This window comes from Hylobates moloch, unplaced genomic scaffold, assembly GCF_009828535.3.
Source record: "Hylobates moloch isolate HMO894 unplaced genomic scaffold, HMol_V3 SCAFFOLD_16, whole genome shotgun sequence".
NCBI lineage: Eukaryota > Metazoa > Chordata > Mammalia > Primates > Hylobatidae > Hylobates > Hylobates moloch.
In genome coordinates, this window is record NW_026652291.1 from 78,687,349 (window position 1) to 78,743,351 (window position 56,003).

General features: G+C 39.3%; 2 pseudogenes; one reads left to right on the plus strand and one right to left on the minus strand.

Moving 5' to 3' along the window:
- Window positions 1–18,130: 18,130 nt before the first annotated feature.
- LOC116484720 (olfactory receptor 7E24-like) lies at window positions 18,131–22,165 on the minus strand (annotated as a pseudogene).
- A 16,298-nt stretch (window positions 22,166–38,463) lies between these two features.
- Window positions 38,464–39,021, plus strand: LOC116484721 (calmodulin-A-like; annotated as a pseudogene).
- Window positions 39,022–56,003: the final 16,982 nt, after the last annotated feature.

The following is a 56,003-nucleotide window of genomic DNA, read 5'->3' on the forward strand; positions in this document are numbered from 1 at the left end:
AAGAACTTTAGGCCAAAATAATATTACCTATGATTTCTAGCAAATATTCAAGGAAGAAAGAATTCCTAAATCATACAGGCCCTTCAAGAGAATAAAAACCGAGAAAAATATCCAAACATTTACAAGAGGCCAAAGTAATCTTGATGTCAGAACACAAGGGTATTTAAAAATAAGCAAATTTACATGCTTATCTTGCTCATTAATGTACGTGTAATTGTTCTGAAAATAACATTGGAAAAATCATGCATATAAATAACTAAAAAGGTAAAAATATCATGAACAAGTTGGGTTTATTTCAGGAATATGCCAAATTGATTCAATATTCAAAAGTCAATTAATATAATTTAGCATATTAGTAACTTAAAGAAGAACGTCCAAAAGATTAACCCAGATAAACACTTAATCAAATTAAGCATGCACTTTAGATTAAAAAAGAAGACAGTAAACTATATGTAGAAGAAGCAATCTTAAAGTTAACAATAAAAATAGTATGGCAATTATAACCCTTTATGGTTAAATATTGAAATATTTTCTTTTGAAATTGGGAATAAGACAAAGATTCCTTCTCTTTGATATTTTACAAGAAGTGCTAAGCAGTGGCACAAAAAACAAAAATAAAATGAATATATTGCTATTGAAAAGAAAAAATTTATAATTTGCAGACAATATTATTTATACTGAAATAATCCCGTAGAATATAGATAAATTATTGAAATTCCTAAGTGAGCCTAGCAAATTGGCCAGATGCATGATCAATATACAAATATCATATGTATTTCTGCATTTCAGTAATAAACCATTGGAAAATAAAATGTTAAAATATAACATTTAAAATACTACAAACAGTATAATAAATTTAGTGAAAAATGTATAAAGTGTCTATGCACAAAACTATACATTACTGAGACAATAAATAAAATGCAAGAAACTGGATTTTGTATCTTTATGCTGTAATAATAATAGTCATATATTTGCATATTTACAATAATGCGTCCTGTGTGCATATATGTGTATATGTCTGTGTGTTTTTGTGTATAGCATGGACTAAGCGAGAAGTGAAAAGTCAATTAAAATGAATTAGTGAGTACACTACCAGCCCAATACTTATACATACACACCTGGTTTAGGACAGAGCAGTAGGGGAAAAAAATGGTCTTTTGATAAATAATCCTGAGTCATTTGTACATTAATATAGAAGAAAATAAATCTTGACCTGTTTTGATGATCTCAAGACTACACTCGCAATTGATTTGCTACAAGTACTTCCAGGACTCAAGAGCAATTTATTCACGTAACTATGAGTTATCACAGCAAACAGATACAGAGCCAGAAAGAGGATAAAAGATAGGCAGTTGGCCAGTTTTCAAGGAGTAAGATGCGGGCTCTCACATTCTTTTTTTTAAATCTTTTTTTCTGGGACTGAATAGAATGCACTTTTCTCTCTGGCTGTGAATTTCAAGGATACATGCAAAGTGTCCCTTAGCAGAGAAGGATGCTTGAGTCTCAGCGTTCAGGGCTTTGATAGAGGGCTGCACATGTGGGCATACCCTGTTAAGTGACCAGCCATGGTTACTGAAACTCAGGAACTCCAAAATGAAACCAGGTGAATATCATTAGTCTTGATGTTTGTCAAAGCAATTATGACAAGCTTATTTGCATAGCCTATGACTCAAGGTGTGAAAAATTATCAGCTATTAACATAAATAACCTTCTGAGGTCTATATCCCTGTGGTGAGCAAGAGTCCATCATGGTTCCAGGCAGCTTTGGAAACATACAGGGACTAAGCAAACAGACATGTGTTAATTATTTCCTTACATGATATCTAATTCCCCTCAAAAATTAGTTGCAGGTAGAGTACATATTTAAATAAAAAAGCAAAGTAACAGAACATATAGAAGATAATAGGTACTATCTTTTTGAATTTAGTATAAAAACAAGTTTCCTAAATGGGAAACTAAGTGTGTAACCATGAAGCAAAAATTGATAAATTATATTTAAATTAACAACTTACGTTCAGCAAAAAATAGAGTTGACATACGTAAAAGGCAAGACACAGATCAGGAGATGTACTTCTGAGAAGAAAACTGACAGATTTATAACAAGTATGTACAAAGAACTCCTTCAAATCACTTATAAATCCAGAAGAGAAAATGTGCAAAATACCTCATCAAGCTTCACAAAGAGAATAGTCAAATGATCAATAAACATAAGAAAGTTTGCTTAACCTCATTAATTATCAGAGAAATTCAAATTAAAGCACAGTGAGCTATTACTATTACCCATGAGAATACTAATGTCAAAATGGTTAACATTAAGAAATATTTTTGAAGATATGGACAAATTCAAATTCTTATGCACTTCTGGTAAGAATGGGTTTTGATGCAGCAACTTTGGAAGCCCATTTGCCTTTAATGTTATTAATATACTTTGGCCTCAAAATTTTATTCCTGATAAAATAACTAACATAAACCAATGCATATATTTATCAAAAAATACACACAAAAATGTTCTAGCAGCATTATCAATTTAGGCCAAAAACCAGAAAAAAAATTGAAATTCCATCCATAGAATATTGAATAAATCCTTTATGGTTTATGCATGCAACATAATTTTGCACAACAGGAAATATATATGAAATTTACCTGCATGCATTAACATGGAAGAATTTCACAAACATAATGTTAAGAGAAAAATAATAAACATAGATGTATTTTCTGATTCACTTTCTAGGGAGTTTAAAACAGGCAAAATTATAAATGCAGTTTTTGAAATCTAGTTAGTGGCTGTCTTTATGGGGGAGGAAATGATCAGAACTGATGAAGCAAGGAGTTTCAGAAGGGTTGGCATTACACTAGTCCTTGTTTCAGTTACACTTCATCATAATGACAATTTTGAAAATATCAGGAACAATCATGTTAATAAAAATAAAAATGACCGTCTTTTATTGGGAACATCACTTGCTTTATTTCATTTGATTTTGAAACAGCCCAGGAAAGTAGGTTATGTTAGTTACTGTTCTTTAAATTCAGGAAATATGAAACAAACACGGTAAATTTGACTAAAACTCCAATTCAATATAACTACATGAGGCAGCTTAAAAAACTGAAAGAAAAACTCAACCAGGCTTTGAAAGGCACACAAACCAGAGTAGCTTTTAGGATCTAGGTTGCAATAATGAATCAACTTGTTCTCCTGAAGGCAATATTGGAAAAAATTATCTCAAGTCATTTTCTTCATTTTGTCATTATATTAATGCCCTATTGCCACTGTGACAAATTGCCACATTCTTAGTGGCTTCAAGCAACACACACATTTATTCTCTTATTTCTGGAGGTGAGAAATAACAAATGGATCAATAAAACTACATCTTTTTATAGCATCTAGTGGATAATTTGTTTCCTCACCTCTTACTGCTTCTAGGGACCACCTGCATTCCTTGGCCCATGGCCCTCTTCTTTCAGCTTCAAAGCTAGCAGTGTAGCACCATCTCTCTTCACTGACCTCAGTTTCCAACCTCACATGTTCTCTCTGATTCTGACCATCATACTTCTCTCTTATAAGAGTCTCTGTGATTGCATGGTGCCCACCCAGACAATGCAGGATAATCTCCCCATCTCGAGATCATGAACTCAACTATATCTGCAATGTTTCTTTTACCTTGTAAGATAATGTATTCAAACGTTCTGGGGATTAGGATATGGGCAACTTTTGGGAACCACTATTCAGCATACCACAGTTGCTTTGATTAAAATGTGTCTTTTAGAGAGAGAATTAGTGACAATTATTTCATATGCCAATAACTCACAAGGAAAAGCAAACAATTATAATTAAGTAGGCCATCAATTTTGTGTAGTGATATTTCAGGGATTGCTATTACAAAAAAGAAGAAGGAGATATTAGATAAAATTCAGAGGTGACTCACAACACCTTCCCAAATCACAAAATTTTATAGGGTGTGATTAGGATAATATTATGTCACATATTATGGTCATTTCAAAGAATATGAGTCACGCCACACAAAATTTGGAGTAGATATTAAGAACAATGATACCACATATGCATAAGGGGTAAGTGAATGTCTATTAGTAACATAATGAGGTTTTTTGGGAACCGTAGGGCTAGCTTCCAAGCAGGTGTGAAAATGGCTTAAAATAGCTGGGAAAGGAGGCTGGCCTAGATTTTTTTGTGGTTAGAGGGTAGGACTGGCTTGAGGAATCTCATGCATGTGTGGGTGGGCATGAAAAGAGTAGCATTCAAGCATTCAGGCTTCCTCTATCAACTGGTTTATAGACTTGGCTTTTTCATCATCAACTACTCCACTTATGAAATTATGATTTCAAGTTTTCCTCACACTAAAAGTGAATTTTACAACTCTAAGAGAAAATGTGAGTACGAAAATAAATAAGTTCAGCAATCTATTCAAAATTAAGAGATAAGAATATCAGATTAAAATCAAAGAATGTAATAGTACTATTTAACATCAACAAAGTAATATAAAAATAATTGTGGTGAAAACAGCATATGTTTGCAAAAATATTGGGAAAAAACCCTTTTTCTGCTGTGGAGAGATAAGTAGGTAAATCACTTTCATATGTAAAATGTCTGATTTATTCTTATATAATTTCAAACATTCTTACTGGATAGATCTGATGGTTAATATTGAGTGTCAACTTGATGGGATTGAAGGATGCAAAGTATTCTTCCTGGGTGTGTCTGTGAGGGTGTTGCCAAAGGAGATTAACATTTGAGTCAGTGGACTGGGAAAGACAGACCCACCCTCAATCTGTGTGGGTAAAATCTTATCAGTTGCCAGCAGGGCTAGAATAAAAGCAAGCGGAAAAATGTGGAAGGACTTGACATGCTTATTCGTCTATCTTCCTCCCATGCTGGATGCTTCCTGCCCTTGAACATCAGACTCTAACTTTTTTCAGGTTTTAGACTCTTGGATTTACAGTATGGTTTGCCAGGGGGATCTCAGGCCTTTGGCCACAGACTGAAGGCTGCATTGTCAGCTTCCCGACTTTTGAGGTTTTGGGACTCCTACTGACACACCACTGGCTTCCTTTCTCCTCAACTTGCAGATGGCCTATCTTAGGACTTTACCTTGTGATCATGGGAGTCAATTCTTCTTAATAAACTTTCTTTCATATGTACATCTATCCTATTAGTCCTGTCCCTCTAGAGAACCTGGACTAATACATATTGTTACCAGAAGTGGGGTGGTTCTAGAGGAACAGAATTTTAAGAATGGGTTTCTTTAGTTGGTTTGGGGTTTCTGGAGTTGGCTGCTTAATATGATTACAACCTAAAATGCTAAAGACTCTTATTTCTAATAGTATGAGGAATACCAATAGTCCTTGGCATGAGGTGTTTAAAGAGTTATGCAAAATAAATGCATTTGATACTCCTGTTTCACCACTCATCAGAGGCAAGATGTTTAATGACTCTGTACATAATACCTTTGACAATATGTGGGGAACCAAGGAACATTATGAAGCTGGCTGGGTGCTTCTAAGTTCACTGGACAAAGTGATAAAAAATAAATAAAAAATAAAAAGATGAGCTCAGGGATTCTAACTCCTGGCTCCAGAAGCACATACCGAGCTTCATGTCTTCTGAGATTGCCCTAAATGAGAATCTTATCTTCTGTAGACAAAGGGCAGAAATTGCAGAAAATCAGACATAAGGTTTTATCATGTGAGTGGCTGCCTGCAACAAAAGGTGCACACTCAGTCTCACCAGGTGTCTACTGTTGAAGTGAGGGCATTGACTGGAAGAGAATGGGACCCCGCAAATTGAAATGGGGACATGTGGGATAACCCTGATGAGGCTGGGGGCACTGAGCTCCTAAATGCTGATGAGCCTTTTTTTTTTTTTTGCCAGAGGAAAGAGCCTCCCTAACCACAGTGGTGGCAACATCCCCTTCCCTATCTGCACTGCCATCAACCTTTCCACCTTTGTCTGAGGAAATTAACCATGCACTGCCTGAGGCAATAGTGATGGCCTTCCTGGGGCAGTTGCCAGGAAAAACAATGTGGATTCTCCTCAGGACCCACTCCCAATAACCCTGTTTGCTTCAAGACCTATAATTAGAATCAAGTTCCAGGCGGCCCCTAGAGGTGAGGTTCAGAGTGTGATCTGCAAGGCAGTATACCACACTTGAAAAAAACTGTTTAAGTTTTCTAATTTATATAAGCAGAACTCTGGAGAACAGGCATGGGAATGTATATTAAGGTGTGGGATAATGTTGAAAGGAACATAAAGTTTGATAAGGCTGAATTTAGTGATATGGGCCCACTAATCAGGGATTCTGCATTTAATATTGCAGCTTGGGGAGTTAAAAAAGGTTCTAATAGTTTATTTGCTTTATTAGCTAAAATATGGATCAAAATATGGAGCACTGTGAGAGTGAGCTGGAAATGCCTGATCTCCCTTGGTTTAATTTAGAGGAAGAGATCCAAAGACTTAGGGACACTGGGATGCTAGAGTGGATTTGTCACTTTAGACCCACTCATCCCAGCTGGAAGGGTACAGAAAACGTACCTTTCACCCAATAGCTTGCAAAATAGATTTGTGAGGGGAGAATCTGCATCTTTGAAGAGCAATCCTTGATTGCTCTTCTCTGTATGCAGATATTACAGTGGAAACTACAGTCATTCAATTACAAAAAGTAAATGCAATGGGAATAAATGGATCACAAGGTGGCAGGGGCAAAATGGTAACACTCAACCATCAAAAGCGAGATGGGTGTAGTTACCATAATGAACAGAACAGGCAAAGCAGCAATCAGAAGAGTCTGACTTGTGTAGAGCTCTGGCATCGGCTAATTAACCATGGTGTTCCTAGAAGTAAACTTAAAGGAAGCCTACTGCATTCTTACCTAATTTATATATGCAGAAAACTTCTAGGTCGAGTGGACAAAAGACTAATTTGAAATATAAAAACAAAATCATGACCCCTCAATCAATTGCCAGACTTGAACCAGTTTACAGACCCAGCACCCCTTGAATGAAGGGGAGGCTGTGTCCCCTTGAGGAAGGAGCTCATTACACTACTGACAACTTGTACTGTGATCTTTCTGTCATTCTTGCCAAGGAGACCTCCAGCCTTTTACCAGGGTAACTGTGCATTGGGAAAAAGGGAATGATCACAATTTTTGGAAACTACTACATACTAGCTGAGTTGATTCCCATCAACTTCAAACATCATAGTGGTCCTCCAGTTAAAATAGGAGCATAGTGAGGTCATGTGATATTAATCATGTGAGTTTTTCTGCCTTTTGTCTATAGAAGATAATCATCAGGTTATGTGAGCTTCAGTTTAGGTCCAACTTAGAGTGGGTTCTTGGACTCATCCTGTGGTCATTTCCCCAGAATGCATCATTGGCATGAATATACTTAGCAGCTTGCAGAATCCCCACATTGGCTCCCTGACTGGTAGAGTGTGGTCTACTATGATGGGAAAGGCCAAATGGAAGCCTTTAGTGCTGGCTCTACCTAGAAGAATAGCAAATAAAAAATGGTATTTCTTCCCTGAAGAAATCACAGAGATTAGTGCCACCATCAAGGACTTGAAAGACACAAGATTGTGATTCCCACCAAATCCCCATTCAACACTTCTATTTGGCCTATACAGAAGACAGATGGATCTTGAATAATGACAGTGGATTATCATAAGCTTAACCAAGTAGTGATTCTGATTGTAGCTGCTGTACAATATGTGGTTTCATTGCTTGAGCAAATTAACACATCTCCTGGTACCTGGTATGCAGTCAATGACTTGGCAAATGCCTTTTCTCCATTCCTGTCCATCAGACCCACCAGAAGCAATTTGCCTTCAGCTGGCAAGGCCAGCAATATAAATTCACTGTCCTACCTCAGGGGTATATCTACTCTCTGGATTTGTGTCATAATCTTATTCACAGAGATCTTGATCACTTTTCCCTTCCACAAGATATCACAGTGGTATACTACACTGATGACATTATGCTTACTGGGATCCGGTGAGTGAGAAGTAGCAAACACACTGGACTTATTGGTGAGACATTAGCATGCCAGGGCACACGTAAGTTACATGAGAAAGTGGCTCAAATGCCCATCGTCCCCACTCTTGCCATCCTGCCTTTTCTCTTCAAGCCTTCATCAATGGCCCCATGGGGAATTCTCTGTGATCAGTTGACAGAGGAATAGAAGACTAGGGCCTGATTTACAGATGGTTCAGTACCATGTGCAGGAACCACCTGAAAGGGGAAAGCTGCATCACTCCAGCCCCTTTCTAGGACATCCCTGTAGGACAGTGGTGTAGCAAAACTTTCCCAGTGGGCAGAACTTTGAGCAGTGCACCTGGCTGTGCACTTCGCATTAAAGAAGAAAAGGCAAGATGTGCGATTGTATCCTGATTCATGGCTGCAGCCCATGGTTTGGCTGGATGGTCAGGAACTTGAAAGAAGGATGATTGGAAAATTGATGACAAAGAAATTGGGGAAGAGGAATGTGGAAAGGCCTCTCTGAGTGGTCAAAAATTGTAAAGATATTTCTATCTCATGTGAGTGCTCACCAAAGGGTGACCTAAGCAGAGGAGGATTTTAATGATCACAAGGATAGGTTGACTCATTCTGTGGACACCACTCAGCCTCCTTCCCTGGCCATCCCTGTCATCGCCCAGTGGGTTCATGAGCAAAGTGGCCATGGCTGCAGAGATGGAGATTACGTATGGGCTCATCAACATGGACTTTTATTCACCAAGGCTGACCTGGCTCCAGCCACTGCCAAGTGCGTGATTTGCCAACAGCAGAGACCAACACTGACCCCTCAATATGGCACTATTCTTTGGGGTGATCATCCAGCTACTTGCTGACTGTTTGATTATATTGGACTTCTTTCATCACGGAAAGGGCAGTAGCTGGTCTTCACTGTAATAGACACTTACTCCAGATATAGGTTTGCCTATACTGCACGAAATGCTTCTGCCAAGACTACCATCTGTGGACTCACAGAATGCCTCATCCACTACCAAGGTATTCCACACAACATTGCCTCTGACCAAGACACTCATTTTATGGCTAAAGAAGTGTGACAGTGGACTCGTGCTCATAACATTTACTGGTCTTACCATGTTCCCCATTATCCTGAAGCAGCTGGACTAATAGAATGGTGAAGTGGCCTTTTGAAGTCACAATTACAGTGCCAGCTAGGTGATAATACTTTGCAAGTCTAGGGCAAAGTTCTTCAGAAGGTTGTGTATTCCCTGAATCAGCATCTGATATACGGTGCTATTACCCGCATAGCCAGGATTCACGGGTCCAGTAATTCAAGAGGTGGACGTGGAAGTGGCACCTCTCACCATTACCTCTGTTGACCCACTAGCACAAGTTTTGCTTCCTCTTCCAACATTGTATTCTGCTGGCCTAGAGGTCTTAGTTCCAGAGGGAAGAATCCTGCCACCAGGAAACACAACAATGATTCCATTAAACTGGAGGCTGAGATTGCCACCTGGCCCCTTTGGGATCCTCCTACCTCTAAGTCAACAGGATAAGTAGGGAGTTACAGTGTGTGCTGGGGTGATTGACCCAGACTATCAAGATGAAATCAGTCTACTACTCCACAATGGAGGTAAAGAAGGGTATGCATGGAATACAAGAGATGCCTTAGGGTGTCTTTTAGTAATGATTAAGGTCAATGGGAAACTACAACAGCCCAATCCAGGCAGGATTACAAATGACCCAAACACTTCAGGAATGAAGATTTGAGCCACTCCACTGGGTGAAAAACTACGACCTGCTGAGGTGTTTCTGAAGGAAAAGGGAATACAGAATGAGTAGTAGAAGAAGGTAGTCATCAACACCAGCTACAGCCACGTGACCAGTTGCAGAAACAAGGACTGTAATTGTCATGAATATTTCCTTCTTATTTTGTTAAGAATGTGTTTGTGCATGTATACACTTGTACTAAAAAGTATACCTTTTTTTCTCCTTTCTTTTTTCTTTATCATGTGACATGAGATTTATTGACATCATATCAGTGATACAGGAGTTAAGAATAAATTACTTAGGCAGATAGTGAGGGTACCAGAGTCCTTTGTAAGGTTTTCCTCTTAATGAAAAGCAGCCCTCAGATCATTTTCTTTTCTAACAAAGAGCAGCCTGTAAAATTGAACTGCAGACATAATCAAGCAAGCTGGAAGTTTTCACAGGTGAATGCCAGCACTAGGCATATTCAAAATGGCGGCTCCATGTTCCCTTCTCTTTGCTAGCCATATGTACAGTAAGCAGCAGATAACATGGAGCTGGCCAAGTGGAAAGCCAATTTGCATAATAAGATTAGGGTGGTGTGGCCAGTCTTCCCTGAAAGCTGAATTAAGTTATAAATTGAGTCAGTTACAATTGCAACATTTGAAACACTTAAAACTCACATGTATCTAGTGGTGATGAAATTAAACAGCACAGATGAAGAATGTATTTATCATTCCAGAACTTTCCATTAGCTAGTATTGGTGTATAGCACCAAAATAAAAATTATTGTTTTATAGAAAAGAAAATATTGATTATAATCCTCTCACAGTGATTAATCTTGATAAAATAGGGAACTCAGAACTTTCCTGCTACTCTGATGAAAATCATCTTAAGAGAGTATATGTTCATGTGCAGTGGATTTAATTCCTTCTGCATAATCTGTTCTCGAAAGTTTTTTAAAACTTGAAACATACGAGGCAGAATGCTTTATGATACAATTGATAAAAGAAGCAGGTTCTGCCCACAAGCATTTTGACATTTTACCAGAAAAAACATGAGCAAGAACAAATAGTGATAGGAAAAATAAGGAAGAAAAAGACAAAGTTCAACGGTGTTTAAAGGAGAGAAAAATGATTTACATTTAAAGATAATAACAGGCTTCTTGGAAGAAGAGGTAAGTCTAGAGATTAGATTCACCTTTAGGGTCTTTTCACTCAAAAACTTTGTCACTGACACATAAGAAAAGAACCAATATAAAACGTTAGCACAGTTTTATGCATGTCAAAAGGCCAGGAAACATAACGCTAGAGTAAATGTGACATTTTACCTTGAAAAAAGAGGTGAAGTTCTCTTGCAAAAGTGAGTGTTCTATTCCTTCTGATCTGCCCGCCTGGCTCCTGATGTAAAAGAGAAAACCAAACAAAAGTGAGAGAGAGACAGACAGAGAAAGAGAGAGAGGAAAGAGTAAGAGAAAAGAGAGGTGAAGGAAGAAAAACATCAGAGAAGAAAAGGGAAAGTGCAAAAAAGCTTGAGAGGAGGCTGGAGGTCATATGGCTAGGGTGGCTGTTGAAAAGATTACAGCTAGTTATTGTGAAGTAGGAGAAGGACAATTACTTAAAATAAGATAAAAATCTACTAAATATTTTTACACCAGATGTGGCTTGGCATGGCTCATTGTCATGAGATAAGTGGGTATGCATTATGAAGTATTTCTATATAACTGAATTCAGTTTGGTGTAATTTTCTATATCTAGTATTTTTTGCAAAAGAAATTAGATATACAACAAAAAATTCATTGCATCCTCAAATTGTTCAATAATAAATCAATCACACTGGAAGAAATGTGCGGTTTCAACACAAGTGGTATAGCAGGACTAACTGTCTCCATTTTCCTAAATTTAGGTAAAGGACAATGCTGAGAAATGTATTTTATAAGGTTAAAAAATTGTCAAATTGTCAAGCATTTTTGAATGTTTGGTGTATTATCTATTGTTCCATAACATTACCTTACACTTAGCATACTTAGCAGCTTTAAAAAACACACATTTATTATCTCATAGTTTTTCCACATGTGGAATCATAAGTCTAAGCACCACTTAGGTGGCTCCTTTACAAAGCTACAATCATGCCAGCCAGATGTGGTTTCTCATGTGCAGGCTCATCTGGAGATGAATCCACTTCCAAGATGATGTGCTTGTTGGCAGCATTAAATTCCTTGTCAGCTGTCAGACTGTGGCCCCGGTTTCTTCCTGGCTGTTAGCTAAAGGTCACCCTTAGTTCTACTTCTTAGTTGGCTGGAAATTACTCCCAATTCTTTGCTATGTGACCTTCCCCCACATGACCACTTGCTTCATCAAAGCCAGCAAAGGAGACGGTCTTCCAGAAAGACAGACATGACAGTCTTAGGTAGCATAATTACAGGAGTGACAGCTCATCAGTTTTCCCATATGTTTTGTTTATAATCAAGTCATAGGTCAACCGGAGGAAATTAGGCTAGGAATTAATGCAAGGAGTTTGGAATAATTAGGACCAGTTTAGAGTCCAGTTACAGAAGAGATTTCTATTTTTCATATATGAAATACTAACTGAGTCTTTATCAAACAGTATGATCTTCCATAGTTACCACAAGCATACAGCAGGGCAGTGCCACAAATTTGTGGGGTTTGGGATTATCCACAGACTAGAGAATATTTTGGCAGCGGGGAGTAACAGCCTTCACATTTAGGGTTTCATCTACTAAGTGTCTCTGGGGACACTTGAGCTCGCTCTCCCTCAGTCCAAGAACACTTCTGCCAGGTTGAGCAGGGCCCCTTCCTCCTTGGCCGGGGCCTCCTGCTCTGAATCACCTTTTTTTCTTTTAAGCTGAGGGCATTTGTTCTTCCAATGTCCTATTTCTTTACCATAAGCACACTGGTTACGCTGCCAACTCTGACAGCCAGGCTGAGTTTCTTTCCCAGGGTCCCCCTTCCCTTGCCTCTTTGGAGGGACCCCTCTGATTGCTGCAGCTAACACACAGGTCAGCTTTTTGCCGGGCCTGACCTTCATTCTCTTTGAGGAGTTCCTTACCGCTTACTGCATCCCTGTTTACAAATGAAAGAAAGGATATGCAAAGGCTAAACCGAGACAGGGAAGCTCTCTTGGAAGCCCCACTGGGGGCCGGTTCCCGGTAACTGGGTCCTTCCATACTCTTGGGGTTTTGAGAATCAGCTGGTGCGTGTTCCTCTAGCCACTGAGTTGCTGCTTGGAGCACTCTCTGCCTTTCATCTCTGTGAAAGAGGAACATGAGCAACTGGTGGCAATCAGCCCAGGTGGGGTTGTGGGTCCGGATAATAGTTTGGAGCAAATCAATTCGAGCTTGTGGCTTTTTGGTATAGGACGGGGTATTGTTTTTCCAGTTGAGAAGGTCGGCACAGGTGAAGGGCTGGTACAGAAAAACACGCCTCTCCACCACGTGACCATCCTCATCTACCCCAGTATACCGCTGCTCTGTCAGGGGCATTCGTATCCCCGTTTTGGGTCATCAACGAGCTGCCAAGGGAGAGGTTTCTCCTGAGGCTTCACCTCCTCTCTTGTCTACCCTGGGTGGCCTAGGGATACGCTTGTCTTGCGGAGGCGCAAGCACTGTGGGCTCAAGAGTGGGGAGACTCTTTCCCTGGTGAGGGGAGGGCACCACTGGGATCACTGGTGCCATCTCCTGCAATGGATCTTCTGATGTGTGGTCGAACAGAACTTGAGGAGTTGATATCCCTGGGCGGGTGGAGCGGGATCCTTCCTTAGCTATCTGTCCCTTTGCTACTAGTATTGCTGCTGCCTGCCCTCTTAGCCACTGTGGGGGGTCTAGCACCAGCTGTCACCAAGTGTCTATGTATGGGAAGCGGTCTAGGTATCCTTTCCCAGTTACCTTGTGCCACACTTGAGAAACAAGGGACCTGTCCAGGCTTCCTTCTGACGGCCAACCCACTTCTAATGTTGGGCAATCTATTTCCCACGAAGTTCGAAGTTCCCTGGTGGTCTGGTGGTTAGGAGCCGCGGCCCAGGTTTGATTCCCCGTCATGTTGAGCAGGACCAGCCACGGACAAAACCCCTCAGACGCCGGATTCCAGAAGGAAGAGGTTCCTTTTAATCGGCCGGGGGCGTGGCCAGATTAAGAGCCGAGCGCCCTGAAGGAAGACGGAGTTCCTGGGCCTTTTCTCAGGGCTTACAACTCTAAGAGGTTCCACGTGAAAGGGTCGTGATGGATTCAGAGCACATGTGCTTAGAGTTGGGGGGTGGGGGGTTTCAACTTTTCACCTCACGCCGGCAAATCAGTGGCACCAGCTGGTCTTGCCACTGACTTCAATCCTCTTGTTTTTCAACTTTTACTTCCTCCTCCTCTTCAGAGACAGGAGACAGAGAAATGCCTTCTCTCCTCAGGGCCACAGGATGATATGACTCCCGACATCGCAGGGAGTGTACACACCCCTGTGAAACTCTCCCTACTATCCAGAGGGAGAGAGGATGATATGACTCCCAATACCGCAGGGGGTGTACGCAACCGCGTGATATTGTTCCTCATATCCAGAGCGAAGGAGGATATATGACTCTCAATATCGCAGAGGGTGCACACCCCTCCTGTAATATTGTGAGGAATGTCGCAATGTTACTTATCACAATTAATAATATCAATTATTAATTGATATTAATAATTATCAATATTAATAACTGATCATACAAGTTTAAAATCAATACCGAGAATTATGATAACTAATATTCAAGAGTTATACTGATGATAACAATAAATTATTAAAATTAACTATTAATAACGCCTGATATTAATAACTGGGACTGATCTTATTCATTAGAAAACAGTAATATTAGTGCCTAATAATTAATATTAATAATCTGAAAACTTTTTAATTAGCAATTATTTCTTAATATTAATATTGGTAATTGATATTAATGTGAATCATAAATGAGTAACAAGTAATACTAATATGACTCCTAATACCGCAGTAGGTGTAACCCCACCTGTGATATTGTTCCTGATGTCCAGGGAGGGAGAGAGCCTGGTATTACTTTCAGTATCACAGTAGGTGTACACCCATCCGCCAACATTGATCTGAATATAATACCCAGGGGGTGGAGTATGACGTTACTCCCAATAGAGCAGTGGGTGTACATCCACCCGGTGATATTGCTCCTAATATTCAGGAAGAAGAGAATGCTATTCCTCCCAGTATCTCAGGAACTGTACACCCCTTCGGTGATATTGTTCCTAATATCCGGGGGGGGAGAGGGTGGTATCACTCCCAATATCTCAAGCTGTGTACACCCACTCTGTGATATTGTTCCTAGTAGCCAGGAAGGGAGAGGACGCTATGAATCCCTACAGAGCCGGAGGTGTACACCCACCCTGGGATATGATTCCTAATATCCACGGAGAGGAGAGGCTGGTATTACTCCCAATATCGCAGGGGGTGTACATCCATTCAGTGATATTGTTCTTAATATTCCAAGGCAGAGAGGTCGATATTACTCCCAATATCACAGAAAGTGTACATACCCGTCTGATATTGTTCCTAAAATCCGGAAGAAGACAAGATGATATCACCCCCCGTATCGCAGGAGGTGTACACCCACTCTGTGATGCTTTTCCTAATATGCAGGGCGAGAGAGGATAATCTTCTTCTTAAGAGCACAGGGTGTGTGTACAGCCCCCCTGTGATATTGTCTTTAATATTCCAAGGCGGAGAGGATGCTATGACTCTCAATACGGCAGAAAGTGTACACCACCACGGTGATATTGTTCCCATGACCCAGGAGAGAAGACGATGATATGACTTTCAATATCGCAAGGGGTGGACACGCCCCCAGGGATATTGTTCCTAATTTCAATGTGGGAGAGGATGACACTACACCCAATGCCGCTGGCGGTAGAAACAGTCGTGTGATATTGTTCTTAATATCCAAGGGGAACAGGATGGCATTGCTGCAAATACTAGAGAGGATGTACACCCGTCTGGGATAGAGTTGGTAATTTCCAGAGGCGGAGAAGATACGACTCACAATAACGTAAACACCCTAGGGGAACAGCGTGACTCCTAATATCCAGGGGGGAAAGGGCGGTGACACTACTCCCCGCATCACGCCCATCCCAGGGGAGTAAGGGCCAGGGGAGTGAGATGCGACACGGGACGAAAGAAGCCAGCCCCTCTGCCCCCCGGCTCTCAGGGCCCGCGGGGGACTCACAGCCTGTTTACCATATTTTGAGTAATATCATCTCCCCCTCCGGAAATTATGAACTATTGCACAGACGGGTGTACACCCGTCTGTATTGGGAGTAATATCATCCTCTTCCTCCCTGAGTATTAAGAACAGTATCACAGGGGTGTTTCTACTCCCTGCGATATTGGGGGTCACTTCCTCCTCTCCCACGTTGCAATTAGAAACAATATTAGTGGGGGCGTGTCCACCTTCTGTGATATTTAAAGTAATATCCGCCCCTTCCGTCCAGGATCATGGGAACCATATCCCTGGGTAGTGTACACTTTCTGCGATACATGTAGTCATAGCACTCCCTCCGCCTTGGAATATTATTAAGGACCATCTCACACGGGGTTGTACACTTCCTGCGATATTGGGAGTAATATCAACCTCTCCGCCTCTGAATATTAGGAAGAATATCACAGGGTGGGCGTCCACCTCCTGCTCTATTATGGGCAGTAATATCTATCTATTATGGGGAGTGATATCATCGTCTCCCTTTCAGGATATTAATAACAGTATCACAGGGTGGGTGAACACAGCCTGCGATGCTGGAATTATGATCATCCTCTCCCCCTCGGGATACTAGGAACAATATCACAGAAGGCGTGTACACTCCCTGCGATATTGGGAGTAATGGCATACGCTTCTTCCGTGAATATTAGGAGCAATATCACCGGGTGGCTGTACATTCATTGCTATGTGGGCAGTCATGTCATACTCTTCCCGCTGGATGTTAGGATCGGTGTCACAGGGTGAGTGCCCACCTTCGATATTAAAACTAATATCGTGCTCTCCGTCCCTGGATATTAGGAACGATATCACAGGTAGGTGTACACCCCCTGCGGTATTAGGAGTAATAATATTGTGAATTATTAAACATCAGTCTCATTAATAATTATCAATGGTAATATTAATTAATAGTATAACGTTATTAATCATTAATGATTATTTTAAGGAGAGGATTATGCACGATTAAAATTAATTATTACTATTAATGTCATTTTAAATAATATTAGTTATTATTCTTAATATTAATCATTGTTTTATTACGAACATCACTTATGATTGATTTCAGTAACATTAATTACTGATATCATTATTTTATTATTAATAGTGATATTGCTATTATTAATAGTAATCGTTAGTGGTTTTAAACCGTATTAAGTATTACTGTCTCTACTGTAATTATTAATATCGATGATTACTATTAATTATTATTATATTTATTAATATTAATAATTAATAAAACTGTTCCCGATATCCGTGGGGGAAAGGATATGACTCCCAATATCGCAGAAAGTGTACACCCCTCTATGATGTTACTCCTAATAGCCGGGGGTAGAGGATGACATTGTTGAAAATATCGCGGTGGGCGTCCATCCGTATGGTTATCTTGTTCCTAATATCCTGGTTGGGAGCGGATGATATGACTCCCAATATCGCAGGGGGCGGAGACTAATATTCTGGGAAAACGTCCCTACTAATGTCACAGGGCGTGTAGACCCTGTCATAAGATTGGTAATACCCTTGCGGAAGTTCACTACTAATTTCACAATGCGTGTACACCGCCTGTGTCATTCTTCATAATATCCTAGGGGGATGTTTCTTTCAATGTCACAAAGGGTGTACAAAATGTCACAGAAGGTATTCACCTTGTGACGTTATCTGTAATACCCTAGAAGGATGTTACTCCTAATATGTCACAGGGGTGTACACCCTTTGATATCATTTGTAATGTCATAGAGAGATATGACTTCAAATATCACAGTGGGTGTACACACATAGTGTATAACCTGTGATATGATTCGTAATATCCTAGGGAGATACAACTCCTGATATCACAGTGTGTGTACCCCGTGTGTGTACACCTTTGATGTTAGTCGTAATATCCAGGGTAAAGGTTACTCCTAAGATCACACAGTGTGCACACCCTGTCATATTTTTCTTCATATTATAGGGAGATATTGCTTCTAATATCACAGTGGGTGTACCCCTTCTGCGTATACTCTGTGACAGTATTTTTTATATCCTAGGGAGGTATTACTCCTAATTGCACAGTGGGTGTTCACCCTGTGTTATCATTCTTATTTGACCTTACTGCCTCTTTTAACCCACACTACTAAAGGAATGAAACAGATAAAAAGATACTGAGATTAGACTGTGCTGCCATGTGGCCGCCGGAGGACACCTTTAATATCCCTGTTTCTCAGGCTGTCGACGAAGGGGTTCAGCATGGGGGTGACCACCATGTACATCACTGAGGCCACTGCACCCTTTCTGGGGGAAGATGACACATCTGAACTGAGGTACCCTCCAACGCCTCTTCCATAAACTCAGCAAATAACTGACAGGTGAGACCCACAGGTGGAGAAGGCTTTATACTTCCCACCTGATGATGAAACCCTCAGAACAGAGGAAACAATTTTACAGTAAGAGAAAAGGGTCCCCGAGACGGGAAGGAAACCAAATACGGCAGCAGGGAAATAACATGATTATGTTATTGGTGAAGGTGTCACAACATGCAAGATGGGGGAGTTGAGAAGGGTCACAGAAGAAATTAGGAATTTCCGCATCCCTGAAGCAGGTCATTAGCAAGGCAATCAAGTTGTGCAGCTGGGAGTCTAAACGACTGAGAAGAAAAAAAAAAAAAAGACAACAAAACTAGGTAGCCACAGAAACACGGGTTCATGATGGCTGAATGATATAGAGGGTGACAGATGGCTACAAACCGGTCATAGGCCATCACACTCAGGAGCTTGTCTCTCTTCCATGCCTCCAAAAATGGCAAAGAGAGGCATCTGAGTCAGGCAGCCTGCCTAGGAGATGACTCTGCTGTGAGAATGGATGTCCACAATCATCTCGGGGACCGTGGAGGAGGTGAAACCGATGTCAGGTGAGGACAGGTTGGAGAGGAAGAAGTACATGGGGGTGTGGAGGTGAGAGTCAGGGCTGATGGCCAGGATGATGAGCAGGTTCCCCAGGACCGTGACCAGGCACATGGATAGGAACAGCCCGGCGAGGATCGGCTGCAGTTCTGGATACCCCGAGAGTTCTAAGAGGAGGAATCTAGAGACATCTGTTAGATTCTGTGGGTCTGCATGGTTTGGACACCTTTTGCCTAGAAAAGGGGGTTGAAAAATGGGAAACAAGCAAACCGACACCCGGCATTGTGTCTGCATTTTGGATAGAAGCAATTCACAAGTAATGTTTTCAGATTTCAGAGCAATCCACACTCAGCAATATTTTGCAGTTCTGACAAACTCAATTGTCTTCTGATGCTTTCGTCATTGATTTCTGTGTTCTTCGCTTCTTGCTGTACACGCCTGCCTTAGAGACACTAGATTCAAGAATGTTCCAAGAACCAGATCATCATATATAACAAATGCGTAACTGCTAGAAAATACAGCCTATCTTGTCCGAAGAAAAATACGTAATAAAACCATTCTCTTCGCTTGAAGAAAAATGTTATCCTAATTAAAGGAAATTAAGAACTCAAATATTTTATTTTATTCTACTAGATTGATACAAATTCCCTTGATTTAGAACATTTATAAACACTGTATAACAGCTGAGACCGGGCCGGGCGCAGTGGCTCACGCCTGTAATCCCAGCACTTTGGGAGGCTGAGGCGGGCGGATCACCTGAGGTCAGGAATTCGAGACCAGCCTCAACATGGGGAAACCCCGTCTCTACTAAAAATACAAAATTAGCCGGGCGTAGTGGTGCCTGCCTGTAATCTCAGCTACTCGGGAGCCTGAGGCAGGAGAATTGCTTGAACCTGGGAGGCGGAGGTTGTGGTGAGCCGAGATCGAGCCATTGCACTCCAGCCTGGGCAACAAGAGCTGAGACCATGTTACCTGGAAATGAAATGAAAGTTGATAGTTCATAAGCAGAAAATAGTTCCACATGCCGGTTAGGTCCTAGTGATTTCATCATTCCGTTTTCTGACTTTTCTCCTTCAAGAGAGTAATTGCTTCCTCAAATCGGTGGGTCTTTGAAAATTCACGTAAGCTATAACTCCTGTCCTTAGCTTAGGTGGACTTAGAGTTTTCATCAGAAAGTTCAGCCGGACGCCGTGGCTCACGCCTGTAATCCCAGCACTTTGGGAGGCCGAGGAGGGTGGATCACTGGGTCAGGAGATCAAGACCATCCTGGCCAACATGGTGAAACCCCGCCTCTACTAAAAATACAAAAACTTCTCCCGGTATGGCGGCGTGCACCTGTAGCCCCAGCTACTCGGGAGACTGAGGCAGGAGAATGGCGTGAGCCTCGGAGGCAGAGGCTACGGCGAGCCGAGATCACACCACTGCACTCCAGCCTGGGCAACAGGAGCAAAACTCCGTCTCATAAAACAAAAAACAAAAAGAATCAAGTTAGTTGAAGTCACACTGATGACAGCCAATTCTTGTGAACCAAGGAAGTGTCAATTCAAGAATTAACATAGATTTTGACTTTTGCTATCTCTTCTGTGCCAAGCAAGATATAGGCTCTGGGGAATCAGAAACAAAAGAGACTCACTTGTTCCTCTCACAATACTCAGTACTTACTGAGATAAGGACCAAAGAAAATGTCCTGTCTGGAATGCAGGGAAACCGGAACTTCAGGTCAGGGGATATTTCCGTTGAATTGTATGGAGTGGAAGCTTAAAATATTAACGAATGTATCAGAGATTCACTTTGCCTTGACTTTATGCATCCGTCACAGAGAGATCACGCAGCGGGCACCCACGATCGGTTTCATCATCGCTCGCTTCCATTGGATCAACTAGAAATCAGCTCAGATGAGAGTGCTGAGTCTCAGAGGATGGACATCTCACCCCCTGCCATACAGAGAAGTAGAAAGGGTGCTATTCCAAATTCATGGCCAGACTCTAAGTCCTGGGTACTCTACTTCATGGTCTTCCAACTCTCAAAAAGTTGTGGTTTTGGTTTTGTTTTTGCTTTTTTGAGAAGGAGCCTCGTTCTGTTGCCCAGGCTGGAGTGCAGTGGAGTGATCTCGGCTCACTGCAACCTCCGCATCCCAGGTTCAAGCTATTCTCCTGCCTCAGCCTGCCAAGCAGCTGAGATGACAGGCGCCCGCCACTATGCCTGGCTCATTTTGTTTTATTCTTAGTAGAGACGGGGTTTCCCCATGTTGTCCAGGCTGGTCTCAAACACCTGACCTTGTGATTCGCCTGCCTCAGCCTCCCAAAGTGCTGGGATTACACGTGTGAGCCACCACGCCCAGCTTCCAAAAGTTGTAAGCAGAGCTCAGAGGTCTTAACCACGGGCACGTCTGAGGAGCATTTTTTGAAACGGTTTCCCGCTTCCTCAATAGGAATGGAAGCCAAACTCCGAATCGATGACTCCTTTGAGGAAGTCGAGAGCTGTAAGGAAAGCCAGGAACAGGAGCAAGGGAGAGATGTGTCCCGAATGATCCTGTGCCCATTCTTTCTGGAACCTTTGATGTGATCTCAGCTGCCCTTTCTCTACTTGACACAGGGATTGTGGCACCCACTGGTCTAGCTGTGGTCTACAAGGAACCCCCAAAGAGAAGCGCACAGTGAGCAGGGGCATCGGCCTGAGTGACAAGGATTTGAGAGGGCGAGTTAGATGCAGGGGAAGGACTGGCCAATGCCATGCGTCCGGACTTAGACTGCCTGCTTCAAACTGGACTTCACCCTTTTTGACTTCATGATCTGGTACAAGTCCTATGAAAATGCGTTGCTCCTTCTCTAGTCTGTAAAATCATCATGAAATGTGCGCTCATAACTGGGAGACTACGCAGATGAAATGAAACAAGCTGCATAGAGCACAGAGCTCAGAGCCTGGCCTTTAGGAAGCCCTCAGTGAGGGTTCATGATGCCCTGGTGTCTGTCTTCATCCCCTTTATCCTCATCATCACCTTCATCATCTCCGTTGTTCTTAGGGATAGTTTAGAGGGACTCATTCCCTGCTATCATAGGTGAGGTGTCTATGAAAAGGATAACCAGTGGGGGAGGAAGGCAAAATTTTGAATAAGATTTCTGAGACCCCCCACCACAAGCAAGAACAGAAACTCCACAGTCTGCTGAGCTGACAGGTTGCACCTTGGTCTCCTCCCATCTGTCCACCGCACTGTTCTGTTTGTCCTGAGGGTGAGGAAACAAAGCAAGGCTCCCGACCGTCCCTCAGCACTCACTGAACTGCCCTTCCCCTCTGCTGGGCCATGACCGCGGAGAACAGGTCCACTGTCCTCCCTGCGTGGGGCACGATGGAGGCTCAGACTCCGTCCTCAAGGCTGGCAAGAAGACAGGGTGAGACATGAGCCTCCCGATACAGGTGATGGGTGTGGAGCCCACGGGACTGGAACCTCACACTGTGGGGCTGGAGGCACAGACTGAGTATTGACTATTCTATGTCCTGGGGGGCTCAAGGCACAGAGCCCTTCATTAGCCAAAGTTGCCCAAGCTCCCCAATCTCTAAAGATTTCCCCATAAGAATGCAGGAAGAAGAAAAGGGAGTGTCCATAGAAGCTTTGGGGGCTCTTCTTGTAATCAGGAGGAAGCTTGTGTGTATTCTTCGCTTCTTTCTTTTGTTTTTAAAGATCCAACTGCTTTCGTTTTCATCTTTTATTATGGGAAAATATACCACGTATCAATACTAAAAATTGTAAATATATATGATTTCATCTAGAATGGCCAGTATAAACATTGACAATTTCCATTATTTTTCATTTGACAGTTGAATGACATTAAGTACATTCACATTGTTCAGCAGCCATCACCGCCGTCGTCTCCAGAACAGTTTTATCTTTCAAAATGGAAATGGCACCCATTCACCAAACTCTCCATTCCTCCCTCTCGCCCACCCCGGGGGCCACCATTCTAATTTGCAACTCTATGAGTTTAACTACTCCAGACCCTTGATAGAAGTGGAATCCTACCGTGTTGAATTTTTTTTTTTTTTTGGAGACACAGTCTTTCTCTGTTGCCCAGGCTGGAGTTCAGTGGCGTGATCTCGCCTCACTGCAACCTCCACATCATGGGTTCAAGCGATTCTTGTGTCTCAGTCTCCCGAGTAGCTGGGATTACAAGCGTGCGCACCCACGCCCAGCTAATTTTTGTATTTTTAATAGAGGCGAGCTTTCAGCATATTGGCCAGGCTGCTCCCGAACTCCTGACCTTAAGGGATCCGCCTGCCTCAGCCTCCCAAAGTGCTGCGGTTACAGGTGTGAGTCACTGAGCCTGGTCGTGTTTATCCTTTTGGGATTTCTTTATTTCACTGACGATAATGTCTTCAAGGTTCATCCATGTTGCAGCCTGTGTCAGAAGTGCCTGTCTGGTTTTATTTCTGTTTTTGTTTTTTGTTTTTGTTTCTTGGTTTTGTTTCATTTTGTTTTGTTTTGTGTTTACATGGAGTCTCACTGTCGCTCGGGCTGGAGTGCAGTGGCACAATCTGGGCTCACTGCAACCTCCGCCTCCCGGTTTCAAGCGGTTCTTGTGCCTCAGCCTCCCGAGTAGCTGGGACTATAGGCACACGCCACCACGCTCGGCTAATTTTTTGCATTGTCTTTTTTTTTTTTTTTTGAGATGGAGTCTTGCTCTGTCGTCCAGGCGGGAGTGCAGTGGCACGATCTCGGCTCACTGCAAGCTCCGCCTCCCGGGTTCACGCCATTCTCCTGCCTCAGCCTCCCAAGTAGCTGGGACTACAGGCACCCGCCACCACGTCCAGCTAATTTTTTGTATTTTTAGTAGATACGAGTTTTCACCGTGTTAGCCAGGATGGTCTTGATCTCCTGACCTTGTGATCCGCCAGCCTCGACCTCCCAAAGTGCTGGGATTACAGGCTAGAGCCACCGCGCCCGGCTAATTTTTTGTATTTTCAGTCGAGACAGGGTTTCACCAAGATGGCCAGGCTGGTCTTGAACTCCTGACCTCAGGTGATCCGCCCACCTCGGTCTTCCAAGATGCTGGGATTACAGGCGTGAGCCACCGCACCGGCCAGAAGTGCCTGCCTTTTGAAGGCTGAATAGTCTTCCATTGTATGAATGAACTGCAGTGTGCTTTTTCATTCATCTGTCCACGAACCCTTGGCGTGCTTCCACATTTTGGCTGTTGTGAGTAATGCTGCTATGAATATGGGTGCACAAATCTCTCTTCCATTCCTGGCTTCTAATTCTTTTTGGGAGGTACCCACAAATGCAACTGCGGGAACATCTGATCATTCTGTTTCTAAGTTTTCCAGTACAAGCCATACTATTTTCCCTGTTCCTTCACGGTTTTACATTCCCTCCAATCATATTCGAGCTTTCCTACTTCCCTCTAGTCTCACCAATGCTTGTTTGTTTATCATATCCATCCTAATGTGTGGTGTCACATTCTTGGTTTGATTTGCACTTCCCTACGATTAGCGATTTTGAACGTCATTTTTGATGCTTATTGGCCATTGCTGTATCTTCTTTAGGGACACGTCTACTCGAGTTTTCTGACCATTGTTAATGGGATGCTTTGGGTTTCTTGTTGTTTAGTTCTAGCTGTTCTTGATATATGACGGATATCAGCCTCTTTTCAGAGATATGATTTGCAAATATTTTTCCTAATCCATGGGAAATGAAAATTAAACCACAAGAGATATCACCTCACACAAGTTAGAATTACTATTTTTTTTTTAAGATAAGTGTTGGCAAACATTGTGAGGAAATTAGAACTGTTGAACACTATTGGTGAGAATGTAAAATATTACAGCTGCTATAGAAAATAGTATGGAGGTTCTTCAAAACTTAAAAATAGAGCTATCATTTATGCAGCAATTACATTTCTACATATATTTTCAAAAGAATTGAAATCATCTCACAACAGGCACTCCCATGTTCATTGCAGCATTGTTCACAATGGACAAGACACATAAACAACCTAAATGTCCATCAATGTGTAAATGAATAAAGAATCACATTTTCTTTATCCATTCTTTATTGAAGTTAAATAATATTCCATATATATATAATATTCCAGGTAAATAGAATAATATTCCACCTTAATAAAGAAGGAAGTCCTTCTATATGCAACAACATGGAAACTCCTGGAGGACATTATTCTAAGTGAAATAAGCAGTCACAGAATGACACATACAGCCTGATTCCACTTATATGAGGTACCTAAAGTAGTCAACTCTCACAGAGGCAAACAGTAGAATGTAGAATGGTGATTGCCAGGGGCTGGAGGCAGGAGGACATGGGGCATTGCTACTCAAAGTCTACAAAGTTTAAGTTATCCAAGATGGGTAACTTCTAGAGATCTGTTGTACGATATTGTTCTAGTTAACAACATTGTATGTGTACCTCAAAATTTAAGAAGGTAGGTCTCATGTTAAGTATTATTACCCCCCAAAAAAATTGTACTAAAGTGTTAATTGCATATTGATATAAGGTAGAGCCATGAGAGTCGTGAAACACTACACATAGAATTATATAGTATTATTCCATAAAAAGAAAGCATTGTCAGAAATATAACGAAACATCTGAATAGTATTAAAATGTTATGCATTATGATAATACTCTGGTAGGTCAAGGAGTTAAAAGTAAACCATTAAGGACTTAAGGAACTTGAATTGTTTACTGTTTTCACAAATAACTGTACATGGTTGTAATGTTGTACGTTAACAATGAGAAATGCATTTTCTCAAGCATTATGTAACACTTACAAATGTTGCTCATAATCTACACCATAAAATATTTAAATTTCTAAAATAACACATTTATAACTTTCTTGTATCAATAATAAAGTATTGCTAGAAACTAATACTGAAACTTTGAGGAAGGAAGAAAATTACTCAGATATTTTAAGAATTGTTGCATGAATAACGCTGCCTTACGTGAACTGGAAAATAGCAACTGTCAGGCCAAGATAGCTGACTAGAAACAGCTTGTGTGCTTGGCTCTCACCGAGAAAAGGAAGAGTGATGAGTGGACACTAGTTCTTCAACTGGAACAGCCATGCTGACACACTATGATTCATCAGGGAAACAGCATGACCTATGGAGAACAGAGAAGAGCAAGACAGGACAACTGTCCACCTAGAAGTGGCACAGAGCAGGGGATGTGTGCCCACTATACAGAAACAATGAGTAAGAGTCTTCAGGGACCCAAAATTCTGCCACAGACCTCTACATTCTTGGGGTCAGGAGGAGTGCATCCATGGGCCCCACCACAGGGGCCTCCAGACTGACATGGAAAGCTACACGGAGTATGGGAAGAGCCACTGCTCAGGCGTACATGGAGTCCTGAGAGCCTTGCATCCCCAGGCACCACGGCACCAGCAGCTGTAGCTCAGTTAACACGGGAGACCAGACTCCCTCTACTCACCCAGGAAAGGGGCCAAATCCAAGGGGCTGAGCAGTGATGGACTGAAGGCCTCTGCAGCACTTTGTAGGTAAGTTTCTCTAGCCTGGGATTCTAGTGAGGTCACTTCAGCCCTGCCTGAGTTCTTGCACCAGGAAAAGCTCTGTACTTCCGTGGGATGGAGCTCTCAGAGGGAGACGCAAGCCACCATTTTTGCTGCTCTGCAAGCCTCCCTCTAGTTACCCTCAGGTTCAGGAAGGTTCAAGGCGATTAGGAACTATTGCAGACACCCAGCACAGTGCAGCTGCCTTAAAAAAAAAGCAGCCAGACTGTTTTCCACACAAGATCCTGACCCCTGCTACTTCTCACTGGGCAGGGCCTCCTGACTTGCGACCTCAGCCATCCACTGCTTGGGCTCTCAGGCTGGCAGCAGCTCTTGCTTCCCTTGGACAGAGCTCCAGAGGTAGAGGCAGCCACCATTTTCTGTTGCTTTGCAAGCCCCATCTTCTTGTCCTCAGGCTCTGGAGGGTAGGCAGTAATTAGGAACTATCATGAAACCCCAGCACAATGTAGCCACCTTACAGGAAAGCAACCAGACTTGTTCCCTTGCAGGTTCCTATCCCTATGACTCCTTGCTAAGCAGGGCCTAACAACCTGGCACCTCAGCAACTCCTTGCCTCGGCTCTCAGGCTGATAGCAGCTCTGTGCTTTTCTGCAAAAGATCTCTCCGAGGGAGCAAGTAGGCCACCATTTATGCTGCCCCACAGTGCTCCCTCTCATTGCCCTCAGGCTCGAGAGGTAGGAAGTAGTGGGGGACTGCGGCAGACCCCTAGTACAGCACATACACCTTATGTAAAAGCAGATAGATTGTTTTTCACAAGCATCGCCACATCCACTACTCTTCACTGGGCAGTGGCTCTTGACCTGGGCCCTTGCACAATCATCCTATCCCCTCCTGCACACTTGAGTTGGTGGTAGCTCTGCATTTCACGGAAGATGAAATCCTAGAGACAACCCATAGCCCCACTGTCATTTCAGCTGAGTGGTACTTCCCTTACTGCCCTTGGGCTGGGAAAGGAAAAATAGGCCTGGTCAAGGCTCCATTAGAACCCCCAGCGTGCTTCAGGCACCATGTGAAGAGGAGCCCAGTCTTTCTTCCTTATGAACCTCCTGCCCTGACTCTTTAACAAGTAGGGCCCATGGCTTGGGACAGCAGAACAGCTCTCCCACCCTAGTTGAGGATTTCCACTGCTAGTGGCTCTGTGTTTCCCGGGGAAGGGGCTCCCAGAGACAACTAACTGATCACCTCTCTGGCACTGCCATGATGGTGGTTCTGCCCTGCTGCTCTTGACCTGGAGAAGAAACAAAGGGCCTGAGGGCTTCACTTGCACTGCTAGCATGACGCAGTCACCACACAAGAGAGTAGCCCAGTCTCTAACACTCTTCAGCAGTGGGGGTCCCAGCTCAGATCACCAGTGCCAGTAGTGCAGCTGTCCTACCCTCTGGCTAAACATCCTTGGTAACAGCAGCTCTGCATTTTTCTGAGGTGGATCTCTCAAAGGCAACCAATAGCCTCTCTGCCACTGCTGCTGCAGTGGTACTGTCCTTCCTGTCCTCAGACTGAGAAAGAACCAAAGACCCTGAGTGCTTTAACCACATCCAGCAAGCCACAGCCACCCTAAAGAGAAGAGGCCAGTCAGTCCCCCAATAAGTACCCCCCACCTCAGTCATCACCAGGCGAGGCACCCCAGCTTGAGCCCTCAATGCAGCCACCCCATCCCAGGCCAAATGCACTAACTGGAAGTGGCTCTGCATTTCTCTGGGGTGGAGCCCCAAAAGACAAGTGAAACACCATCTGGCATAGCCACTGCCAAGGTCCCTTCCCCTGCTGTCTCCAAGCTGGGGAAGAAACATAAAGCCTGAGCTTGCCCCAGGGTAGTGGTGTGCAGCCTAGGAGTGCCAAGCCAAGATCTGCAGCCAGCCCTTCAGTGGGACAGAAGCCCACGCTTTTAGAGCATTGAGAGGGAGCATGACTGCAATCAAGAAGAAATACAGAGGAGCCACATGGCTGAGCTAGAGTCTACCTTCTGGCCATGATGCTGAAACACCATCTACCGGATCCCAGCCCAAGCTTCAACACCAAAAATACTTTGCTAATATACTCCTCTGGGAAATCAAGGACAATAACTCAGCTACAGATAAAGATCCCACACAAAGGCTCAGTATTCTTAAAACATGCAGAAAGAATGCCAACTGACTGTACTCAAATTACAACATAGTTGAAGCTATATCAGCCCACAGAGATGAGAAAGAACCAGCACAAGAACCCTGGCAACTCAAAAACGTAAAATGTCTTTTTTCCTCAAATGACTTCAACAGTTCCCCAGCATGGATACTTAATTGGGTTTAAATGACAGAAATGACAGAAATAGAATTCCAAATATGGGTAGGAATTAATATCATTGAGATTCAGGAGAAAGTTGACACAGAATCCAAGGATTACAATAAAAAGATATAAGAGCTGATAGACAAAATGGCCATAATAAGAAATAACAAACCTGATCTGATACAGTATGGAAAACATATTACAAGAATTTCATAATGTAATTGCAAGTATTGTAGCAGAATACACCAAGCTGAGGAAAGAATCTCAGAGCTAGAAGACTGGCTTTCTGAACTAACTCATTTTGACAAAAAAAAAAAAAACTTCTGAAAAATATGGGATTTTGTAAAGAGACCAAATCTATGACTCATTGGCTTCCACGGAAGAGATGCGGAGAAAACAAGTCATTTGGAAAATATGTTTCAGGATTTCATCCATGAAAATTTCTCCAAAATTTCTAGAGAGGCCAACGTTCAAATTCAGGAAATGCAGAGATACCCTGAGGGACACTAACCAACAAAAATAAAAAACATTCACAAGACACATCATCTCCAAGGTCAGAATCTCCAAGGTCAAAATGAATGAAAAAATGTTAAAGCTAGCTAGAGAGAAGGGGCAGGTAACCTTCGAAGGGAACCTCATCAGGCTGACAGCAAAATGTTCGGCAGAAATGCAGCAAGTCAGAAGAGATTGGGGGATTATGCTCAACATACTTACAAAAAAGAATTTTCAACCAATAATTTTATATCCAGCTAAACTAAGCTTCAAAAGTGAAAGAGAAATGAGATCCATTTCACACAAGAAATACTAAAGGAGTTCATTACCACCAGACCTGCTTTACAAGGGGCCTTAAAAGGAGTGCCAAATATGGAAAAGAAAGGCTGTTGCCAGCCACTACAAAAACCATTGACTCTATAAAGCAACCATACAGAAAAGTTTGCATAATAACCAGCTAACAACACAAGAACAGGATCAAACTCACACATAACAATATTAACCTTGAAAGTAAATGGGGTAAATGCTACAATTAAAAGGCATAGAGTAGCATGCTGGATAAAGAACCAAGATCAATGATAGACAGTCTTCAAGAGACTTACTGCCCATGCGATGACACTCATAAACTCAAAGTAAAGGGATGGAGAAAAATCAACCAAGCAGATAAAGAAAAATAAAAAAGAAAGAAAAAAGTAAGGGTTGCTATTCTTATTTCATACAAAACAGACTTAAAACCAACAAAGATAAAAAAAAAAAGACAAAGAAGAGGATTACATAATGGTAAAGTATTCAATTCAAAAAGAAGCCCCAACACAGGAGCACCCGGATTTATAGAGCAAGTTCTTAGAGACTGTGATGGTTAATATTGAGTGTCAACTTGATTGGATTGAAGGATGCAAAGAATTGTTCCTGGGTGTGTCTGTGAGGGTGTTGCCAAAGGCAATTCACATTTGAGTCAGTGGACTGGGAGAAACAGATCCACCCTCACTCTGGGTGGACACCATCTAATCAGCTGTCAGCATAAAAACAGGAATGAAAAGAGCAGACTTGCTGAGTCTTCTTGACTCTGTCTTTCTCCCATGCTGGATGCTTCCTGCCATCAAACCCTGGATTCCAAGTTCTTCAGCTTGGGGACTCTTGGACCTTCAACAACAGACTGAAGGCTGCACTGTTGGCTTCCCTGCTTACAAGGTTCTAGAACTCGTACTGGTGTCCTTGTTCCTCAGCTTGCAGACGGCCTATTGTGGGACCTCACCTTGTGATCATGTGAGTCAATACCCCTTAGTAAACTCCCCTTTATATGTACATCTGTCCTGTTAGTTCTGTCCCTCGAGAGAACCTTGGCTAGTGGAGAGACCTACAAAGAAATTTATATTTTCACAAAGTAACAGTGGGAGACTTTGACATTTTATTTTTTTATTTATTTTTTTTTTTTGAGAAGGAGTCTCACTCTTTCGCCCAGGCCGGAGTGCAGTGACTTTGACATTTTACTTACAGTATTAGACATATCATTGAGGCATAAAATTAATTAAGATATTCAGGACCTGAACTAAACACTTGACCAAATGGAGATAACAGACATCTACAGACCTGTCCAACCAAACACAACAGATTATATATTCTTTTCATCACCACATGGCAAATATTCTGAAATCACCCAGACAGTTGGACATGAAAGAATCCTCAGGAAAAAACAAAGAAAAGAAAACCCTAAACCATTCCAATCACATTCTCAGACTATAGCAAAATATACATAGAAATTAATGCTAAGAAAATCACTCAAACCCTACAATTACATGGAAGTTAAACAACTTGATTCTAAATGACCTTTGGGTAAACAATGAATTTAAGGCAGAAATCAACAAATTATTTGAAACAAATGAGAACAAACTCACAAGATGTCAGACTCGCTAGGACACAATTAAAATAGTCTTAAGAGGGAAATTTATAGTGCTAACTGCCAACATCACAATGTTAAAAAGAGCTAAAACCAACAAACTGACATCACATCTAGACGAACTAGAGAAACAGGAGCAAACGAACACTAAAGCAAGGAGAAGAAAAAATTACTAATATCAGAGCTGAAGTGAAGGAAATTGAGATACACACAACAAAACATAATAAAAGATCAATGAATCCACAAATTGCTTTTGTGAATGAATAAATAAGATAGACCTCTAGCTAGACTAATCAAAAAAGAGAGAAGATCCAAACAAACACAATCAGAAATGGCAAAGGGAACATTGACATTGACCCCATAGAAATACAAAAAAGCCCTCAGAAACTATTAGGAACACCTCTATGCACCCAAGCAAGAAGTCTCAGAAGAAATGGATAAAGTTCAGGAAACACATAACCTGCCAATAATGAAACAAAAAGAAATTGAATCCCTGAACAAACTAATAATGATTTGCAAAATTGAATTAGTAATAAAAAATCTACCAACCAGGGTAAGTCTAGGACAGATGGATTTACAGCTGAATTCTACCAGATGTATAAAGAAGACCTGGTGCCATTCCTAATGAAACTATCCCAAAAAATTGCAAATTCTGTGAGAACTAACTCATTTCATGAGGCCACCATCATCTTGATACCAAACCAGTCAGAGACACAACAACAACAACAACAGCAACAACAAACTTCAGGCCAATATCCTTGATGAACATAGATGCAGAAGTACTCAACAAAATACTAGCAAACTGAATCTAGCAGCACATCAAAAAGCTAATATACCAGGAAATAGTTGGCTTTATCTCTGATATGCAAGATTGGTTCAACATAGACAAATCAATAAATGTGATTCATCACATAAACAGAACTAAAGACAAAAAAAAAAGATCATCTCAATAGATGCAGAGAAGACTTTTAATATAATTAAACATCCCTTCTTATTAAAAAAACCTTAACAAATTAGGCATTAAACGAACATGCTTCAAAATAATAAGAGCCATTTATGACAAACCCATAGCCAACATTATAATGAATGGGCAAAAGCTGGAAGAATTTCCCTTGAAAACCAGAACAGACAAGAATGCCGTTTTTCACCACTTTTATTCAACGTAGTACTGGAAGTCCTGGCCAGAGCTACAGCCAAAAGAAAGAAATAAAAGATATCCAAATAGGAAGAAAGGAGGTCAAACTATCCCTTTTTGCAGACATCCCATAGCCTTTGCCCCAAATCTCTTTGACCTGATAAACAATTTCAGCAAAGCTTCAGGATAAAAAATCAATGTGCGAAAATCGGTAGCATTTCTATACACCAACAACTTCCAAGCTGAGAGCTAAATCAAGAACACAATCCCATTCCTGATAGCCACGAACAGAATAAAATATCTAGGAATATAGCCACCTGAGAAGTGAAAGATCTTTACAATGGGAATTACAAAACACTGCTGAAAGAAATTAAAATTTACATAAACAAATGGAAAAATATTTCATGCTTATGGCTAGAAAGAATCAATGTTATATTTCAACAATGATACTGCTCAAAGCAATTGACAGATTTAATGCCATTCTTATCAAACTACCAATGATATTCTTCACATAATCAGAAAAAGAATTTTTAAAGCTTGTATATAACCAAAATAGCTTGAATTACCAAGGGAATCCTAAGCAAAAAGAACAAAGCTGTTACCCAACTTCTAACTATACTACAAGGCTACAGTAACCAAAACAGCATGGTAGTTGTACAAAAACAGACACATAACCAATGGAACAGAATAGAGAGTCTAGAAGTAACACTGCACACCTACAATTATTTGATCTTTGACAAAACTGAAATAAAAATAAATGAGCAAATGACTCCCCACTCAATAAATGGAGCTGGGCTAACTGGCTAGCCATATGCAGGCAATTGAAACTGGACCCTTTCCTTATGTTACATACAAAGATTAACTCACAGTGGAATAAAAACTTAGATGTACGTGCTAAAGCTATTAAAACCCTGGAAGATTACCTAGAAAATACTATTCTGGATATAGGATCTGGCAAATATTTCATGACAAAGACATTAAAAGCAATCACAACAGAAATAGAAATTGACAAAGGGGACCTAATTAAAGAGCTTCTGCACAGCAAATGAAACTTTCAATAGAGTAAACAGAAATCTTATAGAATGGAAGAAAATATCTGCAAACTAATCATCTAGAAAAGATCTAGTATCCAGAATCTATAAAAAACTTAAAAAAATTTACAAGAACAAAACAACCCCATTAAAAAGTGGGCAAAGTATATTAACAGACACTGTTTAAAAGAAGACATATATGCAGCAAACAAGAATATTAAAAAATTCTCAACATGCTCAACATCAATAACCATTAGATAAATGCAAATCAAAACCACACTGAGATACTATCTCATACCAGTCAGAATGGCCATTACTATTAAGTCAAACAATAGCAGATGCTGGGAAGGTTGCAGAGACAAAGGAATGCTTTTACACTTCTGATTGGAATATAAATTGGTTCAGCCATTGTGGAAAGCAGTTTGGCAATTTCTCAAAGAACTCAAAGCAGAAAATGTATTTGACCTAGCAATTCCATTATTGGGTATATATCGAAAGGATTTTAAATCATTCTACCATGAAGACACATTAATGTGTATGTTCATTGCAGCACTATGCACAATAGCAAAGACATGGAATCAACCTAAATCCCCATCAATGGTAGACTGCATAAAGAAAATGTGGTACGCATACCCTATGGAATACTGTTACAGGGTCCTTGCAGTGTCATTCTTCTGGCTGGAAACCTCTGTGGCTGGTGGCACCGTTGCCCAAGTTTTGCTCAGGCCTGCTGGGCTTGTTCTACCTATTCAGCTTGGCAGACTGTGCTTGGCTTATGCTACTGGCCTGGATCCCATGCCTGCCAAAGGCGAGCCAGGCACAGAGTGGTGAATGGTGTGTGAGCAAGTGAGCAGGGGTCCGGGCACTGTGCACAGCCAGGCACACCAGCTGCAGTGGGGTAGGCAGCTGCAGGCACCAGCAGGGGTCCCAGATCCCTGTGAGGCTGCAGACGGACCAGGCATTCTGCAAGCAGCTTCCACAGCTGGCAACATGAAACACAGTGACACTCGGAAGCTCGGTGATGCCAGGAACTGCAGAGCCCCAAACAGGGGGTCATAGCCCTGGCTTGGGGAGCTCCTAGGTCTGTGCTCCCTATAGGGCTGCAGCTCTTCTGTTCATTTTTTCTTATTGCCTGCAAAGTGGCAAGCAAGGGGCATGTTTCAGCCCTGTTTGTGTTACAGCTCTTTCAGCCCTGCCATTAAGCTGGTCCTGAGTTTTTGTCTCGTGTTCAGAAAGAATGATGTACGTGGACAAGTGGAGGTGGAGCAAGGGAAAGAGATGCTCTGTTGAGCAACAGAACAGCTCAGAGGAGGCTCACGGTGTGTAGTTCCTCTCTGCTGTAAGGTCATCCCATCACCTGCTCTGCTCTCAGCAGAGAGGAGATCCACAGTTGAGAGGAGACCCACAGTTGGGAACTCCTCTCTGCAGGTAGGTCTTTCTGTTGTCTCCTGGAGTGGGGTTGAGTCCAGGATTGTTATGGGCTTCAGAGGGGAAGAAATGCATGCTGGTTGGCCCATGGGCAGCCATGGGTGGGCCTGGAAAAGGCACCATAAGTTCTCACTCTGGTCTGCAGAACTACCAGCCTGATCTGCAGAACTGGCAGCCTGGTCCCAAGGTCTCAAGGCCATCCCTGACCTGAAGGCGGGGTTTAACTGGGCACCTGCCCTTTTCTTCCCAGGAGCCTGTCTGCCTCCTGCCGCCATTAACCTGCCATCTATGGTGCCCCACAGTGCCCAGGCTGTTCATGCGGAGGGGTACCTGCAGGCTCACACCTAATCACCTTTAGCCCCACCTCAGCCTCCCTCCTGTGCTCCTTTGTTTCCCAAGTCTGGAGGGGGCTGAGGCAGCAGGGGCCTGGCGTGTCAGCCCTGCCCTGAGCACATGCACACCCAGCAGGTTGTGACAGCACTCAGCCTCAACCACAACTTTGCTCCAAAATTGGAGTGGGGAGTTGGTGGTATAGTGGTGAGCATAGCTGCCTTCCAAAACTGGGTGGATTCCGAGAATGCGGAGAGGCCAGGAAGTGGGAGCAGACACTTCTGAGCCTGCAGGGACGGGGTAGCTTCCTAAGCCTCTGAGAATGCAGAGATGTCCGGGTCCACAGCCATGACTGAGCAGCTGTAGCTGCCCAAAGGGGCAGGAATCCCACCCCTCTAACTTGAAAGGGGGTAGGGCTTCACCTTTTTCCAACTCCTGCCAACTCCGTGGAGTAGGCAGACCTGGCCCTGCGTCCCGGACTGCAGTCGGCGACATGGCAGTGGCTTTTCCAGACGGGCCGCCTCTGCCATCCATACTATGCAGCCATTAAAATAGAATGAGATTGTGTCGTTTGCAGAAACACGGATGAAACTAGAGGCCATTATACTAAGTGAAGTAACACAGGGACAGAAAACAAAACATCTCATGTTCTCTTAGTGAGAACATTGAGTACATATGGACACAGATAAAGAAATAGTAGACACAGGGCCTTACTTGAGTGTGAAGGAGGGAAAAAGGTGAGGATTAAAAATTACCTTATTGACTACTATGCTTAGTATCTGGGTGGTGATGTAAAAAGATAAAGAAAATTTATAATGAGAAAAATAAATCTATCTTTTGTAGAACTGATAGCTAAGACCAAGAATAGGTTCTTCAAATAACAGAGACAAATCTAAAAAAAAGAAAACATAGAAGAAAGACAACTAAATTATAAAATACATTTTCAAATTTGAAGAGAACATTAAGACTTGGAGGAAAATATTTTGGATAACTGCTACAATTGAAAACACTGATTAAATAAATAATTCTTTTAAACATGTAAATAACGATGAACTTATTGGGAAGGAAAAAATTTATAAGACAAATGAAGAAATTGAAACACACGCAAAACAAAAAAAAAAATGCTGAAAAAATTTGCAAAAGCAAAAGGCAAGCATCTAACTTGGATTTCAAAACTAATGCTCCAAACCTCCTAATTCAAATAAAAATTTGGGATTATCACTGTTGCTGTTTGATAAAACTAAAGTAAAACCACGCAAATCATATCCAACATTTTATATCAACTAGTGGGGGGAAAATGAATTAAGTCAAGACATTCAGAAAAAACATATAAGACATAACTGAAGCAATTATTGCAATAAATAATTCTTTAAAATCAGAAGTATTGTCTTTTTGGAGCAATGGATTTTGTTGATACATTTCCTTATACCAACAACTTTCTGGAATAAATACTTTGATCAGAGTATTTATTTATTTAATACATCTATAATCTATTTGCAAATGTTTTATTAAACATTTTGTACCTATAAGTAAGATTGGACTATAATTGTTTTGTAGAGGATTTTATAGAAAATATTGATAATGAAATGAACTGATTTGTAAAGTGAATTTTTATATTATATTTACTGACTTTATTAAATAATTGGCAAACATTTCAACTTTTTATACTGTTTAATTATGGAGTTATCCAGTATCCATATTTAACATTTGTTGTATTTTCATAGAAAAGGTCAATTTTAAAAAAAAGATATTTAATACATTTCCACATGAAGTGTTTCTTTTGTTAGTAGAGATTTTCTTGTTACTGCCCATTTTGTCATCATCTTTTGGGCTTATCTTACCCAGTTGCTAACTCTTCTATCTGTGCTGGATTCACATTTGGCACTGACTTTCAATGTGACTCTGTTGTCTTCCAAAATTGTTTCTGCGGCCTTAACAAATGTTTCTTGGTTTATCATTTTTACTTTTATGCTTCGTATGTAATATGCATTGCAATATTAGATATTAAGTAAAAGACAATCAAGGAATAATTGACCTAATATTTTGAATATATCAAAGACTGGGATAAGTGGTGAGGTTGATTTGGACGAGGGTCAACGGAAACTAACCTTACGTTTTCAAATTTGTAGCTATTTTTGCTTACACTATATCTTACTACTTAGCACACTTGGATATAAAATCCAAAAATGCCTTTTTATGGCTAAAAAACTGTATATAATTAAGTAATAATTACTTAAACTTTATAAATAAGCTTATTGATTATTTATAATCACTTGTGTTAATACATGTTTACATGTTTATTTCTCTGCATATGCAACACATACATTTCATCTCTTTACTTCTAGCTTATGATCATACTGTTTTATATTCTATGCTTCACACATTTTTTTCTTTCTTAAATTGTAGTAATTTTCAAACTCCAGTGTATAAAATGATCTTTTTTAACATTTTAATTATCCATGTTTTTATATAATTTTTGTTATATTTTCCCAATTTTAAATGCAAAAGTAGTGTTTGTTTTAAATTGTATAATTTTTTCTTTTGTTTACAAGTGATGTTGAATATGTCTTTGTATTTTCAATTTTTCTGTAATTTATTTATGCATAGTTTATAACTATGTATCATCTTATGTGGTTATGGTTTTCTTAATGATTAACATAACTCTATCATACTAATATTAACATATTCTATAAAACCTATCACAATTCTATTTTCTGCCAGTGATTATTTTATAGTTATCTTGATCTACCAAATTTGTATACATTTCATTAAAACACATTATGCATATAGAAAGGTGCACAATTAGAAATGAGCATGTTGATAAATTATCAGAAAATGAACAGTGATGGGACCATTACCAAAGTAAAGGAATAGAATATAATCTGTGTTCTAGAAATCCCTCTTTTGCCTCAGCCCAAAGCTAATCCACTCCCACTACTCTGACTTCTATTGCCATTGACATAAATTTAAATCTTTTAAAAACCTATCAATGTTTACTATAGACAATTATTGCTTATCTATGATTAGGATATCTTTCCTTATCCTAAAAACAGGTAAATATTTTTTGTATGTTTTTTCATCATTTGGGTATTAAATATTTATGTGTGTGCAACAGTTTATTTGGAATTTGCTCTTGTTTAAATACAAAATAACACATTTTTACAATTATTTTTAAATGTTTTCTATGCTGCATATTTGGAGATTAAATAATACACTCCTAAATAACAAATGGCTAAAGGAATATCAAGAGAAATTAAAAAAAAACAATTTTAACTAAATGAAAATGAATTTAAAATATAAACATTTGTAGGATGCAGCAAAAGCAGTGCTTAAAGAGAAATGTATAACATTAAAAACATATGTTAGAAAAGAACAGAAATTTCAAATCAATCATCTAAGTTTCCACCTTAGGAAAATAAGGAAACAAAAGCAATGGAAGGCTAAATAAAATAAAAAAATGAGTCCGAGTGGAGTGAGTCAGCCAGCCAGCCATGAGGTTGTATGGTTGCATCTGTGAAACCAGTAGTGCTTGCCGCATAGGTGACCAACTGATGGGACAGCAGGTTGCAGAATTCAAAGAAATTTTTTCACTGTCTGACAAGGATAATGATGGAACTGTAACAATAAAGCAATTGAGAAGTGTGATGAAGTCTCTTGGGTAGAATCCAACAGAAGCAGAGGATATGATTAATGAAGTAGATACTGATGGTAAGGGCACAGTTGACTCTCCTGAATTTCTGACAATGATGGCAAGACAAATGAAAGACCCAGACAGTGAAAAAGAAATTAGGGAAGCATTCCATGTGTTTGATAAGGTTGACAGTGGTTATATTGGTGTAACAGAGCTTCACCCTGTGATAAATCTTAGAAAGAAGTTAACAGATACCAAGGTGATGAAATGATCAGGGAAGCAGATATTGATGGTGGTGGTCAAGTAAAGTATGGAGAGTTTGTACAAAATGATGATGGCAAAGTGGACGTTGTGCAGAATGTGTTACATTTGTTGTACAAAATTGTTTATTTGCCTTTTCTTTGTAACTTACCTGTAAAAGTTTTTCACTACTGTCAAAAAATAACACAATATGCATGTATAGTAGTTAGGACTTCATTGCTCCCATGTTTTCTTCCCTTCTCTTAATGTCATTGTCCTGAAACCTGATTTTAGAATATTGATCAAGTAATATGTTGTATGTGGCTTACACTTGAATATACATCTAAGCCCTTCTGCACATCTAAAATTGGATGGAGTCGGTCAAATGAAGGAATATCTAGGTTATGGCTTCTTATAAAGTAGGTTTCTTTAGGAACTGTGAGCATGTTGTTGTTGAAGTGAAGTGTGAAGTTGTAACTGTGTAGACTATAAACAGTTAACAATATGTAATTAACAGTTGCACTATTGCAGAAAAGGCGTATTATTCAGGTTTTCATGTATGATTTTTTCATACTGCTGGTCTTGTACTGAAAACATTTTCTCTTCCTGATACTTGCTTTTTACACTGTTGTTAGCTACTGGAAGATAATCTGCTGATGGCACAATTTGCCTCAAATCCATTCCAAGTGGTATATTTGTTTTCCAATAAAATATTACAATAAAAAAGAAAGTAAAAACATAAAATATACTAAAGAAATAACTTAAAAAATTTAGTAATGAAAGTTACAACTTACATTCTGAATATTATGTTAAGGTGACTAACTTATAGTTAATCATTTTCTTCAAGTAGGATAATCAAGTGCAAACAATATCAGCAATCAAACATGTTCTGTTAACTAGCACCCACTATAGCAGGGGTCCCGAATCCTTGGGCTGCAGTCTGTGGCCTGTTAGGAACAGGGCTACATAGCAGGACGTGAGCAGTCAGCGAGTGTGAGCATTACCACCTGAGCTCCACCCCTGCTCAAATCAGAGGCAATGTTAGATTGTCACAGAAGTGCGAACCTCATTGTGAACTGCGCATGCCCGGGATCTAGGTTGCGTGCTCCTTATGAGAATTTAACTAATGCCTCGTGATCTGAGGTAGAACAGTTTCATTCCCAAACCATCCTCACCACACCCCTGTTCTTGGAAAAATAAAATTCCATGAGACTGGTGCCTGGTGCCAAAAAGCTTGGGGACCGCTGATAGAAGTTATTCATTATGCCAAAAGAACATAGATTTTTGGAAAAAAGTAAATTAATAAATATCAAACTGTAAAGTCATTTACACAAAGTTTTGGGTTTAATGATCACTGTGTAGTCTATGCAAAAATTTCACTGCCTTCATATACGTGTTATTATCATTTTATTTGGCAAGTACCTGTTTTGTGTGAGACTGATATCATGTTCCCTACAAAGGATAGCCTGGTTGTTATAAGTCACCTTATTTATTTTATCACAGTCATATTCAATGGTGGAAACTTGGTCTAATCTAATTGAAGCTGAAAACTTATTATATTTATTCTTTTTTTATAGTTTGGAGAGAAAACACTTCTTTGGTCTGGGAAGGTGAGTTTGAGGTATACAGATGAATGTGCAACTGATGTATTTTTCTTTTAAGGAAAACTATCACTACTTTTTGCTTAAGGAAAATCTGTGGGCTCACTAAGCCCCTAGATTCGTAGAGGTTTCCCTGAATGCCTGAGACTTCACTGATGGTTTGATTAAGCTGAAGGCCAATGATGTCCACCGGACTGCTGAGGCTGTTGCTTTTATGCCGTAGAAACCACAGACAGATGTGTTGCTCCACTCATTGGGCAGAACTCCAGGCCATTGTCACAGATCTGGCCAATATTTAGATAGATTAACTTTGTTGTATTTTTCTACTGATTGTTAGGCTGTTTTCAATCGCTTCCCATTTTGGTGTGCCATTTGGAAAATAAAATCCTGGCAAATTAAAAACGTCTCTTTTGAAACCATGAAATGTGGGGAAAAATTATGACTACTTATGGAAATATCTGGGTCACTCATGCAAATGTCCATGGTAAAAGACCATTTGCTAATGAGACTTACTAGAGTCAAGGTGTTAATCAAGCCTGCATTCCTCAGATTGCTACCATTATGGACTAGATCCGTCATCAAGCAGGTCTCTGATTCACCTCAACCATCAGAAACTAAGCTACCATTGTATGCCAGACTTCTGTCTCCCATTAAAAGTTTATTAGGTTGTTTCCTAATGGAAGAGGACTCATGGCACTGGGTGTTGCCCATGTCTGCTTCGTATTTGAAGACTGATCACATCAGAATTTTGACCCCAGCTCAGAGCTTGTATCAGGTCATATCACAGTTGACACTTTTTCAGGTCATACATTACTTTTCCAGTTCAACCCACTGACCCCAGTTGCAAGGTGTGGCCATTGAAATTAACCTGTATCTTTTTTTCTACTTTGTTAACAATTTGTTATCAATTTTGTTGTTACCAATTCAAGCCCAACAATGGTATTCTGTTATCACAAAAGAATTTAAAAATAGGCTGATAGTTAAAATATTCAGCCAATCTTTCCAGTCATCTACAGGCATTTTCTATTGCAGCACACTGAAATATTCTTCTCTAAAATTGACTCAAAAAGATTTCTTATTCTACTTCTTTCACCTCCTTTTAGCCCGTATACTTTAGTAAGTCAGTCCGGTCATCGAATACAGTTGCCTCCAAAAAACAAAATCATCTTTTCTTGGTTGCTCCCTGGGCTATGAACAGGATGAAAACATGAGGCATTATATAGATGTAATTTGAAAATTTATTATTTTAGGTTCCCTTTTGTCCAAAGAGAATACCACTTTTAGAGTCTTTTTACGTATGATTTTAAATTCTGTATTGATAAATAAAAATAAATTAAATAATAATGAGGAATTTTGATGCACAAATTACTAAATGAATAGTTTTCTACAAATTAGAGAAAACATAAATTATTATTTAAGGTTTTTGGTATTGTTGATGCTGTGATATATTGAATTTTCCCTTTGATTGAAAATGATCCTCTGAAAAATCTAAAACACATTAAGTATGGGTTGAGGATGTTTCTGAGTCTATGAAACAGTGGGGCAGAAAAGCACTAAGTATTTGATTTTCTGGAACACAAAACCTAAAGTCAACCACAAGGTACGTATTTAACTTCTGCAAAAATGGATCTCCAATTTTTGACCTCAAAATAGAATACAATGGAATGAGATTGCCATTTATTAACTTTAACATTGCTGCCTTTCCCCCACCCCCCAAAAATATCCTAGATTTCAGATTGTTTTTAAAAAATTTGGAGGCTGGGCATGGTGGCTCATGCCAGTAATCCCGGCACTTTTGGAGGCCGAGGCAGATAAATCACCCGAGGTCAGCAATTCAAGACCAGCCTGGTCACCATGGTGAAACTCCATCTCTACTAAAAATACAAAAATTAGCCGGCTGTGGTGGTGGGTGCCTGTAACCCCAGCTACTTGGGAGGCTTAGCAGGAGAATGGCTTGAAGCCAGGAGGGGAGGAGGAGGTTGCGGTGAGCTGAGATCACACCATTGCACTCCAGCCTGAGCGACAGAGTGAAACTCCATCTCACAAAAAAAAAAAAAAAAAAAAATGGAGTAGGCTTTCTTTTTTCTGTCCTCATTTCCAATTTTTGTTTCTAAAAATAACTGTCTTTTAGGTGGGTTCTTTTATATAACTGATTTTCTGTTGGCTTGTTGCCTTAGTTTTGCAGCCAAGAAAATTCTGGACCAAACTGCATGATTCCTCAACTAGATATGAGCTTATAACACTGTTTTATACTCATTATTTATTGGCTCTCATATCTTGGTCTCCACCCGTTTAGACACCTGACATTTTCCCCTATCCTTATGGAGATAGATTAAAAAAAGGCTCAAAGATTTATTTATTTATTTATTAATGTATTAATGAAAAAATCTCATAGATGTTTGACCCACCTTCTTCGATTTTTCCTTCTTTCCTAATATCACCAAGAGGTGAAAGAAAGAAATAAGCTTTATTGTCCTAGGAAATGATTGGACTTATAACTGTGAAGGAAGAGGAAAGTAGATTTCAAGGACATTAGTTTTATTAAGAAGGCCAAACATGCCAAAATACTTTTTTATGGCTTGGTATTTGCACTTCCCTTGTGCACTTAAACAAAATGATATTTTGACCATAAAGAGTAAGAAGGCATATTTAGAGTCACCTTCTATGATTTCTACTGCCTACAAAAAAACCCTGACATTTTTATTTCAGAAAAATATTTACTTTTATTATTTTTGTAATGCTTTATTTTAACAAGATATGTATGCTTTACATAATTTTAAGTCAAAGTATTAGAAGTTAAAAGATAAGATTTTATGATGTGTTCTATGCATGGATGAATTTGATAAAGCTTGAAAATTAATCTTCAATATCTGTTTAACCTTGGGATTCTACTCTAAGTACGTAAATTTCTGATGATAAATAGCCTGATATAAGAAAAAACCCTAATATGAATTACTATGGAACAGTTTCCATATTTTCTTCTCCTTCTCTCTGTTGTGATTTACCTTGATTTTAACCATGAGAGCCATTATTTTTCATAACAGCTATTTAAATAATAAGTTCATTCATGGAAACCTGTTAATAATTTTCTTTCACTGAAAATATAATTACTTCGACTGATGTCCTTCTAGAGGTACACTAGCTTATATCCCAGAAATAATATTTAACAGGGAATTTCTGGTTTCTTGTACATTACATTGAATCATGTAATATTTTTGTTCTTCAAAAAATAAGTCACAGAATGTAATATTTTTGTTCTTCAAAAAATAAGTCCCATAATGAGCAGTTGTATACCTGCAACTGGTTCTTCTCAAACCACAAAGCAAATTTCCTCCTACCATCCAATCATCATTAGTTGAATGGAAGTTGTTTTGTTTTTTACTACTCTTGATTTGTCTCTCAAGATCATCTCATAAGTTAAGAACTTTTCATAAATTTTTAATGCCAGAAGTAAATAAACACTAATGGCTATTAAACATCTGACAAAGTATTAAACTTTTATATGAAAGAGGTGAACTAAAACAAAACAGTAGTAAATGTATGACATTTAAAATATTTTAAAGAAATACAATATTGTTATTGTCAACAAATAGAAATGAGATTACTGAACGCCTACTCAGGATTCATTTTCTTCTTTAGTAAATTTTCTTTCCAACTTGTATGGATGACACTGCAATTAGTTAAGAGACCTATTCCTAATGACCCTTTATAACTAGGTTTGGTCGTGTGATAGAGTTTTATCAAATAATGTATGAAGGCAATTGTGATATGAGATTTTGAGTAAGGTTGATAAGCGGCAAAGGTCCCTAGAAAACGCTTCCTGTTTGTCATTCCTTCCTTGTTCCTTCTTGAAAACTGTGATACAAGAACAACTTTTTGTACTTGAGGATGGGAGTCAGTAAATAAAAGCAGTAAAGTAGAAAGCTCCTGGGTTTCTGATAATTATGGAGGGCCCACAAAAGCCTTGCACTACCTACTTCTGGACTTTTTTTATAAAAAAAAAACATTATTTGTTACTCATTCTGGGGAGACAAGTAAACACTCTTATTGATGGGAGTTTATTTTTCTAAATTTATGGACAACTAATCAAATGTATTAAAATACTTAAAATTATGTATCTCCATCAAGATCTTTATGCAAAAAAAAAAAAGAGAAATCCTTGGTGTCTCTTTTCCCCCTCGCATCTAAATGATGAAATAACTATTTTGGCTTCTCTGTGTAATACATTTAGATACCAATCCTTTTTTATTATACCTTCTGCCACCTACCTAGTCTAAGCCCAAAGTTACCATCATTTCTTTCCTGGATCAATGCAATAAAATCCTAAGACGTGTTTCTTCTTTCAGACCTACACACTCTTTGTCTATTGAGCAATCAGAGTGTAAGGCTGGAGACAATGAAGCTGTTATCTCAAATACGTCCTCATTCCCCTCCCACCAAATATATACCTACTTTTATTTTTACTTGCTTGCCTTTTCTTCACTTTATATTTATTTTTTTAACTGTCTCCTCATTAATTACAAGCATGTTATTATAGGGCTTATGTAGGGCTTTTTTACCTGTCTCCATTATTAATTATAAGCATGCTCTTATAGGGCTTATGTAGGGGCTTATTTCTACCTGTTTGTTTGCAGGATCTCAAATTTCATTACAGCTTGACACAAATACTTAGTACATATTTTTCAAATGCATGAATGAATGACAAAAGCTAAATTAAACCCATATGTTTAATATGAGCCATGTTTAAATAAATTACAGGAAATAGGTTCAATGAACACTTTGCTGCTGGGATAATAATTGTGTAGAATATTTTTGTTTTATTTTATAAACTGTACTTTTTAGAAGAGTTTTTACATCTAGAAGAATTGTAAAGATAGTATGTCTTACATTTATAAGGTATGTTTGTTACCAACGATCAAGTATTAATACATTATTATTAACAAAAGTCCGTATTTTATTCAGTTTTCTTAAGTTTTACCCAATGTCCTTTTTTCCTTCTAGGATTCCAGCCAGAATAGCATTTCATATTTATTCATCATTTTTACTTAGGTGTCTCTTGGCTGTGACAGTTTCTCATACTTTTCTTGTTTTTGATGACCATCACAGTTTTGAGTTGTAGTGGTCAAATATATTGTAGAATGCCCTTCTGTTGGGATTTGTCTGATGTTTTTCTCATCATGAGTCTGAGGTTATAATTTTGGGGAGGAAGAACATGAGAAAAAGTGCCCTTTTGATAATCTGGTATCAAAGGTACCTACCATCATATATTAGTCAGTGTTCTCTAAAGGGACTGAATAGCATAGATGTAAATATGAAGGGGAGTTTATTAAGGAGTATTGACTCACAGGATCACAAGGTGAGGTCTCACAATAGGCAGTCCCCAAGCTGAGGAGCAAGGAAGCCAGTTAGAATCCCAAAACCTCAAAAGTAGGGAAGCCAACAGTGCAGCCTTCAGTCTGTGGCCAAAGATCCAAGAGCCCTTGGCAAACCACTGGTGTTAAGTCCAAGAGTCCAAAAGCTGAAGAACTTGGAGTCTGATGTTTGAGGGCAGGAGCCATCCAGCATAGGAGGAAAGAGAAGACTGGAAGACTCAGCAAGTCCCTCCAGGTTCTTCCGCCTGCTTTATTCTAGCTGGCAGCTGATTAGATGGTGGCAATGCAGATTGAGGGTGAGTCTGCCTCTCCCAGTCTACTGACTCAAGTATTAATCTTCTTTGGAAACACCCTCAAGACACACCCAGCAACAATACTTTGCAAGCTTCAATCCAATCAAGTTGACACGCATTATTAACCATCACAATCGATACGATTATTACCACTAATGATCAGTGTGAGTACTTGGCACAGATAGTGTGTGTCAAGATTCTTTATTGCAAAGGGAATCTTCTCCTTGCTTTCCATATTGCAGTCTTTGTGAAAAGAAGCTTTAAGCTTAGTCTACATGCAAGGTTATACTCTCCCTCTTTGAACAGAGAATTTTCATAAATTATTTAGTATTCTACTTTGGGGATTTGTTTCTTCTTTGCCATTTATTTTTTATGTAAGCATTTATTTGTATCAGTATGGATTTATGTGTACTTATTTTATACTTTGGATTATAATCCAATGCAATTTTATTCATGTTGCTACTAAAATTATTTCAGTTTTGGCCATGGAGAGGCTTTCCAATTGTTTCTTAGTCCTTTGGCATATTACCAGATTGCATTTTTTAAAAAAATTATGCTACTTTATTTTCTGACACGAAAAGTTTCTCAGGCTCATGCTGTATATTTTCTACCTTCATCCCAGACTCAGTCATTTCTCCAAATAGCATTTTTTATTGTAGAATTAAGAAAGAAACAATAAACTATATTTCATTTTTGGTTGCAGTTGATATGCAGATACAGATACACGTTGAAGTGTTAGTAGTAGTGTTATAATTGTTTGTTGGGGTCCATCCCGCAGACCCCAGCTGAACAATGGATGAATAACGTACTCAGACAGCAATATTTCAGTGAAGGAGCTGGCCAGGGGTCCGGCCGCTGACAGAAAGACTTGAAGCACCAGCGTGCCCCAACTAGTTGGCCCTGCCTCCGTTTATCTGGCACAGATTAATGACAAAGGCTTTGAGTCAACACACCTGTGGGTAACTAACCTGGTTGCTGACCACCCGGAGCAAAGAGCATGCACCCTAAAGGTTAGTCTTAAGAGCACAGGAGTAAACAATCTATTTAGATAAACTCCCCCACATCCCTTTGTATCTACTCTAATCTATTTAACTAAAGGTAAGGGTTTAAGTCTGCCTTCAGCCAAGTGTTGTACTAAAGTCATGCAAACTCTCCAGCTTTCCAAGGTTTGTGGCTATTTCCTAGAACCAAAATTTTTCCCACCAGCCTGTCTGAACCCCAGAAATTGTTAATACATATTTTTGACATAAATATTTTTTCTAAATGTTCTATATGCGTTGATATAGTTCTTATTATAAAAAACACTGAATGATATTGCATAAAATGATTAAGACCCTGTTTTTTTTGTTTGGACTATGTAAAAACTAAAATTAAATTTGGGCTCTAAAAGAAATTTGGTCATCAATACTTCCAATAAATGTAGTCAGATTACATATAAATTTTAATTATATATTAATAAAGTTTTTAATTGCCTAAATATTAGTGGGGATTTATAAATTAAAGCAGAAGTTTTTTTGAAAAGGTTTCTGTGACATTCAAGTAACAGAATACTCACAAGAAATTAAAGTTTAAAATACATTTTGAATCTCTTATTGAATTTACCGAATATCAGTATGGAGTCTTGCTAAATTATCTGCCACTAGGAACTGAGCATAAACTACATAAATTAGGGTGATATAATATGCTGCCATGGCAATTGAAAAGCTTATATTGTGCAGCTGAATTTTTAAATTGAAATTATGAGACATCAATAATTTTTATTTTTACATAGTGGTTGGTAGAATTCTGAGATTTTATATTTGCTTATTGCATTTATGTACATGTTAAAAGGTATTTTTTAAATTTTGATTAAGTGCTCCATAAATAATATAATAGTTTATTAAATATTAAGAATTATCATTGGTTAAATTTAGAACCATATTACATGCATGTATTACAATTTATGTTTTCAAGCATATAGCTATTTATAGAAATAAAGAGAAATGACTACTCAAATATTTGAGATTTGTTATCACATTTAATTTTATTAGCAAGGTCATGCATTATCACTACCTTTATTTCACAGACATAAGTGGGTATGACATTTGCCAAATTCAGGCAATTAATAAGTTTCGGAATTCTGCTTTAAATTTAGGTATGTTTGATTCTAGGCTCAAATTATTAACACAGTACCATCAATTACAATAGGTTTCCTGAAGGTTCTATTGTATAGTCATATATTTGAAAAGTTACACAACGTAATATTATGATGTTCTGATAAACCTGTTACAAATAAGTAACATGCCAGCTTAGTATTAAAAATGTTGAATATAATTTTTAAGTAAAGCATTAATGTATTTTGCAAATGAAGATTCATATAGTAGATTCACTTATGGAAGACCATGCCTGCCTCCTTCACAAAATCTATGCTGTGTTCTCAGCTTTACCACTTACCATTTATCATAGGCAATATAATATGTACATATATATTATACTATTTATAATGTATATTATACTTATATATACTATTAAATTATATAAGTACATTTATTATGGGGATGCTTAGAAAATTAGGGGCATTAAATATATGGCCACATAAGATACACGTAAATTACTCTTTAAAATGCTTGCCACAAAGTAAGCCGTGATAGACATAAATATTGTTTACAACAACACATGCTATCAAATGTTTTGTAATGTGTATATAAACAGTTAATACATAAGTTTGTGGATTTTCTATAAGAAATGTTTGATATATTACTTCACTAATGTGATATGACATAAGAATTCTCTTTAATTATTTACACAGACTCATTGGGAAAAATGGAGTAATTAATATAATGAATCCCACTATCTTACAAGCAACAATTTAGCTGTAATCACAGTAGTAGATGCAACATAATGAATAAGAAAAATGAATTTTACAATGCAAATTTTTCTTTATACAATAAATGACCTACACTCAGCTACCCAACCACTTTATATTATCTAGTAAGAACATATTATATATTAGTTTACATTAGCTAATCGTAGAATCATGTACCATATTTGTAGGTCTAACTCCAAGAAAACAGATTAAATATTTTGGTTCTGACTCTGCTAACAGCAAGATCTATCTATCATCCCATTTTCTGTGAGACAGCAGGAGGGCTACTCCATAAAATAATGGGCAGAGTTTTGGTAAAAGATTATGATGTACAGATAAAAATATTTAAAAAAAAAGACCAGAAGATGTTTAGACCAAATTTTTGTTTATCAGGAATAGAAGACAGAAAACAGCTTAAGACTAAGGAATCAGTTACATATTTGTCTCTATATATTGTTGTTGCATATATTATCACTCTTCATATATAATTCCAAGGTCTCAGCAATCAAGATTAATGAAGGCTTCTATTTCTACCAAGTGAATCATTATTAGAACTTTACCAAAAATATTTTCTTTTCGTATTGAAAAAGAGAAAGCACATTTTTCCTATTCATTTTCCTGGTTAAGTTCTTTATGATTACGTTGAAAATGATTGGAGATGGGTTGCTGAAGATAAATGAAACATGAACACAGTGAACTCTTCTTCCTTTTCAATAGCTAGATATATTTCATAATCTGTTCTATAGAAAAAATGCACACTATTACAGATACTATGATTTGATTATTTTACTTAACTTTCTGTTGTTAGAAGATTGCAGTTAAAATCAGAATGCCTTCTATCATTATAAAGAATCTATGTTTTCAAGGCTAGTTTAAATAGAAGGGATAATAGAATTACCGAAATGGCCAAAAACTTTTTCCTTCATTTTGTGCTATCTTATTTCCTTTGTAGATATTATGGCATTAAGTTCAATGTTTTTTATTATCCTTTACCTCCAGTTTCTCAAAACTTACTTATAAGTTAATGTTTTACTATTTATATACTCTCAGACTTGCTTTGAGGCCTTATCCACTTCCACACTGATAACAGCATAATCTACCATGCATCTAATTTGCTTCCATTTAATTTTCTTTTTCATTTTGCCTGTAATTATTTGCATTAAAAGTTTAAATCCCCATGTCCTTTCATTCTAATGCAGTCCCAACTTAAATATTGAAAATTACACATACACACATGCACACACACGTGTGTCTGTGTGTCAAGGTTGTTTTTATTTGAAAAAAATAGTTGAAGCCAGAGAATTTAAATTTTACCATTAAATAGCAATTAATTACTTCAACAAATTATATGTAACTTGTTTTATACTATTTGTATACTGAGAGTACTATGTTAGATAATTAGAGGGAGACTCTAAAGTACAGCGGAAAATTAAAATCCACATAGATTTTGCAATAAGATAAACCTGGCTTTGAATATCAGATTTGAAAATATATCTATAATTTGGACACTTTAAAGCACCTTCCCTATTACTGCTATGCTACAAAACCCAATAATCTTAATCCTGATTATCACAACTGCTGCTTATAGCTCTCCCTGCTTCAACTCCTGTCCACTTAGGTCAGTGCTGTAATTTGAATGTGCAAACCAAAATGCAAAATGTTTCATTTGGAAGTATTACTCTTCCAAATGCAAGCTTTGAAACTTAATGGCCAATGTGATGGTATTAAGAGGCAGGAGCTTTTAAGAGATAATTGAGTTATAAGGGTTCTTCCCCTCATGACTGGAATTAAGGGCCTTAGAAAAGATGCTATATACAGCGTTGGGTTTGCTTGCCCCCTCTGCCTTCCACCACGTATGGACACAGCGTTCCTCCTTTCAGGAAAATGCAGCATCAAAGTGCCATCTTGGAAGCACAGAACAGCGCTCAGCAGACAACTGAACATTCAGGCACCTTCATCTTGGGCTTTCCAGCCTCTAGAACTGTGAGAAAATGAATTTGTCTTCTTTGTAAATTACTCAGTCCTTTGTATTTTCTTAAAGCAGTACAAACTAAGACAGTCAGTTTTCATCACTGCATCCAGAATGATCATTTTCAGATTATTTTTCCTCCTCTGTCAAAAACACTCCAATGGGGATTTCTCTCACAGTAAATGCCAGAATCCTTAGTATGGTTAATAAAGGTACTACAAGTTGTGCTTGCTTCACCCTACCCTTGATTCTTCTTTTATCTCATCCCTTACTACTTTCTTCCTCAGTCTCCATCAGATTCCTTCACCTCCTCCAGTCTTTCCTCAGAACACACCATTTAACAGAACATCCTCAAGCTACACTAACTTAATTATAATCAACCCCAAATACTTTCTATGCTATTTGTCTGCTTTATTTTCTCTTACAGCTTATCAGCATCTATAATATTATACATTTTACATATCAATTTTTTTCTGTATATGGCCAGTGGATCATAAGTCACATAAATTTTTCTTATGTTTTGTTTCATTTTTATTTGCTATATTGTGCATTCTGGGATGTTGGCTAACACTAGTGAGCATTCAAAAATAATAATTTACTAAAAGAATCAATTAATTGCAATGCTGTTAATTCTAACATATTCGTCACAAAAATCTCAGTAAGCTGAGTATCAGTACCACTATTCTTTGAAAGACTACAATATTATAACAATCACAATTTTGCTGAGAATAAGTGTAATTTGCCAAGGTCTTACTGTAAATAATTGTTGTATTAGAAGTATTTATTACTATCAGTGGCTACTATTATGTTACTACTCCTAATTATTATATTACTGTTGCAAATTATTTTAATAATCTAGATAAATGTAGTTACCTTATTGCTTGAACCCATTTCAGAAAAGTAATACCCTTGAAAGAAATACAAAAATCTGATTTTTAAAGTGTGTCACCCTCTTGTAAAAATCTAGAAAACTGTACAACTGAAGATAACATTTTTTCAAACACTGAACATCAGTCAGCAAAAGACTGTAATCTATCTCTGATAGAGGGAAAACAAATGAGGTGAGACCTGGGAAAGCCCTGCTTTATGCCCAGAAACTGTTTCCAGACTACAAAGCAGGAAGTTGAGACCAGACAGAGCCTAGCAGTCTTGTTGAGTTGAAAAGACAAAGAACAGATGTACTGGAGGCAGACTCAACAAGAATGTTCAGAGCAGAGAGCTGGAAAAGAGAAATGTGCACACACAGAGCTTCAGAAATCAGTAAAGCATCCTCGAGTCTCTGGCTAAATGTCATTCTGTATATACATAAGGTGAAATCCTGTAAAGTCAGGCAAAGAACATATGCCCCCAAAATAATAATTACTGGAAAACCATAGACCAAATAATTTCTAGAACTCCTAGAGGCTTGTGAATCATTCAAGCTCAAACCAGCCAGAGGGGAAAAACTTCATAAACATTTAAACCATTCATTATACACCAGAAATCTTCATCCCTTAGTAGCAGCGTACAGCTAGCTCTGGACTCTGGATTTTACTCCAGAACAGCACGAAAACATAACATAGAAACAAGCTTCAAAAGGTTCAAGCTGATATGTAAATAACTAACCTGTCTGCCACAGCAAAGTTAAATGCACTTTAAAAATTATTTTAATTCAGCTTTTGAAAATATAAAGTTAATAATATTCTCTAAACCAGTGGTCCCCAAACTTTTTGGCACGAGGGATGGGGGTGTTGCAAGAACAATTTGGGGATGAAACTGTTCCACCTTAGATGATCAGGCATTAGATTCTCATAAGGAGCACGCAAACTACATTCCTAGCATGCGCAATTCACATTAGGATTTGAGCTCCTGTGAGAATCTAATGCTGTCATTGATCTGACAGGAGGCTAAGCTCAGGCAGTAATGCTCTTGGCTCACCTCTTGTGTGGCCTGGTTCCTAACAAGCCAAAGACCAACAACAGTCTGTGGCCTTGGGATTGGTGACTCCCGCTCTAAACAATAATATTTCCAAAACAGGCAAAAAGCAAGAAAATATTATTCACAAAATGGAGAAAAATAGCCAACAGAAACATTGGTTCGAAACCATAAAGACTATAAATATGTATAATAATTCAAAAATAAATGAAAATAAGGAAAGAAATGCAAACTATAGAAAAATCCAGAATATCTGAAATAAATATTTTACTGGATAGGATTATCAGTAGAGTGGACACAGTAAAATAAGTATCAGTGAACTTCAAGATATATCAGTAGAAATTATCCAAATTAATCACAAAGAACAAAAGACTGAAAATATAATCAACTGCATTGGTGAGCTTTGGGAATATATTAAATATTAAATATTCTAGAGTTATTTTTACTCTCCTATTAAGGAGTGAAACTTTCTGGTGTCTAGTGAATGGCCTAAATGTTTATGAAGTTGTTCCACTCCGGCAGGTATAAGCTTGAATGACTGACAAGCCTCTAAGAGTTCTAGGAATTGCTTGGTTCATGATTTTCCAGTAATTATTCTTTTTAGGTATTTTTTCTTTGCCTGGCCTCATGGAGTTTCACCCTGTGGAACATACATACACTATAATATATTTTCAGCAAATCAGTGATAAAGATAATATTTTTCATAACAGAAAAGTTATAAATACATATTATGTGCAGAAAATCAAAGATAAGGAATACTCTCATCAGAAATAATGCTGCTGTGTCCAGAAAATAATAGAATGTCATATTTAACATAGGGATTAAAGAAAAAGTCAGAGTTCGTCTAGAGTTCTGTGGTTTCACAAACTGTTGTACAAACATACAAAATACTACTTAGCAGCAAAAAGGAACCAACCAAAAAAGTAGATGAAACTCAAGGGAATTAGGGTAAGTGACGAAAGTTAATTCCAGATTAATACATACTGTATGATGCCATTTATATACTATTAATTAAACATCATTATTATAGAGAAGTAGAAAAAATCCATCGTTGCCGTGAGTTAAAGATGGAATGGGTAGGAATAACTATAAAAAGATAATATCGTTTTTTAAGGATGGTTAATTTCTTTTCTTGAATGTGGTGGTAGTTACATGAAGCTGCACGTATAAAGCAATTTATAGAACTACATACAAACACACACATATACAGAAGACACACAAGTGAGTGCATATATAACTAGTGAAATTTGAAAACACTCTATGGATTATTCCAATATGCTTTTCCTGTTTTTGATATTGTACAATCGATTTGCAAAATTCACAATGTTGGAGGAGGCTGGGTGAAGAAGCATGGAGGTTTGCTGCACATTTCTTTGCTTATTCCTTTGAATCTGTAATTATTTCAAAATTAAAAGGTTTTTGTTAATAAGGCTCACCAAGAGAAATGGGGAAAAGTCTATGTAGGTTTCTATAGCCCCTCAAAATAGCTTTCAAAATAAGGAAAACAAATGACAATATTACATAAACAAAAGTTGATAGGACTCATTTCCACCAGACTTGGGCTATAAGAAATGTTAAAGGAAGTAATTTAGCCCAAAGAGAATAATATCAAATGAAATTATGCATTTAAGAAATAAAGAGCTCCAAATGTAGAAAATATGTAAGTAATTATAAAAGATGCGTGCTCATTTTTAATGTCTTTAAAACATATCTAACTGTTAAAGGCAAATATAACGAAGTGGAATTTATAACAGTTGTAAAAAAAATTATGTCAACATTAGTACAAAGACATGAGCATACAAAGGATGTATCTTGTGCTAAGGTTCTCATGACTTAAACGATGCATAAATGGTGTGGTCAAATATCAGTTGGAGGTAGGCTGTGACGTTAAGAATCTTAGTGGCATATGGTAAACGCTAGAGCAACTACAAATAAATAAAATAAAAAATATAGCTAGTAAACCACATGCTTGGCAATTAAGCAATTCTTTTTTTTTGAGTGTTACAATTTTTTTTAATATTTATTAATTTTTTTTGCACACAAAACAATAAACATTTTCTAAAAATACATACAAACAAAAAGATGCATATCAAACATATTAGGAAGGTTGCACATGGGAAGACGGGGAATAGAAAAGGGGGGTGGGAATTAAAGAAAATAAATGAGAGAGGGACTTTGTATGGATCAATGATAATAACTCAATCCTCTATTTGACAAAGAATTAGGAGAAGGAAGAGGAAGAAAAAGAAAGTGGGATAAAGGATCAGAAAGGGAGAAAAATAGAAAAAATTAGAGTATGACTCCAGGGTAGACCTGTTTTGTTGTCGCTGGGTTGGTTGGTTGGTTTGTCTGTTGTATTTTTCATATGTTTCACCATGTTGGCCAGGCTGGTCTCGAACTCCTAGCCTCAAGTGATCAACCTGCCTCAGCCTCCCAAAGTGCTGGGACTACAGGCGTGAGCCACCACGTCCAGCCCCCACATTGCATCTGGCCTCCGTGGTAGACCTCCCAGACGGGGTGACCAGGCAGAGGCGCTCAATTCCCAGACGGGGCGGCCGGGCAGAGACACTCCTCACTTCCCAGACGGGGCGGCCGGGCAGAGACACTCCTCACTTCCCAGACGGGGTGGCCGCCCGGCAGAGGCGCTCCTCACTTCCTCCCAGACGGGGCGGCCGGGCAGAGGCGCTCCTCGCTTCCTCCCAGACGGGGCGGCCAGGCAGAGGCGCCCCTCACTTCCTAGACGGGGTGGCAGCCGGGCAGAGGCGCTCCTCACATCCCAGACGATGGGCGGCCGGGCAGAGACGCTCCCCACCTCCCTGACGGGGCGGCGGCCGGGCAGAGGCTGCAGTCCCAGCACACTGGGAGGCCAAGGCAGGCGGCTGGGAGGCGGAGGCTGTAGCGAGCCAAGACCACGTCACCGCACTCCAGCCCGGGCAACACCGAGCACCGAGTGAGCGAGACTCCGTCTGCAGTCCCAGCACCTCGGGAGGCCGAGGAGGGCAGACCACTGCAGGTCAGGAGCTGGAAACCAGCCTGGCCAACATGGCGAAACCGCGCCTCCAGCCAAAGGAGAAAAACCAGGGAGGGGTGGTGGCGCGCGTCTGCAATCCCAGGCAGGCTGCAGGCCGAGGCAGGAGAATCATGGGAGCTGGAGGCAGGGAGTCTG